The 72,089-nt window shown below is 40.7% G+C and overlaps 1 protein-coding gene across 1 annotated transcript; it reads right to left on the bottom strand.

Moving 5' to 3' along the window:
- Nucleotides 1-24,210: 24,210 nt before the first annotated feature.
- Nucleotides 24,211-70,514, bottom strand: ADAMTS5 (ADAM metallopeptidase with thrombospondin type 1 motif 5). The gene is made up of 8 exons (XM_071562838.1): nucleotides 69,327-70,514; nucleotides 57,561-57,693; nucleotides 44,003-44,170; nucleotides 37,201-37,484; nucleotides 35,848-36,031; nucleotides 35,224-35,399; nucleotides 34,372-34,547; nucleotides 24,211-31,180 (listed from the first exon to the last, which is right to left on the bottom strand). Exons 1-8 carry the CDS (start codon nucleotides 70,194-70,196, stop codon nucleotides 30,625-30,627), a joined length of 2,547 nt encoding a protein of 848 aa, XP_071418939.1. The 5' UTR covers nucleotides 70,197-70,514; the 3' UTR covers nucleotides 24,211-30,624.
- Nucleotides 70,515-72,089: the final 1,575 nt, after the last annotated feature.

Here is a 72,089-nt window from a genome sequence, read left to right as displayed (position 1 = left end):
TCACCTACACATCTCCTAAGGACAGTGTTACCATCTGGTAGACTGACTTTCAGCTGATTTATTTAATGACTTCTTCACACAAGTTTTTACATCTCTTTTTCTTCTGTTTGCTCCTGAAGTAAGCATGGTGAAAAACGTATTGAGTTTTGTCCATGAGAACATGTTTTCAACCATTTTACAGTTTGTTGATTGATGTGCTTCTTAGAACCTGTGAGCTAATGCATATTAAGTGATAATATTCTAAGAGAAGCAGCAACAAAGATGTGCATGTATTTAGTGCTATTTTTATGGCTAGATCAACACCTAGGGGATGGCTTAGCATTAGGTTTTATGTTAAACTCTCTTCCCACCTATTATCAGTCATACCCAGAGTGAAAGTCTGTTATCACAGCAAGGTAAGGCTGAGGAGGGACGTTTTCAGAAGAATGTGAATTCAGATGTGGCGATATCACACATAAATCCACAGGAAAGTGCTTTAAAAGACTGTTAAGGTCTGACGTGTATCTCACTTTTTGGTAGTAGAAATATTCTTACTGAAGAATTTGCATAACCATCTAAATTTCTTGTGAACAGCTGACCTAAATCCAAATTTTCATGGTCAAAACAACTGCTAGGGATCAAATAAAAACAATCAGGCAAAACAAAATGCTGCATTATAGCATGTCTGCAAAAATGTTTCAAAAGTTAAATATAACTGTAACATTGGCTGCAAAGTCCCTTGGCAAGTGGTGAGGAGCACATTCATGCGTACCCTGAGCTCCACTGACATTTTGATATTTTTATCATACTTCAATTTCAACAGATACCACACTTTCTCTGTGTACTGTGGACAAAGAATTCCACAAGTACTGCAAGAAGTTTTACAATTTCCATGGAAGTCCTCTTGATGAAAACTCATCACTGTACCTATTAATAATTTTTTACTTTTAAGACATCTGTGTGGCATGGAAGACAATTTACCATCACTTAGCAGATATGGGCAGTGGCCATGCTGAGTCCAGAGCCACTGAGTAGTATAATTTCCATGCCCTCCTGGATGTGCTGGTCATTCCTTCTGACCAGAGTCTATATTATGCTGATACACCTTATAAAAAGTGCCAAGAAATTTGAACATTAGCAACCAGCATTTTCAGTGGAGTTAAATCTCAAGCTGGGCAGTTCCCTTACCCTAGCTCTAGCTCATCCATCTTTTCTACTTGTTATGCTGTATAATCAAAAATTTGACAGTAAGTGTATTTGACAAAGGATAAAAAGCATTAATGAAAGTGATTAACAATGCTCCACTTTCCGAACAATTTATATACCTGTTTAGACTAATCTAATCCATGCTTTGCTAACAGCCTGAATGGGCTCTCCTCTTGGTTTGCAGGTATGGGGCTGGCCCTCTCAAACTGCAGTTCTTGGGGCTCCTCTGGGTCTTAGATTGCTTACTTTTTCTGAGTGTTCCTTTTTTCCTCTCTTCTCCCTTTTGAAAAAGCCTCACCTTTCCTATGTGTGTCTGAAGATGGCCACTGCTGGATAAATGGTGTTTGTTGTAGCATTCCCATGAAAACTGTCTTTTTGCCTGGCACAACTTTTTTCAATCTTGAATGACATTCAGGGAAGAAAGTTAGACCCTTTCTAAATGTGGTTATAAATTCATTTATGGGGGGCTCATTGTATTGTCTGCTCTCTATTATAGTCCAACACACTGCTTGACGTAATCTAAAAATGCAGTTTAAAGTAGAGATTTGCATTCATTGTCAGCTTCCTCATCACCTATGAGAGAGGTATTACGCTAATCACAATAATTGAGATAGTGCTCAAAATGTTATATTGCAGTTTTTCTCTCTTTTCTTCAGAGGTGAATCTTGCCTTTCTACATCTTGTGAAGTGTTTCTTTGGACTTACTATAACAAAATGAAATTCCTCAGACAGCAGTCCCAGAGGTCTTTTGTGTCCTTTATAAAATCACTTTGTCACCTTTGCTGATAATAAATAGTGCCAGATTTGTGCCATGCTGGTGTCTGACATAGTTAAAAGACTTGCTCAGTACAGCCAAGGGTGGATTTTTGCTACCTGAGCATGCCAGAAGCCCTCCGCCACCTCCCAGAAAGAGTGAAGGAGATGAGGATCTACACCATTAAGACCAGAATACCTGTAGACTGTGTGGGAACAGAAGATACTACTCTTCCTGTCAGCTTTGGCACAGAGGTGGAGGTTATGATGAGTCTTGATGTTTTTTACATATGTTTTTAGTACACGCTTTTACATACTAGGTCATGGTTGGGATTCATCATCCTAAATCCTGCTTTGATTTTAAATAAGAGCTTATGTTGGCTGAGCAGCCACAGATTTCCACAAGACTTGCATCCCAAAAGGGGAACAGCCTTTGTAGTCTCCTCAGCTTACTCTTGAGGTGAAGTCTGAAGTGTCAAACAAACATGCAACAGTAGTTGTTTGAGAAGTAAATGGGAAAATGCCTTTACTATGCAGAAAACAGAGTGAAACTTTGAGGAAAAAAGAATCAAGCAACAGTTACTGCATCCAGCAGTTGAATAATAAGCCTCAATAGCTCTGATTTTTCCTCTTGTGAAAAGAGGGATTTTGACATGTCAGTGCAGCTCCTTTAATGCCAAGAGAGTTGGTAGTCCCAGTGTTTTCACTAATCTCTGCACTGCCTGTAAGCAATTGTAATGGGGATTGTCTGTTAGCTTCTACCTTGTTGCCAAGCATAACGTATATCACAAGTGAAGAAAGTACTGGTCAGCCAAGAGTGAAATACTCTTGCCTGCATCTCTTTTATTCAGAACATGTAAACAAAGTCTCAGCAATAGATACCTCAAGAGACAGAACCTTAAAAGGCATCCTCACTTAACAGTAAATTTGGGGATTTACATGAGGGTCTTTACTTAGATGCTTTAATCCAGGCAATTCATCAATTTATTCCATGACCTAAGCAGATATTTCAGGAATACTGCAAGGGGTTGTAATGCAAAGTCATGGTTTTATGTAAAGTTTTTTTGTTTCTTCCTGTAATTGTTGTATACCAAAATAGGGTAAGATGTCTTTAGTTTTTGGGAGACCTGGCTGTGCTCCTGGCTCCTTTTGAGATAAGGAGCAAATCACCTATACTTAGGTCCAACAAAAACTTAAAATATGTAAAAAATCAGTTACTGACTCCAGTAGCTGTGTCAATACTATTTTTTAAAATTCTTGTTGGCTTTTAGGAGCTCTTAATAATTACCTCCTTCTAAGCATTGATAGGAGGGAAAATGGTCCCAAGTTGTGTCAAGGGAGGTTCAGGTTGGATGTTAGGAAAAATTTCTTTAGTGGAAGTGTGTTTAAGCATTGGAACAGGCTCCTCAGGGAAGTGGGAGAGTCACCATCCCTGGAAGCATTCAAAAAATGAGTAGACGTGGCACTTCACAATATGGTTTAGTGGGCATGGGGGTATTCTGTTGAAGGTTGGATTCTATGATCTTGGAGATCTTTTCCAACCTTCATGATTCCATGATTCTGTGATTGTATTTTTGACTCGCTCATTGTACTTATTTGGCTCTTAAATAAGCAACTCACTGTCATTAAGGACTACCTCCTCAAAAGTGCCTAGGAAGTGCTACCATTATTTAACAGGTAAAAAAACCTGAGGTACAAAGAGCTTAAACAATTTATTATCAATAAGACAAAATACCTTTGTTAAATTAATATCATTTATAGACCTTTGCAGATCCTGTAGCTCTGCCATAACTTGTGGCAGCTGTTTCAGGACAGGCCTAATGTGCTCTTGCTTTTTGAGAGTTTTATCCACATTTGAACAGGACACACGATGACTACCTCTTATTTTTTGTTGCTTTCAATCCCCCTTGTTTTCTAATATTAGTCTCTAATCTTCAGATTGCTTCTTCCTTTCTTTTTTAATGTTACAGACAAAGTAAATGAGAAATCTCTGCAATTGGGTACAATGTCATGGAAGTCAGTAAGACTTGTTTAGGTGTCTTGGCATAGAACAGACTCCTAGAAGGTCTCCGTAGGTTCTGGATATATCTGTACGTCATCCCTGACATGTTCTAATCTCAAGTTCAGCTGAGCTGGAGGCAAGACTTCATCACATATTTCGCCTGACACATTGGAATGCTTAATGTCTCAATTTTATCAATGAAGTGAGTAAAATAAAAGGTTGTAACACTAATCTTAGGCAAAGAACCATAGAATATTGTGGTGAGTTGACCTTGGCTGGGTATCATCTGCCCAGCTGGCTGCTCATGCATTCCTCTTCATCAGAACAGGAGAAAGAATATCAGAAAAGCTCATGAACTGAGATAAAGGCAGGGAGATCAATTACCAGTTACTGTAACAAGCATACCAGACTTGGAGAAAATAATTTATTGCCAATTAGAGTGAGATGGTGAGAAACAAAGACAAAATCTAATTCCCACTTGCCTTCCTTTTTTTTCTCCGCTAGACCCAAAGGCACTCTTTAATTCCTGACTCCTCTGACTCCCTTGAAAGTGGTGCAGGAGGATGGGGTATGGAGAGCTGTGGTAAGTCCATGACAGGCCCTCTTTGCATTTCCCTCAGATATTGTCCCTGCTTCAGTATGGGACCTCTCCATGGGCTGCAGACCTTCAGAGCATGGGTCCTTTCCACAGGCTGCAGAGGATCCCTGCTAGGGCATCTGGAGGTCTTTCTTCACTCCTCCCCTCTCCCCTAGGGGCTCTCAGGGCTGTCTCTCACACTGTTCCCCTCACCATTTGTGCCATTACCTATCTTGGCTGTTCCCAAGACACCATCATTGTGGCCATGGGACTCAGCCATGCCCACCCGAGAGTCTGCTGGAACTGATGGAACTGGCTGTGATCAACATGGGGCAGGCCCTGCCAGTGGCCAGGGCACCTACTCTCCATACAAGTATTTTGACTAAAAATGCTGCAGAAAGGCCATGCAGAAAATGATATCCTGTGGTTTTTTCCCTTTCCAGCTCATTGCCTTTTTGCCAGACTTCACTGTCACTATCACCTGCTGCCTGTCTGCTTTGCTCTTCCTTCCAACCAGTTCCTTGCAAGCACGGGGTTCTAGGAGGGCCAGCAGGAGCAGGGAGAGGCCACTGAGCAGGGTCTTGTTTGCCGCTGTCTGGGAGACTGATCCACTCAGCTTTTCTTGCCAGCCTCTTCACACCATATGATTTTCCAAGCCATGCAAAAATCTAACTCTGGGCGTTCTGCTCAGGAGTTAAATGCTTGACAAAATAGATCAAGCCATTTTCATTAAGTTTGGATTGATGATACCCCATTTTTTGGCTGTCCTTTGCTGACAGTTCCCCTACTCCTCTCTGAGGAGGCCTCTTGCTGCCCTCTGCTTCCTGCTTGCTTATTCACCTGCTGCTGATCCAGCTGGGAGCTGTCGGCAGGAGAGGGTGAGCACAGGGGCAGTGAGATCCTCCCTTTGCAGCTCCCTCCAGCTTTTAGAAGGTTTAAAGTTGCTGTCTGTTCTAGTTCACTGCAGAGTCACGGTCACTATCTCCCCAGCAGATCTGGAGCAGCTCATGTGAGCCCCTCCTCTGGCACATAACCTCGCTTGCACAACTCCATGTTAAGACTATTAATACTCTCTGCCCATGTGAGCAGCCCTCGCTGCAGCAATGAAACACGTAGCTCAGTCACATAATGTTAACAAAGGCAACTGAGCAGACACGTAGGCCCCAGTTCTGATAATATTTATAGTTAGGCTTAACTCCCAGCGTCTTGCTAACCCCTGGAGTGCTCACAGGATCGAAAACTTAATAAAATGTTAGCTAAAATACTCTGTTTACAAATGATATCAAGAGGAAGTATGTGCAATGTCTTACAGGAGAAATGAAGTTTTTAAAACAAAACACTGATCCATCCTCCACGTCATTTTATTCCACAGGCACTGTAAGACAGCACAGCAAGAAATGAACAGACAGTAGTAAATCTATAGAAACCAAATTTGTATTTTCACTCGTTACCCATAGATCTTGTGGAAAAAACATTGTTCCTGCTTAAGACTGAACACCAAAAAGTCAGTTAACAAAACATTCAAGTTCCATTTAGCATCACTAAATTTCTCCCCCTGACTCTGATGTGCAAACCCTTAGCTGTCATGGTGTAGACAAACTGATCTCCACTGGGTGTACAGCTAAGCGTATGAACACGTTTGAGAGAGATGCAGAGGATCCCTGCTGATGTGCTGCCTTCACTATACCTCCAACTCCTTTTTGCACAGCATGGCAGAAGATGTCGTTGCTTTGGATGATAAAGAGCTAAACTCAGGGAGCATGGTAATGTTCAGGAAACCTTTTCATTGTCTTATTTGCTTGTGTGTCCTGTGGAAGTCACAGTGCATTTGACTGAGTGGTTCAAATGGCCAAATGCATGCTTTAAAGTTAAAAGCTGTACTTAAGGCAAAGTAGAGGTTTGGATATATGATTGAGATTGGTCAAGGAAAAAAAATTACAAGTTTTCAAATATCTCAGTCTTCTAGGAATATGTGAACCTAAGAAGAGAGGGAAGGGGTAATGCTTTTTCCAGCATTATTGTATCTTATTGGTTTATCTCAGTATTTTGACTCATTCTTTTATTAATGAGTTCCACCTTCTGTTTATTTAGAGGATTATAAGTTTTAAATCCAAATATATTTAAATGTGCAGTTAAAATATTGCAGAAAGATGCATCATAGTTTCACACAGAATATTTTTCTTATCCAAATACTTAATTTTATTGCCTGCACAAATTCAGCCATCATTTCTGATTAGAAGATGAGCATAACTGGAAGGCAGACATCATATCCCTGTATCCGCTAGCATTGCTCTCTCCTATTGTGAAAGAGGCCTGGGTCTGATGCCCAGTGTGGCTGTTGGCACTCTAGAATTTGTGGGGAAGACAGCTAAGGCAACTCCAAATTCTTTGGGTTGCAGTTACGTCTGCCTGCTTGAATGCATTCTGAGACCTGGGCAGAAGGATCTGCATGTCCCTTGAGAAATTCAAGTGGGTGAAGAGAGAGTCCTCCAGCTCTCTGTGGCTGATCAGGCTGTTTCAGGCTCAGTAGACGTGCTGGTCAAAGTTGTGTGGCTGCTGATGGGCTGATCCTCAGTGGTGCATTTGCAAAAGCTGGGCTGGTCCTCAGAAAGTGTGGGACTTAATGAGGGACATGGACTGGAGGAGACTTCTTGGGCTTCAAAAGCTGACATTCCAAGAGGAAGTATGGTCTGGTTACATACTATGTGTCTTCAAAGGCATAGAGGAAAGCAGCTGGCAAACCCATTCCCTGGGACCTCCAAGGTCCCATAGCAGAGCTCCTGCTGAGCCTGGTTTGTTCTTACATTTCCAGAGTAGTGCTTCCCTCACCAACATTTTCTTTCTTGATTATTTAAAAATGACCGAAGCCATTGCTCAATAACATTTATGAACTGGGTGTGGTATAAAAATCCTAGCTACAGTGCAAATATGCACAGCTGTCACACGTAACACACTTTTTAAAAGCAAAGCATCATCATCAGGTATTTTAGCAAACAGGTAAAAAAGTTTCGCTTTATAAAAACATACCTTTATATAATTCTAGTGATGCCAGCTGAGCTGCTGTTGCTTTATATGGTAAATATATGAACTCAAATAGGTTGTGTAAAGAAATTGCTAATAAGGCAAAAAAAGTGAAACCAAATTTAACTGAGAGGGCCCTGCCAACTTTGCAATTTGGATTTCAAAGCTCTCCAAGAAAAATGTTCTGTTTTTACCTTTCTAAAAGAATTCAAACATGGTGTTGGAAGCAAGTCGAAAAACTATAAACACTCAAGCCATGACATAAGGCACTCAAAAACTGTACAAAGTGATTTTGTTAACACGTGCTGTTTGCTTCAGAGAGGACAGAAAAGCAAAAGTCAATGATGGTGAGGACATCCACTGCTAAAAGTGCCAGCATGTGTTGCGTTCTGTTAATCTCTGTGGCTCTGCAGTATTTTTCACATATTGGTGGACAGCTGCACTTGAACAGAGGCTCGTTGACTTCCTGTCATTCAAGCATCTCTTTTGCCTTCGAGGACTGTGATCTGTATGGCTGGAAGTCTTTTCTTCACTCCTGCCTACAGCAGTGTCCTGGTGCACCCCTGGCACTCTTAGCATGGTGCATTTGATCTTGACTGCTGCAATCCTGCAAAGAACTATGGAAATATATTGTGTGTTAACTTCTTTTAGGTAATTTGTACAGTTTTGATGTGAGAAGTGCTCAAAGCTCTAGCTGTGAGCAGTACAAGTGGTAGTTGTCCACAAGTAATTAATTATTAGTGCCAATGAAAAGAGATATATTGGGAAAAGAGATTGATGTTGGAGACTGCTGCATCTGTAGCTTACGTGGCCTATCACTGGTGCTGTTTCCTGATAAATCCTGCTGTAGGCCCACATGGACAGACCTGCTTTCCAACAGGAAGGGTGGAGACAGAGGGTATGATGGCTGAACTTGATGCATTTCAGGACTGACTTACACATTTCTATGTCCTGCCACAGCAGGTGAAGGGTTACACTGATGAAGGAAGCAGCTTCCAGACTTGTCTCCCTAAAATGCTCCAAACTGTACATGCACAAACGCACTGCCTGGGCTTATTTCAACATCCAAACAAATTTGCAAGCAGTGTTTGATTATCCAAGAGTAGGGGAATGCAAACCTTCTGACACCTCCGGAAAGCTTCCAACAAGGACTTGGACTAGGAAGTGGTGCCTGGGGATCATTACCAAACAGTGATAAGTTTAATTACAGACATCAGTATTTTGTTGAAGAGGCTGCCTTGTCCAAAAGTTTGCTCTGTGTGCATGTGTCATTTCAACCCCAACAGTGAGCAAAAAAGGATCAGCTGGTGCTCTAGACTCCAGGGCCAAATGCTGTAAAATAAATGCTGTTCCATACATGAGTAATTCCTTTGGCTCTCTCTGTGCTGTCTCTGGGACCATGAGTTAAGGAGCACAGTACAAACCTTGACCTGCTCTTTGTGTGCCTACATTGTTGCAAGGAGACATCCAAAGCCCAACTACCTCCAAGCCCTATATTCTCCCTGTCACAAGTGAAACTGGGCTTTGCTATGGCTCGTTTGTCCAGGAGCAGGGGTAGAAAGGCCTCTCATATCTCATCTTATCTCATCAAGAGAAAAGGAAACCCTGCTGAAAGCATTACGTACTTCACTACACTCATTTTCTTCTTGCCTAGGACGAAACTAGTTGACCCCCAACCTTTTGAAAGGAACGTTGTCATCTAATCCTGTTTTAGACTATTGGTGGGAAAGGCTAGATTTGGTTATTAGTTATCAAGTACCATGGGAGAAATATTTTATATATGCTTCTAATTCTGTGTCTTCAGTGCCGGTGTTAAGATGGAGTTTTGGATGCTGGGGTTGTGTCTGGTTTTGACATATGGTCCACTTTTAGAGCTAGCAAAGAATATGGAATAAAGACAGAATATAAAGAACTAAAGTAATGAATTTACTATTGATCTTATGTTAGGAGTCAGAAGAAAGAAATTTGGTGGTATAGGGTGTGACTGAGATACATAATTATCTTAAAAAATAGCATTAACATTGGCCAACGTTTGAAAAAAATAGTGTTTCTAAATAGGAAAATATTTTGCTGCTAGGGATTTGGGGATTTGTGTGCTAAGAAAGGTCTAGGGGGTGGTTCTTTATGCAGCATGGAAACACTCCCAACAATTCATCCTCACTTTGAGTTTCTTTGTCATCTGACTGCTGCCACTCAGCTGTGTATGGTCTTTGCTGAACCATGGCTAGGAAGCCATGTGTTATTGCATCCCTGTCTTAGTTTGAGGGAAACTGAAATGTTTACCAAGACCAGAGGAGAGGATTCCTCCTCAATAACCACGTTACCCCTTATTAAATTTGGAAAAAAATCCCAAAACTTTGATTAGAAAATGTATATAAGAAGTATAACTGTTCTTAACTACTATACATAGATATAACTGTGAACAGACCACAGCAAACTACTCTCCCAGCACCAAAAAAACCCCAACAACCCCCCAAAAACCTCCTGGTGCAATTATATTTATAGACAGTGTCAGTGTCACACCTCGGATGGCTGCGAGGTGAATTCTCATTCTTTTCCCAGCGAGGCAGAGACGAGGAGGGTATAGGACTCACGTGGTGCAGGATGGAGCCTTTCCCATGGGGGAAGAGCAGACTCTCTCTCTCCTTGTCCTTTGTTCAAAAGAAGGAAACGCTGGGAGTTGAGGAGTGGTGGTAGTTCCCACAAATCTCCTTGCAGTCGAAGTTGTTCTCCAGGAAGAAAAGGTCTGCAGTGTATCCTGAAGCAGCTGTGACCCTCCTCTCTCTCTCTCCTGAAGCAGCTGTGACCCTCCTCTCTCTCTCTCCTCTCTCTAGCTCAGGGTGCCCAGAGATGGACAGGGGAAGGTGAACAGCTGAGCCAGAAGGAGCTCTCACCAGCTCAGCAAAACAGTGGCTCTCTGCCAGCAGCTGCCCAAAACGAAGTGAAGCCAGCACACAGGAAAAGCCTCTCCCCCTCACAGGTGCATTGAGTCTGTTTTCTCAGCTCCACCTGACCATTCAGTTGGAATCTGGAGCCATCAACCACTCCTTTGTTCTCAGTCCCGGCACTTCAACTCCCAAAACCTTTGTGTTGGTAGGGTGAGAAAAATTCCCTGAAGGAACCCTTTGACAATCCCTAAACTTGTTTCCAGAGAGTTTGTGTGGTAGGTTTATCCTAGATTACAGCTCCTATCATTTCTGCCTTTTTGTTCTTTAGAGAGCTCAGGCAGACTAGAAAGCAAAATGTAGTATAAAACCCCCACGCCCTCTAGAAACAAGTTTAGGGATCTAGTGACACATGGCTTCATGGACATGTAAATGGTGGCACATGTATAATGGATTTGATGAAGCTGTTCTGTAGTATTAGGACCCCCCAAAAGATGGCACTAAACCACCTTTAGTCATGTGCATATACACACAACAAAATTTGCTATAATACTCAAAGAAATAGCTCACTAGCTTAATTCTGTAATTTTCTGTGCAAAAGTAGAACTCAGATAATTCTATGTTAGGCCAACAGGAAAACTGAATAGACACTTTTATATATATATATATTATATAAACTTCTCACTGCAAATATTACTTTCCTAGGCCCACATGAAAGCATTCATATTTTTGTAAACATGACAGTATGACATCTGGTGAGTGGTGAAAATGTCTTAAATTACTCAGGACTTCGACACTGCACTTAAAATATTTCTTTCTTTAGAAGTTACTGATGCCATTGCTGTAAATTGAGCTTTATAATCTGTGGTTATTGGGCCAAAAGTGTTTTTATTTATGTGGGTGCAATGTGGAATCATTCCACCAAACCCCACAGAGCTACATGGAATGACAAGTGTTAGCAAACGGAAGCTCTGGCCAATTGTAACTGCCTTTTTATTAGGTAGAGCTGACTATTTTGATTTTTAAATTAGCTTAGTTGTCTGCAATGGGAAGAACAAGACATGTTTTTACTAGTTACTTTCCATTTTATGATATAATAGTTGAAGGAGGAAAAAAACCCTTTTGTATTTATAACCTCTGAAAAACTTGGTAATGGACTCTAATTTATATTAAATCCTAAAGAAGACAGTGTTCACATGAGGTGTTGGATGAAGAATCCTTACATCCTGTAGGAGTACTTTTTTACAATTACTTCAGCTTCATGATTTGAATCAAATACATGTTAATAATAAACAATAGACATGAAAGAACACTGAACACCACCTTTGCTTAGAGCAGAAATAATGTAGATGGCAAAAGGAGTAGAGAGATCTAAATGCCTTTTGCAATGTTTGGTTCCCCTGTATTATGAGGCTCCTTTTTTGAATGTGGTTGCCTGTAAATCTACAGCTAAAGTAGTAGGATATAAAGAAACTTCCCAGGAACCAGATATAAAAACTTTCACCAGTTGCTCCAAAGTATGCCTCCTCCATGAGTCAAGACTTCTGCTTTCCCTTCTGCCACAGCCAGCATTGATTCATATGGAGTGTTGAGCTTTCCATTGCTGTGTGAACTCATTGAATTAAAGGCATTTAAATCAACTGTATCAACAGCTCAGAAAAGGGAGTGAAGGGTCAGATCATAGAATGATTTGGTTATAACATGGTTAAATTATAACTATTTGGTTATAATAAAAAAAAACCTTGGATGCTGGGGTTTTCTTCAGGGAATGAGCTGTAACACATTCAGGAGAATTTAGTGACACCTGTGGAAAAACTGTGCACAGACAAAAAAGAGGCAGTTGGCTTGATTATATTTATTCACCATGGAGTAAAGAAGCCAAAAAAGAAGAGATAGTGGCAGTACTCAAGACAGCAAATGGGTGAGAAGCTGGACTCCCTTTGTGCTTGTAGCACAGCAACAAGATTTACTCACTGAGAGATTCTGCACAATGCACAGTATTCAAAGCATCTGTGTATTTTATGGTTACATTTTGGATCTCACAGCTTCTTGAAACTAGAGGCTTACCAGTATTGATGTGCAATAGGGAAACTGAGTTGCAATAACTAATATAACTAATATAATTCAAATATTGACTTTAAAAGCTCTGTAGTTACATACAATTTTAATATTGTATATGAAGGCTAAGTGAAGCAAATACTTGTGCATCTCTCCAAAGCCTTTGGAATTTGATTTTAAACAACTGCATTTCAATAAAAATAATCGTGTAAGTCTTAGCATAAAAATTAGGTCACTCCACATGAATATATTTTGGGCAGAGGGAAGTGAGCAAAGCATTTTTTTGACAAGCATTGCAACCTTCCCTTTCTGAGGGGATTTGAATTCACTGCAGATATTTTCTATGAGGAAAGGAGGTATAGTTTCTTATATGCTTTAAGATAACTTTGCAGTGAAGTAAGAGCTGGAGAACATAAAGGGGACAAATGATAGGGAGAGAAATAGTCTGAATTGGAACATTACTAATTCATACAATGTTAGCTCAGTGGAAAAAAGTGCTGGAGAACAAACCTGCCTTCATCCACTCAATTTTTGGAAAGATTTATAGCCATTTGGAACTAAGTTTTTACTTGAAAACTTTGGAAACAGGATGCTGCTCCCAAGCACTTTCAGCCCTTTGAGAACTGGAATGAGATTCCTGTCACTTAGCTTGAGACTGTAGCTGTCTACATCTGAACCTTATGTCCCTTTGTCACTGGAAAAAAATACATGTTTGTAATGTGCAGCCCGTCTAACCTGTTATGGACATCCCCTGTAGGATGAAAAGAATCACATTTATATGAAGTGCCCATTATCTCTATGTTGAATCCAAAAGGCACCTATAAATCCTGTTCAGATTCAAAAGTCCCTGAAAGAAAACCCCTCCCCAGTGTCAAAATATTTTTTTATATTCTTGAAAGCCTATGAAAGAGTTGTAACATATATTTAGGCTTAAAAAAATAATAAGAGGAACAGTGTAATACAGTCTTGGCAGACAATGTTCCACTAGAATAACTTACGACAGCAGTGTTTGTCTTTATAGACCTGCTCACATAGAAGTCAACCATTGTTCCATAACACAGTCTGTAGAGCAGTCTGAGGCCAGGGATGGATCAAATGAGAAAGCATCCTCCACATACAATAATATATACCAGTGGGGAGAACAAGAGCCTGTGGGGTACTGTTTGTCTTATCCTAAGGTCAATGGCAAAAGCCACAAGCCTTATACCTTTCCGGTGCATGCTTTTCAGTCCCATTTTAAATCTTCAGTCCTGTTTAATATCTTTATTGATAATCTGGATGAGGGGATTGAATGTACTCTCAGTAAATTTGCAGAAGACAGCAAGTTGGGCAGGAGCGTTAATCTGCTGAAAGGTAGGAAGGTTCTGCAGTGGGACCAATGGGCCCAGGTCGACAGTATGAAGTTCAACAAGGCCAAGTGCCAGGTACTGCACTTGGATCACAACAACCCCAGGCAATGCTACGAGTTTGGGGCAGAGTGGCTAGAAAGCTACCTGGGATAAAAGGACCTGGGGGTGCTGGTGAACCACAGCTGAATATAAGCCAGTGTGTGCCCATGTGGCCAAGAAGGCCAATGGCACCTGGACTGTAGCAGCGATATTGTGGCCAGCAGGACCAGGGCAGTGATTGTCACCTTGTGCTGGGCATTGGTGAGGCTGCACCTCGAGTGCTCTGACCGGTTCTGGGCCCCTCACAACAAGAAAGAGATTGAGAGGCTGGAGAGTGTCCAGAGAAGGGCAGCAGAGCTGGTGAAGGGTCTGTAGCACAAGTCTGATGAAGATCAGCTTGGGGGGCTCAACCTGGAGAAAAGGAGTCTCAGGGGTGACCTGACTGCTCTCTACAACTCCCTGACAGGAGGCTGAAGCCAGGTGTGGGTCAGGATCTTCTCCTGGGCAAACAATGACAGGCCAAAAGAACACAGCTCTGCCAGGGATGTCAGGCTGAACATCAGGAAGAATTTCTTCACTGAAAGGGTTGCCAGGCACATTGGAAAAAACTTCCCAGGGAGGTCTTGTAGTCACCATCCCTTGTGGTGTTCAAGAATCCACTGGATGTGGCAATTAGTGCTATTGTTTAGTTGACAAGGTGGTGATCAGTGAAAGATTAGACTCAAAAATCTTGGAGATCTTTTCCAACCTAATTAGTAAAGCCTAGGTTGACAAATTAAAGGTGCTTCAAGGGTTGCTGTAGGCAGGGCCAGTGCTCTTGTCCACAGTGTGGAACTGCTTCTGTGGATGCAGCTGCAAAAGGTGGCTGGAATGTAAAAAAACAACTGAGAATGTAAACTTGATGCTGAAAACAGCTGTAAAATGTCCTGGTAACAGAGGAACAGTTGTTTTATATCTCTATTTTGGAGCCTAGAAGCCCACGGTACATTTCTGGCTGTGGTTCTGCTCACTGTGTGACTTCAAACAGGGTATTTATGACTTTTATGTCTTCCAGTTGCTTCACCTGGGAGGCAAGGGTAAGGATATCTTCTGGTGCCTATATTTGTCACCACTTCATTTGACCTGTGTAAGCATAAGCAAATCTTGAGATCTTGCAGCTCAATTTCACAATTAAGGGGAACTTTGGGATATTTGATTAGGATTAGGCTTTGAATGGCAGATACTTTGAAGTATCTTTTACTTAGGCTAGTCCTCCATCAACCCAGCATAGTTTATTTGGAAGAAAATCCAAGCAATGAGTTAATCAGTAAACCCTTGGAGATACCAACCTCAATTTATTTCATGGCATTATATGTATAAGCTTTGCCTTTTCTTCTCATTTCTTTTAATTCCTCTGTTGCTGCAATGCTTAAGGTTGGAAACTGGAACAAAAGTAGGGAGCAGACATTCCTGTAGGTGTACAGAGTTCCTCTGTTTTTGCCATGACTCTGTGGAGAGGGTTCATGTGTCACCATTTCCACACAACTCAGTCTCACACTAAGGACATGTAAGAGGGCTACTTGATGACTCCTGCCATTAAGTTGCCCAGTGGCAAGGGATTTTTAGTCTGAAGTCCTATTGCTACACTTTCTGGATAAAAGAAGCTAAAATGCCTAACATAGCTATACAATATATCACTTGCATAGAGGCAGCGAGAACCATTTTTGAAAGCAAAAATCTCAGTAAGGCAGGCAGAAAAAGGGTTTCAATGAGTGAGTACTGGGCAGTGCAGTCCCATCACTGAACCTGGAAGCAAAACTGTAGTAATATTGACCCAAAATTTGGATTGGATCCATGTCTCTGCTGTTACTTTTCCTTCCCTTCTATTTTTCATGATTTCAAGCTTGTGTACTCTATGTGTGTTTGGATGCTTACACTGTCTAGTCCCTGTTTCTGCAATTTGTTTGCAAAACATCTTGTAGGCTGAAACTACTGTGGTGGAAATTATTAATGACCACAGTGCATGCAATGCCTAATTAGACCTTGAACTCGTGCCTTACCTTCTCACATGCAGCCAAAAATCCCAAAGGAACTTGAATCACGATGGCTGTGTTGCATTTTAATAAAATTTCCAAATTCAGTCAATATTAGAGAATTCCTGCTTTGTAAGTGGCTTTTCATTCTCAATTCATTCAATTTTTGACATTCTTGTAAATTGATATTCACTTGCTACACAGGGGCTTGAAGGAACAGCACATTGAATTGTTTGCTCAAAACATTGCTCTGTTACAATGTTTTCTCATAATGAGAGAGCATGAAATCATCCAACTGTCTGCTGAAAAATGTACTAATTATTTTCTGAATGGGTAAAAGGTCACAGCCAACAAAGCAAGAGAAAGACAAGCAAGTTCCACATAACTTTGCATTGGAATTATGCCTAGGCAGGAAAATATTATTTATTAATACAGCCTATAAAAATAATTGTAAAGCTTTTCTAAAAGCTTTAGCATGTTGTCCAACATGACATTTAAGAATTATTATGTGTCAAGACCAGAAAAACCTGCCCACATAAGGAGAGGTACTACCAAAGAATAGGAACATTTTATTTTCAAGTTCATAAAGCAGAGTTTGATAATCAGTCAGGAAATACACCAGACTTAAGAAATCCTGCCACTGACCTCTATGGTAGAATAAGACTAAGAAAAAGGGGAAATAATAATTTTTAATTACTATTATGCCAAGACTTTAAGAGTTTGAATTCCAAATATGTATTCTAAGAAAGGAAAACATTTTCTTTCATTGAACAGCTCATGGGGTTGACTGGCTTTTTCTCCCCCTCGATCCTCTCTGAGAGGTTTTTCTATTTCTTTTCTATTGCATGTGTGTGTAAAAATACAAAGTAATTTGTAAGAAGTTCACTTAATTCCTCACTCTTAGCTCACATTTGTTACAGATTTGGTTTGGCTTCCAGTTTGCCAGAAGGGAAGGGAAGAATGTGCTCCAGCCAGAGAATGCTGCTGTCCACTGAAAAATGTGTTTGGATGGAGGAGCTCTTTTTCATGGATGGATTGTGGCTTTTGGCAGTAGAGGTGGCAGGAAGCAGTTGCCATAACTACTATACCATTAAAAAAAGGTTTTAAGTAAAGAGAAATTTTTGAAATTATGGTTTATTAACAATCCTGGTAGAATCAATCAGTTCAATATGATGGGTGGCACGATACTGAATGTGGTCTCCTGAGTGTATGCTGAGGATATGCTTTTAGGGCTATATTCAGGCTTTGGCTTGTAAGGTACATAGAAGAGGAAAATATGTAGACAGCCAGAGACCTGAACATAATCTGCCTTGCGTGGGATTTCAGGTTTTGGCTAGAATACTATGGTGTTAAATGGCAGGGTAAAAAAATAATATGTTTTTCAAAAGCTTTAAGAATGGGATTTACAAATAAACTGAAATGATTTAGAAATAAAAGTTACATTTTAAGGCAACACTAAGGATTCTGTCCTTAAGAGTAGACATAATTTAATGTTTATCTCTATTCAAGTGACAGATACTATTCAGATAAAAAGCCCAGATATAGTTGGTTAACACTACATATTACTGGAATAGAGCCAGGGATGGTTTAAAGTGGGTCAAACCCAGCTGAAGGTTTTTCATCCTCAACATTACACTATACATTATTGTCACTGGCAAATTGCCCTGGCACTTTTTGTGTGTTGTTGGAATCAGAAAAAATTTCACCCTGCTAAAATAATATCTGTCTATTGTCATATAGACACTAATATAGTTTTTGTGGTCCTCTGGCTACTTTCCTGTGGTGCTTTGAGATATGTCCGAAATGATCAAGCTATTTACTAGTGAATTGGCCTCACATGCCTGCTTAAAGACTGTCTGCCAGGAAGGCATTATCCCTTCATTCTCACAAATTTCTGGGGCCAGCACCTATGAGTCTGCCCTTCAGTGAGCCTTTGCAACCCATGGTCATGGTGCACATTCAGCTGGGACCCTCAGTCCTGGTCCTATGCAGAAAAGTGCAGCCATGTTCCCATGTTGTTCAGCCAATGCCTTTCTCTTTTGTGACGTCACCAAGAGCCCTTGGAGTACTTGTTAATCAAGCTTATGCCTAAATCCCATGTTTCTGAGGTGTGTTTCCTATGGTACATCTTGGTGGTCTGAGCAGGTATAAAGATGAAACTAGTTTACCTGCTAACCCTTTGCTTTGAAAGCCAGTGTGTACTGGTTTAAAGGCGAACCAGCAGGGAAAATGAACTCACCACAAAAGAGACTATAAGTCAGAGGCTAAAATTTAATAATAATATTACAATAAATACACTGACACAAAGAGAAATTGCTTTCAACTCACAAAACCCAGCAGTATAACTCAGTGTCCTGGGGCACAAACCCAAAGATGCTTGTTAGCCCTTGTGCTGAGACCCGCATGGTTCCCCCCAAGTCCAAAGCAAAAAGAAGTGAGAAACCTGTTGGTGCAGGTGATGGCTATAGTCTGGTTGAGAGCGGTGATCTCCTCCTGTTGAGGTCCTACTGCTCCTCTGGATTTGACGAGAGGTTCCTGCGCTCTTACCCACCACTTATGTACCCTCAGGGAGCACCCAGTCCCTCCCCCTGGGAGGGAACTCACACAATGGGTGATTAACTCTGGGAGCAATGGGGTATTGTTGAACTGTTGATGGCCCATTAGCAGCCACGCCCCCTCAGGCTGGGTGTGAAGGTGCTAATGACTCCCTGGGCAGCTGCTGCTAATGGTTCATTGTCCTTGGGGAATGAATAGAAGGGGTAGAATACACAGCTTTGATCACCCCCACACACTGTTAACTGGTCCCACCTGCTAAACTAGGACACAGTGTTACTTTAAGAAGTACACTAGGAATGACTGATTTACTCCCACCCCTTTGTGGGTTGTAATGCATATTGCAGATACAATTGCTTCCATGCAAGCGTAGGAACCTCCTGGAATATCTAATTAAATAAATAACAAAACTTTGAAAAGGCTTGAAATTATGAACCCATCTGGGCTGCAATCTTCATGTTTTTAGTAACAATATACACATTCTCAGGAATAATTGGACTATGAAGTCTTTAGCAACTGCTTCAAATGGAAATCCATATTTTTCTCTTTGGAATAAAAAAATTTGTTCCTTATATTTATCTGGTAAGTTTAATCTTGTATGAAATTGTCTTAAACTGTTTAGGCACCCTTCTTAGTTACTTCTTCCTTGCTTTATCTAATTGAAAAGTAAACAATTTTTTCTTTTATTGCTGCTCCATTCTCTTATTTAGCTGCTCTGTTTTATATTTTAAAGCTTACCCCAAGATACCGAGTTCTATAAGGTCTAAATAAACTCCCTGAGTTTTCCAAAGTTTTTGGATTCTGCCTGGTTATGGCTTAGATCCGAATTCAAAAGAGAAGAGATACTGTTCATAGGTACTGTTCCTTCTTGGAGCTTTTCTCCCTCTTTTTTCTTTTGTAGTTGTAAATGGGAAGTAACTACATCTCTTTTTTTTTTTTTTTTGGCCAATGTGGATTTTTTTCCCTAGTCTACTAGGTGTTTAACATCCTCTTTTATGTATTTCTAGAAACCTGACTAGCCCTGAAAACAAACCAGGTGATGATTTGAATACATATTATGATTGCAGCCAAAGGAAATGGCTCCTGGGGTAGAAGATGCAGGCTCTGAGGAAGAGGAGCCAAAACTGGAGCCATACTGGAAAGGCCTTCACAGGCAGAGACCTTTTGGAGGCAAAGCTGTTCTCTGCCTGGCCTTAAGAAACTACTTTTGGGGAAAAACAGCCAAAGGTACACAACAAACTTATCCCAAAATAATAAACATTCTGACAGACAGGGAAACAAAACATCCTTTGGTTCTTTCTTCTCTCCTCTGGAGGAAAAGTACTTCATATGTATTTCTTCACTGTTTCATTTTATCACAGTGAATGGGCAGAGTTGTGATGGTGATTTCCTGCATCGAGAGGCTGAGGTTTCCACGGAGGAGTCCTGCCACTTCCCTTCTCCCTTTGAAGGGAAGCTGAAGAGCATTACAGCGTGCCTGTACAGCCAAGAGTCAGACTGTGTATTTTGGCATTTGAATGCCAGACTGGTTGGTAATTTCCCCTTAAATCCTTTCATAGCTCAAATTCCTGTTGAAACAACCTATATCTCCATTAGCCGCGGTTTTACCATACGGAGTCTGCCATTTAGTTTATCCCTCAGAAGCAATGCCATTTCATGTGCTTTTATTCAGCTGTGTGCAGCATGTATTTAAAATGAAATATTGGCCCAAACCCCTCTGGATGGCTGTCAGATCTTAGCATGCCATATAAATATCAGTGAGCAAACATTCCTCCCAGCCCACACAGAATGCATCTAATACTGTTTTTTCTGGACAAACTAGCCCTAGCACAGCAAGGCCTTCAGCAAAGCATCACTTCCAGTGGGCAGGGCCCTGTTTTAAATTGACCACTTTAAAGTTTTCTGAACGTTTCCAGTATAATTTTTGTTACCCTTTAGTTACAGACCCCCTTTACTGGGTAACTAAGCTTGTTTGCGGACCTGTTGGGTAGCTGCCATCTAAGCAGTTGCCTGGGTGGCCTGCTGCCAGCTCTCAACTATTTCAAGATGTGTTACCTGATGCTCTCAGGCATGACAGGACTGTAGTGGTGTGCATTCTGCTGGTGCCTGCCTGCTTGCCAGGCAGATGTTTCTCTACAGTGCCCCCACGGCTTTACGGCTGCACAGGGTTGGTTTCTAATGGGCCTCTCTGCTGCAGTGCCAGTCAAGCGCAATTTGCACATTTGTTATGGGTTTAGCCAGGTGGGCCTAAATTTAGGTTTTAAAGTTCAGACTAGGCCTGAAATTGTCAGCTGACTTGAGCTGGGCTGAGCTAGCTAACAGCTGATTTCTTCTAGCCAATAATATTGTATTCCATACCATACTACATCATCTCAAAAGGTGTAAAATCCAGTGTGTGGGAGTGGCTTAGTCAGTTCCATCATGGCCGGGCTACAAACCGGACGAGGTGCAGCTCCTGTCTTGGAGTAGTCCTTGCTCCTGCTGCTGCCGCTGCTTGCATTTTGTTTTGAGTTCAGAGAAGTAGAAATATTTTGTTGTTACTCTTTCTGTTTCTTGCTAGGTGTCTTTTAGAGTATTTATAGATCTAAAGTAATACACTTTGTATTAATTGGGGAATGGGAGGTTATTTCTTGCTATATATATATAACTTGTGTAAGTGTGTGTTATATTGTAGTTTTCTCTTAATTTTCTCTTTTCTGTATACATACATGTATTTAGTTTCAGCATAAACCTGGTTTTGAAGGTTTTTTTTTCCCTTTCTCCCTTTTCTCAGCCAGAGGCTTTCTCTCTGTCTTGGACAGTTGGCGTTTTGGCAGCTCAACCCAAGACAACATTTTTTCCCAAGAATGTACAGTTTATGTGCACTTATACGTGTATGGCCCTTAGTGATTACTAGCATGGCTAGAGCAGAATTTACATCTCTAAACCTTACCAGGGCATATAGACTTTAATCATTACAGCAGATGAGCTGAATTATCCATGGGCATGAGAACACCTGGCTCCCATCAGCAGAGGGCCCTGGCAAAGCATCTGTTGCCACAGCAGCCTAAAGCTTGAACGGAGCAAGGGCATTAGTGCCTCCAGAGCAAAGAATGTAAAACCCATTTTGACTGCACTCTTAAAATAATGCTGCGAATATGGAAGGGGTAAAAAAGAAAAGAAGCAAAGGTGGTGCTATAAAAAGGATTGATTTCTGACGCACACCTGTGGAAAGAGTTCAGATGAGCCAGAAATAGGCATGTCCTTGCACTTGTGCACCATCTCAAAGTTCAGCTGGTTTCACGCCATGAGACAGTGAGACTCGGTGCCAGCAGGGCTCTGATGTGCACTGTGGGGTTCATCCCCTGCCCTGCCTTCCACTTGTGGCAGCTGCGAGGGCAGGAGATTCTGTTCCTCTGGAGCCCAACTGGCAGCAGCCATGACCTACTAAGAAGTGCTGCTGCCAAGGGGAGATGGCTTGGCAGAACTCATGCTTCTGTAGTCAGGGACATGCATGGGGGCTTGGCTTAATACTACAGATTTGTGTCTTTTAGGTTTATTGAGACAGTGGAATAGATGGAAGAAATAAAGACACACTACTGAACCAAATTACAGGTAGGCATAAATACATGCTTATGAGCTTCCTGTGCCAAAAGACATTGAAGCTATAAAGATTACAAATGCAACACTTTTCACGCCTTACATTTTCTGAGACACCCCTCTCTCTCCCTTACCTGCTTGCACATGCAATTGTCAGAATTTCATCTGACTTTGCTGTCTTACTGTATTTGTTAACCAACACTTGGAGCACTCAGACTACATTTGCAATTGCCAAAATCCCTAGGTTGCACAAGATTGGTACAACAAAGCTTTCTTGAGCAGCTGCTTAAGAAAATGTCTGTGTGATTTCACTCACGTTTCCCCCCAGAATGATCAAGGGAAAGCAAAGAGATTGCTGCCCTGTCCATCCAAGCATGGAAAATAATATTTTTTCCTTAGCTTTTGTTATATTACTTTTCCCACACATTTACTCTTCAACCTTATCCTTGGGTCAGCTTAGAATGCTGAGTGGTCTGAGTATGATGAATTTATTAAACTTTGCAGAGCAAGGCATAAGGAGAGTGAACAGTGTAAGCAATATGGAAAGACTGGTAAAGTTTTTTAGCTTGATTACTGGATGTATTTTGAGGTTTCCAAAACTTTTCCTTTAGGAAAAAAAAAAGGTATCAGTCTGTCTAGAAGACTGGTCTGGATCAAATCCACCTTGCATCCCTACCTACAAATGAGATTTGGGTCTACAAGTTCAGAATATTGGGAATAGAAATCTCCCTCCTCCCATGTAATTGTGGACAGTTTCTAAAGAGGTGAAATGTCACATTATGAAGAGATGGAAAACACATTAAGAGAGAATGAGTTCATCTTCCTGATACAGAACAGTCCCTGCAGAATAATGGAATTATGGCAGCATTGGACATTCGATAAAGTCAATAAAGTCTATACTGCTGTGTCTGCTCTATTTGATTTGTGTATGAATGGATTTCCGTTCCCAGTAATGGCTTTCTCTGAGCAACTGCAAACTCTAAAATGGGAAATAAAAATCGAATTTTGGGGAGATAGGACCTGCCATAATCACTTGGTGACATTGCATCTTGCCATGCAGACAGAGGTATGGAGGCAGTGCTCATGTAACTCTAGGAGACAAAATCAAAGTAGAAGTCAAAGCTGTAGCTTTGTTTGCATGACTGGTATTTCTACCTGCAGGTGGGCAGGAGGAGAAAAAGAGTTAGATGAAGGGAAAGGTGAAAACCTGTTAGTCAACTTTTAGTGACCACTGTAGGAGATGACCCTTCTCCCTAAAACATTTAGGCACTGCCTTCTAGCACAGGTTTTTCACTGCACCCTTCACTTGTGTTGATTACTGTAGGCCTTCTGATGGACCAGCCTTGTGACCATCTAATGTAAACGTATAAGCAAGATTTTCTGAAATATATTAATATATGAATGTATATTTATCTTTATATATATGCAGTAATAATATTAAAAATACAAAATATTGTGCATATACTGTACCAAGCACTAGCAGGACAGCTCTCTTGTAGTGTGGTTCAAGCAGATTTATTATTAGCCAATTTTTTCTGAAGATCTTGGGCTTCTCTATAGATAAGAAAGCTCTGTAAAGCTTCACTGCCATTGTCTTAACAGCCTGGGAAGAAAAGCTATTCCCAGGCATGTATAAAACTGTTTCTGTAAATAAGAACTCATTCCATTCACAATTTGTAAAACAAAATAAAGCAAACCCACCAAATTAATAAAGGGCAAAATGCAAAATTTATAAAAACACCAGCAATCAATAGATTAGACATGCACATGGAGCAAGATTTAGACAGGCTGCTTTTACTTTTGGGAAGAACAACTCTTTGGAATGCATCATTTTGGGGAACAAGAAAAACTCCAAGTTAGTGTTGTGGAATGTGAAAGGATAACCAAGAAATTAGCATAAAGAAGAAATTATAAGACATAATAACATGGTTCTATTAGAATAGGAAATCTTCGTAATAGAAATCTTTTCTGAGGCTCTGAAGGGGCACTGCATACCACCTTGTGCACTTTCCTGTTATGTTTCTTGACTCCCCAAAACACTGTGCTGGAACTCCACCCCACCACAACTAAAGTTCAGTATTTACATACAGAAAGAATATTTATGCCTTAATGCAGGATCAGCTCAAGCTCTTTATGCTCCTCTGCCTGTAGTGGGGCACAAACAGGAAAGTGGCTCCAAATAAACCATATAAATAAGTATTTTGGACCTATGATACAGTTTATTACTTTTACTGAAATCACAGAATCAAATGTTTCAAGATTACAACTGGTAAATTGTACATACTTAATAGTTCACAAAACAAAATATTGGCCTTCAATGTTTCATAGTACAGTGTAGACCTTGTACAATTCAGTTCAAATTTTCAAATTTGCATAACATATTTTTAGGATGTAAACTGGCTGACATAGTAGTGCTCTAAAAATGTTAACTCTCCTCAATTAGACACATACTAGGATGAAAAAAAAGTTTTGTGACACATCCTGGTTTTTCAAAGGGTACTGGTATTTCATCCAAGTTATCTGTAAGGGACAGTGACACTTACCAGAATATGCTGATGCCACAGGCACATGAAGTTAACTAAGCAAAACCAAACACTGTCCTTTCCCCTTAGTCTTTTCTACAATACCTGGTTCATTTTATCTGTCTGACGCTGGGCAGGTGGTCTGGCTCTAGAAGTTAGAAGTGTTTATTGCTATACAGGAGTATATGCCAGCTCCAACTTGAACTCAGCATATTATTTCCTGTATCTGATGGGATTTTAACAATACCTTTATGCTTCACTGTCACTATGTTTCATATGAAAAACTATTTGAAGATTTCACAGTTTCTATGATAAATTGTGCAAACCAGTTACTATAAATTAATTAAAAATTATGCTGTCACAGTGATATCAGTTTGAAGCACCTCCTGCAAAGCCAAATGATGTAATGAAGTTATTCTAAATTTACTTAGGTATAAATAAACCCAGTGCAACTTTTCCCTCCTGCGAGTGGGAGTAATGGAGACCCAAATACTTCTTCCTTTTGTATTTATGTACACGTACATGTTTATATATACACAAACATACACATGCACACAAAAAAAATATGCACTCGCATTTAGGCACAGGGAAGCTCTACATGTGCCCATGTATGTGTTTCAACATGAACTAAGCCAGGCTGATGTGCGTGGAGATGATTTTACTGTCCTTATAGTGACCGTGAGCCCCCATAGACAACTTCCAGGGCAAAAAACATTGTGGGTTTTGTTGGCAACTTGTACCTCTGCAGTGTGCAGAGCAGTGGGATGGTACTGGGGTGCTTGGTATGGTATGTCTGGAGAGAAGCTCCTACACTACTCACCTATGTTTGGGCATTTCAAATTTTACACTCTGTCATTGAAAACTTGCACTTGTGATAAAATCTTCTAAGGCCCAAAGCTACCTTTTGGGGTTCCAGCTGAGGACTTAATTTCTCTTACATTAAGAATGATTACTGGTACACCTGATAAACCAGAAATGTTTGCATTTGCAATATTATTTAAAGCAAGAAGCTTTACCACACAGGATGGTATCAGAGTACCTACAGAAAAACCCCTCCCAAAAATATTGCAAATGACAAGTAGGAATGCAGTGATGCACTCTGGTAGCATAAAAATTAATCACTTCATTAAAAAAAGGAACAAATCCCTACAAACCTAGCACCTTTTTTTTCTGAAAATTGCAGCTCATGCTCAGAGAATCTAATTTTGCCTCTTGTCATAGGCTCCATCTTCCTAAGTGAAAAAGAACAGCATGGCATTCATTAGCATGAGGAGAAACATTCACCTAAACATACTGCTGAAAGCCCACAATTATTAGTGATACATCCTCACAAATCCTATTTTAAAGCTTTCCCTGAAGATCATCAAGGTCCCTTATTACCTATACATCCTCACAAATCCTATTTAAAGCCTTCCCTGAAGATCATCAAGGTCCCTTATTACCTATACATCCTCACAAATCCTGTTTAAAGCCTTCCCTGAAGATCAAGGTCTCAGCTTGTAGTCATTCCCTGGGATTTTGGATTGTGTCTTGAGGAAGGCAGCATCATGCACTGGCCATCACTAAGTCATCTAAAGCCTCATGGCTGGCTCTGGGTCTTCAGTAGTTGCCTGGGTGGCAACAGGGACTGCACAGAGAGACTGAGCTGGAATTGAACTTGGGTGAATGTGGGCACTGGTAAGCAAGGGAACTTTCAACAGCTTGTAATTGTTTATGTGCAGTTTGTAGTACTGCCCTTTCAGTTAATTGGCTACAGGAGTAATTTTTATTGTTAAATAAACTGCAGAAAAGCTGTAGGTTTGTCTGTATCACATTTTTCCCCTTACACTGGACCCAGTACTAGTTCTCTTGAGTTCTGCAGTAGCTGAACTGGGTGAAAAGTGGAAGCAAACAGATATGGTTATTTTCATGGAAACATGGTTTACTGGCTTTTTCACATTTAACTTTTCCTAATGTGGTGCAAAAAGCTAGAATGCAATGAAGTAAAACATTGCAAAGCCTTCCAAACTGGGCTTTTGACTTTTTATAGCCATACATACATATGTATATATGTATATTAACAATGAAATAATTGAAAAAGTAGTTTTGATGGTTCCTTCTTCATAAACCAAATCATATGTTGTTTGAGCTATTTTTTTAAAGAGGCACCCAAGAGTTTCTCTTTAATGTTTACACTTTAACATAAGAACCTGCATGAGAGAAGACTCACTTGCCATGCTGGCAACTCAGAGGGACTTCATTCACATATAGGGGACTCGCAGTTACTGTAAGTCTGTGCCTGCTACAATTAAATCACCAGCTTTAGTGGTCAGTCTGAGGTGTGCAGAATGAATTGCACACATCTAAGTGAAGCAAATCTGTTGTCTGACTTTTTCAGGAGCCATTATGGGGATTTTTTTTATGGTCCACAGACCTTTGTGACTCTCGAGTTGAGAGATTTCTGAAGTGAAGTGTAACAAGGAAGTTTGCACACGAGGTGTCACAAAATTACAAATCTAGAACTTACTCTAAGAAAATGATGGTAGCAGAAAAAGAATATACATCTATACAGTGTGCATACATGTATACGCATATACTCCCGTTTCATGCAGAAAGTTTTCTAAATAAAATCATACAAAAGAATAACCAGTGCCACATATTATGTAAACTCATAAGGTATACTTTCAACAAAAACCTGAAGCATAAATTAAAAGAGAGCGAGAAAGAGAGAGACAGAGATGATAGCAAAACATTTTAAATATAGAATTTGCACAATTGGTATTTTGTTAAATAAGAATAAATAAATTAATTACATCCATTCACATACCAGTTGTAAAAACAATAAATTATTTTATTTTTTTCAGTGCTGTGTTGCCTTTTTTTTTCTTTTTAAACAGTTGTTATTAGTCCACAAGATTATTCCCTCTCCCCCTTGTGATAAAACTGTTTCCGCAGGAGGGCAGCTAAATTTAATTTCTTGTATTCAGCCAAAACAAAGTTAACAGGCTTTTCCTAATGAGAATCTCTTATTTGAAAAGCAGGTGCTGTAAAAACCACCAATACTTAGAGGTCCAAATTCACCCAAGGGCACTGAAGTGTGTCCCAAAGTCAGTGTGAATTTAACACTGAGGATTGTTCCCTACTATGCCAAGAGCAAAACTCTGGGTTTCTATCCCCTAGGTGCATTTTTGAATCCAGCTTGGCACCACTGGGTAGTAATGTAAACAATGATGTAACAGGCTGAGTGACACAGAATTTAGTGAGAATAGATGTGGACATGACAAAGTCAGATACCTTGCAACCATTTTTCATTCATGACTTACATTAGATAGCCATGACTTACAGAAGGAAGGTTTGGGATTGGAATTTAACTACCAAGAACACTTAAAAAAGGAAGTATTAGCTACAGCAGCTGAACTAGTTTATCTTGGGCTTTTAGGGTCCTGCCTTGGTCTGTCCCCTTTGCCCTCCCACCACAGAAAGGCAACTGCTCTTTGCTTAAAATAATTTGCTTCGTTGCTACACTGGTGAAAAGGGCAAAGTCACTATAGTGGTTTGTTCTCATACTTATTTCTATTTCTATAAATAAACTCTTTCAGTGGAAAAGATACTCTTGATCTAAGGAAGCTTGAAATTTATAGCCATGTATGGTATTACTCTTCTGGAGCCTAAATAGCATCCAAAGTTTCATCGTCCTGTTTGAATAGATAATAAATTACTACCATGATGAAAACACATATACTTGTACATTCTGCCTCTATTATGAAAAAAACATAGGAAAACCAAATACCACTTAATGCAGCAGCTGAGACAAATGTCAAGTCTATGCTGAGACACATTAAATCTCCTGTGTTTCCATGATGGTTTCTATTTGTTATGGACTTTGTGGAGAGGTTCTAGAACATGTGTAATATATAGATAAATATAAAAATTTGATTATTTAAAAGGTAAATAAGGCATCCCAAAGTGATCTTATTTTAACAGGTTGAGAAGGCATAAATATTTACTTTCAAGCACTCTGCAAATATTCACAGACTCTCAGTTCCTAGGGTAAGATGAAGATTAAATGGGAAGTTTTCCTCAAGATCCACAATTTTGCATAGGCAACAGAATGCCACACAGTTTCTGAAAGCTGATTAGTAACATTTGTTGGTGATCCATTTAACAGAGGAGGAGGCCCTGCCTCTGTTACTGTTTATTTAGAACAAGGTACAAAAATAGATAGTTTTCCAGGTTTCACAGCTGTAGATGTAGCAACTCTATGCTGTTTTGAAATCATCACATGATTTCTAAGAGTTCATACAAACACACTACGGTTCCAAAAACATGTTTGTGTCAGCCTGGAGCCAGACCTGCCCTTCTTGCTACACACTACAGCAAGTCTTCCCTTCTGATTTCATGCCTGGGATTTTCAGAAGAGCCTCATGTATTTCAGTGCTTGAGTACCACTGACTCACAGCTGTCAGGCTTGTCTGAAAATCCTCCTACAGTCTTGTACTTTCCTATGTGGATGAACAAAGGAATAAAAGACAAATAGGATTGTACTTTCATCAGTATTTTTTTAACCATTTCTTTTGGTACCTGTTATCTTAGGGCTTAATTTAAAGACTGCTGATATGAAGAAGGAATTTCAACAGGATCGCTATCAGGCTTCCACCTGCATAAGGGGAAATGCCCATCCTCAGTTACAGAACTTCTATCAGACAATTTGGTATTCAGGAATTGCTGCCAATGATAACTATTATGAGCTACTGCCTGTACTGTGGAAACAGTCTTATTGATACTGGACAAGTCCTCCACATCCTGATGTGGTTTGACTTCCTAGTGACCCCTTTTCTTCCCAAATGTGGTAGATACACAAAACATGAATGCCTTCTATAGCTTTTAAAAAACCCCAAACAAACACAAAACAATGAAAAAGGACAAAGAGTTACAAACTTTTGCTGGTAAGATGAATACCAGAGTTAGATATGATGGACAAAACAGTGATAAAATAAGAACTGCTTGCTGTGTTTTTTTTACCTTTATAGCCTCTTGTTAGATTCAAGGTGTAAGCCATAGAGAAAATAACAGAAAAAGCAGTTGAACACAGCCTCAGAATATCTGAGCTTGAAGACACTTGATTATGTTACCTGTAGTTTTTTGTTAACTAGTTTCTACAAAATACAGTATGCCTTTGTTTCATGGAAGGAAGCAGCTAGCAGCTACTGTTCATTGACAAGGGACCCTAAGCTGTGGCAAAGCTGGAACTAGTGAAAGGTTTACAAGCACAGTGTACACAAATTCCTCTTAGCAGCCAAATCCTCTGTCCGTGAGTGCCTGACACACACAATGAGGAGTTGCTGATAGTCCTGGTATTTGAGCCATGTACATGTGAGGTTCCCTGGTCTGCAAGCTGCTGCAATGCTCCTGAGAATTTCTTGGTGGAAACACAGTATTTGCCATAGAATAATGATATACTTGGCAGGAAATTCCTAGCATGAAAATGTATTTCCTTTTGTCAAAACCAAAAGGTATTACTTTTTAAAAGCAGAAGTAAGTTCTTCATTTTCCAGTAAAACATCTGTGGCCCTTTCTGAAGAATGGACCGAGTCCACAAGGGCTGCAGATATACTTTGGTCAATCACTTTGCCTATGTAGTTTGTCTTTTGATTTTTTAATAGAACCAAGTGATATAAAGTGACATACCAGATGAAAGATATTTACAAAACAGTATAAAATAAGCTACCGTGGGGTTGTACATGTGATGTTTTCTAAAGACATACTGTATTAGAGGTAGGTGAAAAAGGGGAGATGATTCTGTAACCTTCAAATATCCCAGGCTCCTCCATTCACTAGTTTTTCTTCTTTTGCATTATTTTACTTTTTTTGCAGACACAGAGGGCATGTAATAACTTTAATGCCTACTTTTTTGACATATTAAGATCACCCTACTATTACTTAAAGCAGTGCACATCTTCATTTGGTCCAAATAGGCAGATTCTGCCCATAATTTGAGACTGTATGTAAGTACATTGACACCTTTGCTTCTCTCTGTCTGGGCAGACCTAATACCAGTATGTCAACAATGGCTTAATCAAACCTCTTTTAAAGAAGATCACAACCACAGGTTAACACTTTTTCAACAAGCACTGTTTAAATGCTGATGGTCTCTGAGAAAGAAGACAGCCCTTAGCTAGTTTTCCATGCCTGTCTTTGCACTGGACAGTCCTGGTGTGCCATCCTGTGTCACATGTTCGAGAACAAGAAAGCCACGGCCCCGTAACCCAGCGGGGTTGCGTGAGCTGTGGAGTCACTTTGCTGGTGACAGAATTAGTCATTTGCCCTTGTTTCTTTGGTACAAAGAAACTGTAGCGGACATCCACTGGCTGAGTTGGATCAGTTGCAAGTATCTGCACAATAAGAATCTCTTTTGTTGCAGAGTGTCCCATTGTGTGCAAAAAGTCATCTTTGTGGCTCCAGCCGCTGTAGTTCATGACAGTCCCATTGATGTCAATGATTGTTTCTGAAGTAGAGATCATGTATTTTCCATTGACAAGGTACTCACCATTTTTCTTCTTCAGGGCCAGGTAGGCAGTGAACCTGCTCTGGTCCTTAGTCTTGAACTGCCGAACTTTGATGTGGGTTGCCCCTTCAGGGATTTTCACTACATCTGTGTAACCCTTGCTGAATGAAGAGACAAAAAGAAGAGTATTCAGTAGCTAGCATGAAATAAGCCTCAAGTCTTGCTGCAATACTTCACAAAATCACTGGTATGACGCATCTTGCTTTGTTTCAGTTCAGGCCCCAAATCCATCCGGACTGAGGCTCATCGGCTCATCTAACATTAATTTGGCCCAGTTCTACTGTTAGTCTACTGTGTTGTTTTGAAGAAATTTCTATTGCACTTCTTTCAGATTGCTTAATCTTTAGCTTTAGTAACAATTTTATGTGTGTCAGTTTGACAAGGAATGAAAATAACAGATCGCTTTTATATTTCACCAAAGGGTGGGAGATATGAAATACGATGCACGCATTGCCTGCCAAGGAAAAGATGAGATATGCATTGGTTACAGCTGTTTCTTGCTGTCTTTGCTATAATGATGATTAAGGAAAGCATGAGCAGAGAAACAGCTGGGTAAAGGTACCTTGGGAACATTTAAAAATAATCTTGATCACTGAGAAAAAATTTGTTTACTTTGAAATTCATAAACCCACAGATTAATTGTCAAGTGTCTAGTAAGAGGGGCATACAAATGTTTCATTTGTATCATCGCAGAGTTCTCTCTGTTGCTACTTATGGCATAGCTTAAGTCAGATTTAGAAAAAGATACTAAATATTTTTACTGAAAGGGACAAGCATTCAAAACCTGCAAGTGTGCTGGAACTTATCACTATCTCAAGTATGTTATTTTAACTTTACTAATACATAGGAAAAACCCCTAAAGACTGTACATAGCTATAAGCTACCAGCTGGATTTGGAGACACACATTTCCCTTTCTAAATCCGTGACAGAACTATCCTGCAAGTATTCTATATCTGAACGTTTTAATGAGAAAAACATTAAAATATATTAAAATATATATTAGAAATATATATTAAAATATATATTAAAATACATAAGTGAAGAGGTGTCCTTTGGGATTGTTTAAAGAGCAGACTGCTAATTTTGAGAACTTCTGGCTGCATAAGTAGAGACTGCACATTCTACAAATGAAATGCTTGTGCTATATCTTTGCCATTTCCAGCAGTTATGGGACAATGACTAAAACTCTACTGATTTAGCACTTCCATAAAGATGAAGGAATATGTTGGAAAACAGGCTGGAGACTCTGCTCCACAGCACTGCACAACTATTTTTACATAACAGTTGCCAGAATAAGTCTGTTAAAAAATGCTATTAAAGTTATAAAATCGTTTGTTCAAAAACTAAAAGCAGTACAGAAGAATTCAAGTCATCTGCACAAAGAACTGTAACACTCCATGTGCACAAAGAAGTATGTGCAGGATCAATTTGCCTCTTTCCCAATTTCTGATAATTTGCCTTTACAGCTTTTAAAAAAAGATCTTAGGAATCAAGTTTCCCAGAAGATTATGTTTTGTCTGCTTTGAAAGAAAAAAAGTACAAACAAATATTGTATGGTAATTGTCTGCAATGGGAAATAAGAGTTTCTCCTTGGGCTCTTAATATTCCCTGCACACCTAATGTACAGAGTGCTACTCTTTGGTTTATAATGGACAGCAACATATGAGCTGCCATTTTTCAGTGGAGAAAAGACAATTTTACTGCAGTTACTGCCTTTTCATACACAACTGTAAAAACTGTTTACAAATAAGATTTCACTATTTTAATGAGGGATTTATTTTAAAGTCAATTGCTTGCATAAAAGAATCATCTTAAACATTTCAAGTAAAATTAAAATCCTTGTCAGTCCAAAATTCAATCAAAATCCAGTTATAACATACCTGGGGCTGGTTGACTATTACTTTCTAAATGGAGTAATGTTTTAAATGCATCAAGGTTGAATTTATATTTTACTCTCTGGCTAGTCTCATGTCAGGTGTTTTGGCATTGTTAGGAGAGCAATCATTGGTTTAGCAGGAAGAAGATTAGTTATGTTTATTTTTAGAATAAATTCACTTGCAAAGCCATTTTTGACTGCTATTATTCAGTATGTTGAAATGCATAGAAATAAAAGGTCATTTCAGGGGTCATATTTCAACTTCTAGTAGCTTTCAATATGCTATGTAGGAATTTGAAAGACATAAAACAAAATCAAGTTTATATATAAAAGACGTTACACTAATGCAGTCACTGATTCTGAATAGAAATTATTACTAAAAGTTCCTACATATAGATCACTACAGAAGTCCTCTGAGACCCTGGAATCTATATGAATGATAAATAAAATTCTTCATTTTTCTATTAAAAATTGAAAAGGGAGGAAAATGAGTTCAGATAGAAAGGAGACTTACTTGACATTGGTATTTCAGGACAAAGCCTACTGCCCCCACGGTGTGGTGAGGGAAAACCATGGGCGCGGTTCCTTTCTTTTTTTTTTTTACTCAACTCATGAAGTTTTAGTACAGTTACAAGGTTAACTTTGACAGAAAAAATGGATAACTGCTCTAAATATTTTGACTTAAAAAAATCCACCTGGAGATTGATATTATGCCAATGGACAGGAAGGGATATAGTCTCGCTTAAGCTGATGTTTACTTCCGACATCTCATCTAGTTATCTAAACTCCACACATACTCAGCAGTGTGAAAAGGTAATTTTAGGGTATAATCCCTCTCAGTTGTCAAGGAAAATGTTTATAGTGGTCTGCTTCTCTCCATTACTAATAAAAGGAATGTGTGTCACAAAATCAGGTGGGATTCTCCCACTGTCATTCAAAATAGATAATGTGAGAAAACATTCTCAGGGTGTAACTTGCTAATGCAAAAGCATCTGGGAAATGCAAAATTTCACAGATATGGAGATAATTCTGATCCCAAAAATTTTCTGATTCATTCCTCTTTCTTTTTCTCTCTCCTCTAGAAACCACAATCCATCTGACACAGCTTAGCAAATAGCACGAGTTGCTATGCCTTATTCTAGGCAGGCTTTCCATTAATGGGGTGCTCACCTGCATCACTGGCACTTTGTGTCAGAAATTAACTTGGTACAGTGTTTGGCCAGTTAATGATTTGCCAGTTTCAGGGTAATGCTAAGAACCAGCTATATACATTTGGACATGCAATAAAGTACATGCAATATACCTTTTTCTTAATCTTCCTATGAAAGCAAATTGCATTTAGAGACAGAAAGTAGCACATAGCAGAGCTACTATTTGCACAACAAGATACATTTACCAATGCTTGAGAGAAATACCTCTTTTTGGCAAAGGTGCCCATGACTTTTGTGCAGCTGGAGTTGTCTCCTCCACACACCCCACATTTGTCATACTGGAGCTTGGAACCGATGATGCCATCGCAACCAGTCCGGATGCATTTTCCTCGGACACAGACTGAATTACTGTATGGTCGACATTCAGTACCATCAGTTACCTGGGCAATCATAATGAGCCTCAGTTAAAACTCCACAGAAAAGATTAACTTTTTTGGATCTGACTGGCAGAACACAGTTCCTTATGTATGTCACCTAATCAGAACAGAGAACCTACCCTGCCCGACCAGACAATGTTTCTCTAACATTCCCAGCACAAAAGCAATTTAGCCAAGGGCTGAAAGCAGTGACAGGTAACTTTCAGTTTTAACTGCATCTGATAGAACAAACTGACCACAAGTCACATCCATACTGCTTGGTTAATTAACCTATATTTATTGTCTCTGTAAGAGTTACTCTGGACTCCCTAACTATAATTCAGGGCTAAAATTACCCTTATTCTCATAGTATTTTTTCTTTCTCCTCCAGAAAATTCTAGAGGAATGGAAAACTCCAAGCAGAAACTCCTTTATCCACTACTGAGAACAAACCAGTGCAGAGAGCACTAAAACGCCTGTATTTCTCATGAATTCACATACTGAGATGTGGAAAAACTTATCTCATTTTAGAGGCCAGTTCTGGTCCTCATGCCTAACCAGTGGACCAATTAAATCCAATCACACAGTGAAATCTTTGAATCATAGAATTAACTTCTTTTCCCTGGTTGGAGGGAAAGATTTCTAAGATATAGGACACTTTTACACTGGATCATGAAATCATGACTGGAGCTCCCATTACCTTCTGAGAAAACACCACATAATAGCCAGTTCCTTTGGCTCGGCAGATGAGCTTGCAGACATCTCCAGGAAGTACACCGGCATACTTGGGGACCCACTCAACAAACGTCTTGACACCCTTTGAATCAGACTGATAGCCATTCCTTGCTTCACATTGCTCTTGTCGAAAAGACTTAGCTGCAGAATTATTCACATAATTAGTGGCTATTTCATACCACACCGCAAATATCAATATGTCCATTTATTATTTCAGTTTCTTTTCAATTTCTTTTTTACATAATTTCTAAATTACATCATGTCCCTTCTTTACTTAGAACTGGCCATCCAATCCTTCAACTGCTTTAGCCTGGAAATCTTCCCATGGCATAATAAGCATTAAAAGTCTAAAGTTTGCATTGCATTTCATTTTCCAGGACTGAAATTCTTTTTCATTCAAGTGTCCTTTCTCTATGGCATCTGGTGGGGGATGTGGGTGAATAACTACGATATTGTATTAATGATTAATGTCTTGCTTTGGTAAATACATTTTGGGGAAATTACAGTAGACCTTTGTTGTGTCTTTCCACAGCAGATACTCAATATTTACTGTCTATGAACAGACAGGCTGGAGCATGAAGGCACTCACCATTGGGTGGGCAGGGAGCGATGTTGCAGGAGCGGTAGATGGCCCTCTTGCCCGTGCAGTATCGGCCATTGTTTCTGGGAGCTGGGTTATTGCAGTGGCGATAAGCAAACTGAACTCCTCCACCACATGGACGGGAGCACTGTCCCCAAGGTCCCCAGGAGCCCCAGTTACCATGGCTTGAAGCCTGCAACATAAGGAACAGCAGGAGGTAAGTTCATCATCCAAGTATGAATAAAGTTGTGGCATCTTGAAGTCACTGCTAGTATTTTCTTCACTGAAGGCAATTTCTTGGTGATTCTAATCATGGATAATGGATCTCAGGAGCCTTCCTTCTACCAGCAGGGTTAATTTCTGACTTTTATGTGCACATTGACAGCATTTCACTTGGCACTGTGCACACAAAGGTAATACTAGGCCTTGCTCTGCACAGTCGCCTTCACACTGTCTCATGGAAGACACCCATGCACCAGAAATAGTGCCCATAGTATCATGTGGTGCTCTCTTACTTTTTGATTTTCCTACCAAAAGGGCCCCTTAAACTGGCTGCAAGAGGTGTGGCTCCCAGAATATGTTCATAAAGCTAATCTATGATTAATTATATCTAATTACTGTGATGTGTAGGTATTGCTTTGAATTACTGGCAAGAGATGGAGTTGTCAACTCCGCTAGGCTGGCTACCTAGAAATAGTATTGCAATAGCACATAGAAGTCTATAAATCCATAAAAAGGGTATTAAAAGGGCTGTAGCTTGATTTAAATGGCTTTCATAGTTTGCAAATATTTTCAAAAAGCTCTACAAGTCCACACCTCTTCTGTAGCTCCTGTCTACCCAGTAAACCTAGAAGTATCTGAACCGATGGTTCTTGTGAGCCTGGAGACTCTTCAGATGTATAGTGGACTGAGGGGACTCTGTCACTGGAGTTATAAACTTTTCTGCTTCAGAAATTATCTTTTGTATTAACTTCATCCATCTTTCCCTTCAATGGAATTGGGGTCCTGAGGCCTTTCAGAGGAAGGATGCAAATTAAATTTACAGATTTAATTTATCTTGCACTTCATGGCCAAGAAGTCAGAGAGCTATGTCCTGATAACTGATTTAATGAATGGGCAAATCATTTAATCTGAAAGGATGCTCTCATTTTTCCACAAATGAAGGCTTTCATACTTCAAGAAGAAAACATGCCTCCTGAACCTCAGCAGCATTTTTCCTATATCCCTCACTCCAATTATGTGCTAAAAAAATAAGGCAGCTTTCAATCTGAGTTCCACGAAGACTAATTAACTCCCACAAAAATCAGCACCTTTGAGGATCACACCTTCTAAAATTCCCTGGGGTCACAGCTGGTCACTTACTGAGTAGTATTTCTTCTTTGTTTTGTCAACACATTTTCCTTGGAGGCAGATCCTTCCTTTTCCACATGGTGTTCCCTCGACAGCAGGGAGCTTCTTAGTCAGACAGACCATCTGCCCTTGGCGCACAACGGCACACCAGAGGCGAGAGCACACGTCCATACCGGGACACACCGTGTACTCGGGCCCGAACGCGAGCTTGCACTGACGAATGGCATCATAGGTTTGTCCCGGGAGCTCCTCAGGGCCCATGATGTGCTTTCTCGGTTGATCCAGCAAACAGTTACCTAGAAGAGCAATCCAATCTATTATTACTCACTTCGAGTTTTTTCTGCAGGGCTGCAAATCTGTCAGGAATCCATCAGGCAGAACAATAATGATAGCAAACCTCATTCAAAGGAAGCTGACATGGATGAGAAGGCTCTCTGAGGTGACATCAGGTTTTGCACAAGGTCTTACTGTTGCCACTGTGTTCTTACCCAGCAGCATACTAGGTGTCGAGCTACCTATTTCCAATCTGAGAGCATAAATGAGTTTTACTCAGGTCCTTTTGGTCTTTCTTCCTGGTTTTCTTTATGCAATGATTCTGGACACATTCCATACTATCGGTTTTTGCTTTAAAGAGTGAGCAAATAGGCAAAGGTGTCATCTGAATTTTGACACAGATGCCAGAAAAAACCTCAGACTTGTAGCCAATGAGGCACTTACCAACCCCCTCCCCCCTCAAAAAAAAATAACAAAAGGGAAAGAAAAATACCTAACAGACCAAAGTTAAAATAAAAGGTGCATCTCAAAACTAATTCTGGTGGTAAATCTGGACTGGACTTTCCTTCTAAGGAATGACACTTAGCTGCTTATGGAGTTAGTTTGAAGAGGGCTAGCCATTTAATAAAAACCCCATAAATAACAGAAAGAAAAAAAAGCATGAACATGTAGAATTGCCTATGTGTTTTAAGATTTACTACAGTGTTTGGCACACTCTAAACATGAGAATTTCCATTTATGTTCTAGGTATCTACTAAGAGCTATTTTTTTGCTATTGAAAACCTCACTTATTGACATGCAGAACTATTTAGTCAGTGTAACCTCTTTTACACTTCATGAAAGGGGTATGTGGTCTGAGCAAGCTTCACTTATCCGTGGTCAAAATAACTTACCACAATTTACCTCACTTTGGAATCTACACAGCATTCTTCGGCTGAAAAAAGCCTATCTACAAAAATCTCACTACTTGCACACAATGGAATAGAATATCAAGCTATGGCAGTGAATGTAAACAAATCAAGTATCTCAGTTCTCAATAACTTGGGATTTCCTTCCAGAACACATACTTATTGCAACTGTTACTCTGTTCCTTTAAAGACTAAGGCCAATGAACCAAAGTAGCCAAAAATTCTTTCTGCATTACCACTGACTACCAAAATCTGTCTTGTTAAACCTATTCCATTTTCTGACCCTGATTTACCTCAGCCTTATCTCAATTATGCTGACTTTTTTAATGCAGACAAGGTTTGCCAATGCTAACTCTCATGAGACAAAGATATTTAAAATTACCCTAGCATTCCAAATTTGTTGTAGTGTAAGATATTAGAGACAGGATGAGGAGTGAGGAAGCACCTATCTTTTTTCTAAAGTTTCTGAAAAGGACATCATTGGCAAAAGTTCTGGCAAAAATACACTTTGTAAAAGTAAATAACAGTGGAAATCCTACTTCATATATATACCATGTGATGAGAAAAGAAGCTAACACACTGCTAGGGCAATGATGCAAAGTCAGTAGCATGTCATCATTCAGTATTATTGTTGTAGTTTGGGATTATTATGTAAATTCTCTCCCCTGCCACTTAACTGCCCAGGCCAGCGGTTAACAAAAGAAGCAGTTAACTGTGATCGCTGGGGTGGGGGCAGGTTTGTCTCTTTTGGTTTTTTTTTTTTTGGATATTCTCCTCAGTCTTGGCTCGGCGGAAGGGGGGAGTGGGGACTCCAAGGAGGCAGGCTGCCCTGCTGGTTACTGCTGGGGTTTTTCCCTGGCTGTCTTGCCGCTGCCTACTTCGGACCACCTTTTCCTGCCGTGCTGCTGCCTGCCTTGGATTTGCTGCTGGTTGCTCGTACCTTTTCTGCTTCTTGGACGGGGAACACAGGGGGAAGAGACTGAGTCCATCTGAAAGCCCACTGCTCGTCTGTTTCGCTGGAGAGGGACTGAAACTCACTCTGCAGCCAGCCGAGCTGTGACAAGGACACTTAAGTATAACCTTTTCTCCCGGAGGAAAACCTGCTGGGTTTTGTTGTTGTTTTTTTTTTTCTCTTATGGTGTTAGGGAAGTGGGTTGCACTAGTCTGTTTACATATATATATATATATATAGCAGTTATCCTTCTTGTATTAAAATTCCTTTTCTTAAATTTGATAAAGAGTGGTGTGATTATTGTGGAGGAGGCCCCTCCCCTGCTTGTGGGTAAAACATTTTGGTTTTTCCCCTCAAACCGAGACAATTATACACTGCTATTGTACCTATACTGAAGTTTATCACACTCTCAGAACTGTTATTCAGTATTTTTGCACATCATAATAACACTTCATTTCACCATGACAGATACCAAATTTAGAGGAAAAAGAAAGGTGTCATCCTTGCATATACTTATCTGCCAATCATTTTAGTTAAAACTTATTCAAATACTTTTCACATGTGAGTAACAAACAAGTTTCGTAAGGTTACATAACAAGTATAGCATTTTCCCCCTCCAGAACACAAGGGAATGAGATCCAAACTTCCCCTGAACTGATGCTGCTCTGAGGAAATGTATAATTTCTATAAAGCCAAGTGTTCCACCTGATCTCACACTATTAATTCAAAATTGAACACAGTGAACATCCCTAAGGATTCTCCACAGGGAAAAAAATAAATTGGTAGAGAGTAGCAGTGTCTATGTTTAGACAGGCTGCAATGAAGTGCAGGTGTTTTTACCACCAGCTGGCCCAACCTCTTATATGCAATGGTAAAAAGGAATTGAAAAGTTGAAGAAAAGTTTGCCCTGGGCCCTCTGGGTGAGAAGTCAGAGGGGTCTTCAGTTCACTGTGTTAGACTTCAACATACACAGCATGTATATTCTGCTATTCCCCTTTTTTGTCCTAAGTACCAAAGAACATCTTTGTGCCCTAGAATAGAGCAACATTGTTGGCTGATGACAGTGATAATTAAGCCTTCTCATTATCTCTCTCAACGTTTTGCGTAATGTATCTTGGAGGAAAAAAAGGAGGAACAAGATCTGTGTAGAAAGCAGATAAGCAGGATATAAATTAATTAAAATACAAACAGTCCTTGTTTCAGGTTGCACTGAGCACTCCAGCTGAACACAACAAATTGCAGGCAATCATACCACAGCCTCATAGTTGGCATGACAGTAAAGGTGATTAGTACCTTTGGAAAGGCTTTGCTAAAAGCAGATGGAAATAAATGTCACTCTCTTCTGGACACCAGCTGGGCCTTTTCTTCCTAAATGCTGTCTGGGGTCATCTCATGAGTGTAAAAAAAATGGTGATATCATGACAATGCTGTTTATTGTTCTCAGTGCGGGCCTCAGGAGACAGAGAATTTAGCACCTTGATCCTTCCCAGACCTCCTGGTTGACCTTGGACAAGACATTTGTATCGGGATTTATTCAGCTGACTTTAACTGTATGTTATGCTGGTGTCTGCAATGCAGTCAGCTGTCAGATGTTACACCACACTATTTGTTTTTGAGGCAAACAATTTTGTAGTGTAAATCAGTACCAATAAGGCAACTGATGAGCTCGGCCAGTGCTGCTGATGCCATTGGTTAGACCCCTCCACACAATGATGGGAACTTAAATACCCAGTTCAGAAGCAGCTACCTACATAGTAAATATCCACATTTTATAAGAATAATAGGGTCCCCAATACCACTTTTCAAATTTATAAAACAGGAATATGAGTATTTGACAAAGTTATGCCAAGAAGTTAGAGTCAAGACTGTCATGCTTTCTATTACAGCAGTACAGGGTGAATATCTCAATCTACATAGGAAGCTAACTTAAAGCTTTGGTAAGACATTAACTGTTCATTTTAATACAATACTGCTCACAGATCCAAACTTCTGGACTTCATTCACATTTTGTTTTGCTTACTCATAGGAAGGAGCAGATGAAGTATTTTATTTCCTCACACCAATGCTGCCATGCCTTGTTTGTCATCCCAAAGCACAATTCATACGCTCATGCCTACTCAGATCTACGCTGTGCCTGCTGCACTTCTTGAAATTACACCCAAGTGAGTGAGGGTTGTTTCCTCTCCCTACCAGCATTTGAAAGAGATGGGATTTTCTTCTTTTTATGGCAAGATTGGAGGGGAGCACCTTCTTGAAAATAAAAGGAAGGGACACTGAAACTATGGGACAGTACATCTGCCACACCTAAGGAAAACACAAAAACAAGACACATACTTAATCTGAAGGAAACACAGAACTATGGCATGTTTGCACTGTCTCATTATCAGCCCAAAGCAGTTGGAAAGGCAGCATTGCTCTACTAGGCTCCTGTGCTTTCTGGTATGCTAAATATGCATTACAAATGGGAATTATGGAGCTATGGATTAATTCACTGTCTTGAGAGAAGAAAATAAAACTGTAAGATCTCTTCCTAAAATAACGTATGTCCTTTCAGCACAATAATTCGAGGAAAGTGCAATTTAAATCAGTGACTTCCATTCTTAATTCACAGACAGCATTTGCATTCTGTTAAGGCTGATCTTTGATATAAATTAAATAACTGTAAAATTATAAAGTTTAACAGAAAGGACAACTGTTATTCAGAAAAGGTCTCTGAAGGGCTGACCTACCAAGAAAAGGGATTCCCTAAACACTTTGTATTTGAAATCACACCAATAGTATCAGTAATAAAATTAATTCTCAGAGGACTATGGACCTCTATGATGAGAGGTTCAAATTTTCTATGGATTATTTCATTATACGAATAACACTTTAAGACTACATACCTGAGTTTTACATACTCCTGAGTTTTAGAAAGGGCAATGTACCCTAACCTATTCCTTAACGGACTGATAGATTCTAAGTCCTTTACGTGCAGCAAAGAATTCATGACTTTGTGAAAAGTTGGGCAGGTGGAAGGTACCCTTGCCCGTGGCAGGAAGTTGGATTTAGATGATCTTTAAGGTCCCTTCGAAACCAAACCATTTTCTGATTCCATGATTCAATGGCAAGTGTCGTAAGTTGAGGACTGCAAACCTTCTTGTACAGGAACTCAGCACTCATGATGAACAAGGAGACCATAATGCACCACTGAAGGATGTGAAGCTCTTGCCTATTTTTACATGAAAAAATTGGCAGAGTTATATTCTTAGACCTGTAGAACAGACTGTTACAGGTCCACCTTACTTAATTATTGAGACTGGGCCCAACTCATGAATAGGAATCCAAATTTCAAGCACCCATCAGACAGAAACAAGCCAAAGGTGAGGTGGGTAGGAGAAATGCTTTCTTTGCTTGCTTTACTGTTGGAGAAAGCAGCTTTCTGGATACATAGGGAAGAGGACAACTCAGGTCACAAAAACAAGGGAAACATTGAGAACAATGTTTCTACTTGCCTGCAGCAGGTGAGGAACGGAAGAGGAAACATAGTTCAGAGTTCCTTTTGCTCTGAAAGAGGCTATATATGGATGGTGAGAGAGGTCCCTTTTTTTACCCCAGTGAACCACATTGTACCTCATAATTAAACTCAAAAGGGAAAGTTCTCTTTGTATGTGGAATCTAACTTGGTAAAATTAAGTTAATGCCAGAGCAATATGGACCATAAAACAGGACAATACAGATTAATGGATCTAATAAAAAAGAGAGAAAAAATTAAGTCATTCTCCAATCAAGAAAAACAGGAGCAAATATTTCAGAGAGCACTGAAATCAGCCAACAAAATATTTAAGAGCAAACCGTTACATACAGCAGACATACCATAGTTTTTATCCATAAGCATTTCAGTTACCATAACAACTTGACCTATTCACTCAATTATGTCATTTTTATCTCAGCATTTTGGAATTTCAGTGGTTTGTTTAAGAACTGCTGTTGCTTTGGGAGCATAGTGAAGACTTTAAAATTCATTATAGAGTGAAGACTATGCTTTTCTATTTCTGCCTTTGGAAAATGAAAGTTTTGCACTTATTCTCTAAGGAGTAACTTTCATATTTAACAAATAGTTACATGACTTTGGAAGGTAAGCTTCTGGGGCAGAAGTTAACTTTTACCATATACAGCACAGAGGAGTCTTATTCTTGCTTGCACCCCCTCTACATAAACAAGGTAAATACAATGCCATTACAAATGTAATAAATGTAACAGCATTATAAACATAATAAATATCACTAATGAAAACAAAAGCTCATACTGGTAGTCTAACTCTAGGTAGATCATATCACCCATTTTAATTTCTGTGAGGAAAAAGCCCTTTCCTTGTGTCCTCTGTTTAAAGGACCCTCTGAGCTCATATCTCTGGCATTTGGGAAGACTAATTTCTGTCTTTTAAATAAAGCTCTCAATTTTCCAAACCAAAGTATTGCCAACATACACTCCACCAACTCTTTCTTTTCTTTTGCATTAGAACCATTGGAGGGAGGGTGAGACTCTGTCAGCCTTTTAGATTGCTGCCTAGCTTTGCAAACACTTCCAAGATAGTCCTGAAGATGACCAAGGAATGAACAAACTGCCATAAAATGTTGTTATTTAAACAGATCACACTAAAAAACAACATGTACCTGACACAAGGTGTGATAATACATACCATGACCATCATCAAAAAATTCTGTAATAGTTGCTGAAGTGCATTTGGACCAGGGTTTTGAAGCATCAATGCTGGTCAGAATGGAGGACATCAGGCGCTTGTCTTCCATGGAGCCAAAGTTCTCTTCACAAAATTTGGAGTCATCATGGGAAAGCCCAAGCAAGTGCCCTATAGATACGAAACCAATTAAAAAATTATATGACTATCAGTAACAGAATTTACCAGGTGGAGCTCACAGCCATGGCAAAATTGTATAATTGTATAATTCACTCCCAAATTCTGAAGAGCAGCTCAAAGCAGGGCACTTGAAATGTGGTATCTCTCCTCAAAGAAAAAACAAAAAAAGCTGTGACAGTTTACACCATTACACATAGCAAAGAAATAATGCCATCAGCTGACATCACTGAACTGTAGTAACTGGAACTTGATGGAGGCTAAAGGGTACTGTATTACTATTATATTGGTCAACAATTTAGTTCTTACTGTTTCTCCAGATCATCTTCAGCAATAAAGACTAATACTTTACTCTGTAAAGGCACTCTGCAACTGCTACAATATCTTCTTAAATGGACGAAAATCCAAATATTTATGCTGCAACCAAACAATATCTTGAATTCTTACATAAACAGTCTTAAATCCTTTGTGTCCAGGGGACTTCAGTCCAGTGCTACATAAGTTCTGTTAAGTGTGACAGTCCCTAGCTGCCAGAGTTCAAGAAGCATTTGGACAACACTCTGAGGCACATGCTGGGATTGTTGGGACTGCTCTGTGCAGGGCCAGAAGCTGGACTTTGATGATCCTTCTGGGTCCCTTCCAACTCAGGTTATTCTATGATTCCATGAACCTTTCCTGTAGATCAGTGATACGCATCTTCTCTCCTCTCTGGGCAAAAATAATAGACTTGCAGGTAACACACCCTCTTCACTCTACAAACATCAGATTTAACTTTAATTTCCATGCCCACACCAGATCATTTCACAGCCTACTTAATATCCAAGAAGTAGAAGAATGAATGGGAACAAATGGGAATAAATCTGCAGAGAATTCAAGCCTGAACTTAACATTCACAGTCTTCAAGCTAAGCCAGGAGATGATTAATCCGACATCCAGGGCTAGAGCATGAGTGCTTTAATAAGGACAAAGACCACCCATGAAAGCCACTGCAGAGAAATAAACCTGATGCCCTGAAAAAGGCATATTGTAGTATTCTGCAATAAACAAAAGCCTTGCAGCTTCATGTTTTGGTATAACTACTGTAGATTAGCTGTAAGGTGACACAAACAATAGGGAAACTGACAGCCAGGTAACATATTCTGATATCCACAGTCATAGGCATGACAATAGTAATAATAACAACTACAATACAGACTGAAAAAGAAGAACATCAGCACATTCTATCCATTTTTCTTCTATAAACTTGCTGTTGTGTTGTTTTCATTTGCTTTGGGACAGAACTCTGGAGGAAAGAGATGGAGGCAGAACTCACTGGCAAACTGTATCCGAGATTAGTAAAGCAGCTGTCAAAGCAGAAGTCTGTGTTAAGGCTACAGGAGGTCAGAAATTAGGGGTTTTTTTCTGTGAAAGAAGCCAAGGTATCATCTAGCAGCCTTACTTATACTCTGGGTTCCTGACCAAAGGATGGAGCTACAGGAAAAGTGCCCAGAGGACCTTGATCTGTCACTCCCAGTTGTAGCAGTGAGGCCTGAAAAGAGCCAGTCTATCTTCTGCAGCTACTGAATCCCCACTGGAGGGAGGTGGGAAGGAGAATAAAGAGGGCATTTATCTTTTTTGCTCTTCTTTAGATGTGCACACATTTACCAACATCATTCAAACAGAGTTTCTATTTTGAATAAAAGGCCATGTAATGCCTAATAAATGCAAGTAAGAATTTATTCAAGGGATCTGGGTTAATACTGATGGGAGTTAATATTCCTTGCCCTGTTACTACTGTTGCTAATTGCTACTGAAGTGCTATATCACAAGTACATTGCTGTAAAACTGTAATGAATCAAACTTTCACACCAAAGGCATGTCTACCTTCTAGTATAGAAGAATTTGGCTTATTTTTTTCAGCTAGATAACCTACCTTCCTTTGCAATACTTACTATATATGGCCAGATAATGTTATTTTTATACTGCACTGAGACACAGCTGAGTATCAGGAGGTATTATCAAGTTTCCAGTCTGATATAGCACTATGTAAAGACGTGCTCTGAAGAGATGACAACTTTTTTTTATTTAAGACAAATGCTGGTACTGAGCAAAATAATTCACTACTAAGATTATTATATCAAAGTGATGGATTTCTCTGTCAGAGAAACCAAATATTCAGGGCACCACTCCTAACCTACAGAGCAAATTCTGTGGAAGTGTCACAGGTTGAGGGTTTGATGCATCAGCAGCTACTGTGCCAAGGACTGCCTCTGACTTTGCCAAAGTCGCAGACAGCGACAACAAGCGTCTTCAGGAAACGCAAAGTTGATGTTATTTTTGGCTGCTGTTCTATGCTGTCTTATTGCTGAGCTTGTATTCATGCTAAAGCACTGATGAGCACAGGTCACACCTCACAACTGAGGGCTGTGGGCAGAACAGACAGGTTAATGAACCTCAACATATGCCTAGGAGTAATATAACTAAAAACATTTTCTGCTGACATTAAATAACTCCTTGTAGCACATTTCATCAGTGTTCCACTAACCTAAGCAGGGAGCAGGAGAGGCCTATCCCCTGGCTTTTGCTGATGGACCCCTCAATATGCGGTACAGCCCTTCATTTAAATCAGGATCCCACACACTCTGCTTTGCAGAGCTGTTAGAGGTTTCAGCCCCTTTCCTATATTTAACTTGAATCCATTCACTTCAATATGCACACACTACCAATCAATTGAACAGAAATATTTGCAAAACATTAGCCCAGTCAGCAAGAAAACACCAGGCTGGTTAGACTTGAGCTTCACTAGAGCAATCTTCTCTGAGACAACTTGTATGATCAAAGATTGCAGAAGAATGCTTTTGTATTTACTGTCCCAAGAGTGCTCATAGTTGTAGAAATTACTTCACTGCAGCATGGTTGTGAAATAAAGTAATGAGGCTCTCTCAGTGGAAAATGAGTTTCACTTCTAAGTCATTGGTTTGGTAGTTAACAGCTCTTGGTGAATAAAAAAACCCAGAGGATTATCTGAGGAGCTTGGCTGAATAACATCACATGGCACACAACACATGTTCAGTGTAGGACACGAATGACAGTTGAGCGCAGACCAGCAACTTGAGAACTTAATTTTTCAGAGTGCTCAACATTCAGCACCACACAGAACAACCCAGAACTCTGTGATATGAAGCATTCAGTCTCATAGGGCAGAATTCAAGTTTCTTAACCTTAATAGCCTCTGGTACCATTCTCCAACAGTCCATCAATTTATGATAAAAATTTGCTGTCCGTACAAATCCCTTTCTTGCATAACTGTACTTCACCTTTCGGAACTGTTCATTTTATGTGAAGGACAGTCCATCTGAGCACATAATTAAAGACTTAATACAATGCACATATTCACAGCCCTGTTAACACTGGCTTCCAAATGCACAACTTCAGCACCTCTGAGTTTGTCTGCTACCTAACGCATCCTTTCAGTGTTCTGTAGTTCTGAAAATGCCTCTCTGCCTTTCCTACATGTGTTTTTCAGCTCCAGCTCCTCCTGAAGTGCAATTTGTAAGCAATTTCAGCTTAGACTACCTACTGTCAAAGCAATGTAATCACACCACACCAAACATAGGAAATCCTACAGCCAAGCAACGTGAATGCCCCTGGAGCAGGCCAGGAAGTACACTGTGCTGTAGCTTGCTCTGGCTTCCCATCCTGAAGATGGTTTAGTTTCCTTTCCCCTCAGCTCTGAGATACACACTTGACTGCAGAGAATGAAACTGCTGAATTGTGAACCAAAACTGTTCTCATTCCTTTCTTTTTTTCCCCTTCATACAGATAAAAAAAGTTTTTCTTCAGAGGATGCCTGAAACCAAGTTTCAAGTTCTTCACTTTGAGCAGAGAGATTGAAAATTTTTTCATTACCTGATTACAATTTAGTCTCCCTCACAGAAAATGCTGGACAGTCTTTGTGAAGAAGTTCAGAGTAAATAAATAAAATTAAATGCTTCTCAGGCAACTATTCAACACAGAACATTTTATCCCAAATACTTTGGCAAAAGCACAGGAATCTGAAACAGGGTCATCTTCTGGTAAGTGTCAAGCTAGCAGCTTCACCTTTAATTAGAGTGCAGCACAACTTCTATACTTCACAGTGGAAAATGGGGTGAACTGAGGACACACCTCATTAACAGCATCTACTTTCTCATATTAAATCAGGCCATTGTTCTAATGCATGATGAGAAGTAAGACACTTACTTGGCAGACTTCAGCCTTTTGAGGAGAAGCTTCCCAAAGTATCTGTGAATCTCTCGTTATGTTTCAAAGTGTCAAAAATAATTTTAAAAGTCTTGACAAGGAAAGAAGCAATAAGTAGTAAGTAATTTCCAAAAACATAATTCTGATTGTCAGCTTCTAAATTAGCCATCAATGACGTTAGTGAAGATAATAGCTGTTTATAGCATTTAATATATGGATTTTAGCTCTCCATACAGATTTGTCAGTTAATTTTGTATGCATGCTTACAAATAGCATGAATGCAACTTTCAAACGATTTTATGGAAACCAAAAATCCTAATTCTTATCCCAGTCTAAATTTCTCTTTGTACTAACTTCACCTTTTAAGGCATTCTGGCCAGGCTTAAAAGTCATTAGAGCATATGACAAACTTCCAATGATGCTTAAAGCTGTTTTTGCATTTCATTAAAAGGAATCAAAATTCAAAACATCACAGGGCTCTGTAATCTCTAAATGGTGCCTATCTAAGTTATGCTCTTTTTAGCAAAGAAGTGAGAACAACAGACTACTTCAATGCCTGTGCCTGCCCTTCATCCTTTTGCATCCCAAAATTAAAGACGGGACACTTCCTTTCCTACTTCAAAAAGTCTCCCCCAACACCCCTTGCATGCATGAACGTGTAGTTATTATCACATATTGTTCAGGACATTAGGGTGATTTCTGGAAGTACTGTTGGGGTGCTTCCCTTCATAAGAACTTGAGTTACAAGGCTACAAGTGATCCTTCAAATGATCCTGAATGTAACCAGAACTCCAAAGAATGCTTTGTACAAAAGCAGACTTAAGGAAAACAATTTTATAAAAAAGGGTTTTAAAAAGAATGTCAATTTTAGCACCATACCATTTTCTACTACTATAAACATCAAACCAGGCTATTGAAAAAAAAAGAAAGGGCTCCCAGCAGCTGCATAAAATGATGACTGATTGAGAATGAGTTAGTAGATCATCTGATGTTTTCTACTTAATGAAGCATCTTACTGGTGTTGACAGTTCCCACTGAGTGAAAATGACATAATATAATTTTACCAGCAGGATGGTGTTTAGTTAAGTTATGCTGTAGGAATGCACAAAATGGTGGAAGAAACAGATGGAAAGGAGGTAGGTTTTGTCCTCATGGAAGCGGAGTTAGTTAGCCTTCTTGTGAATTGGTTCTGTCCCAAATGGAAAAAAGACCAAGCACCTAAATGGGCTGATGCCCTTTTCTCACAGCCTTCCTTCTTCCCTTGATGGGGGAGACAAAGTGTAACTCCATCAGTAAACTGTTGAAAGTGGTATGACAGCAACTTGCAGGCTTCGGACTCGAATATATTCTGAAAAGTCATCTGCAAGGGGCTCTTGGCACAGCTCAACCAGATTCTGAAGCAAAAGGAGCCAACAGTAGCCATCAGCCCCTGGATCCCAGTTCACCTGCACTGTCTGCATTCCTGCACAGGAACTGCAGAGGCTTCACCACCCCAATTACTACTGAAGACCTGCTATCTGACACAGCCCAAGAGGAAATAATACCTGCTATGTGTTCAAAAAGAATTCCTATGCCTTGTAGGCATAGGGGGTATATAAGCAGGGAATACTCCAATGCAGTTATGACAAGTCAGCTAAAACTTCGATCATCTCTAAATATCAGGACACAATGAGCGCTGCAGGGAAATCAGGTGTGCACCAGAGCTGTGTTGGATGTGTAGTGGAGCACACTGGACTGCAGCTATCTTACTCCTAAGAGCACTGGGAAGCAAAAGAGAATCACAGAATATCCTGGGCTGGAAGGAACCAACAAGGATCACCCAAATCCAGCTCCTGGCCCTGCATGGAATAGCCCCAAGAATCACACCATGGTGCCTGAGAGTATTGTCCAAATGCTTCTTGAAGTTTGGGTATTTCTGATTTTTCTTAATATATAGTTCTAGACTATCTGTAGAGGGTCTCTGAGTGAACAGCATGCAAGATTATTTCATTCAATTTCATTTTCCTCAAGCATAAGAAGCAAGAAAACAGTGTCCACAATGTACAGCAAGCAAACCGCAGCTTCTGCTAAAGGACAAATCATGGTGGCTCTCCTGGAAAAAAACCAACAACAATCTTGTTTATGGACATACAATGATCTCTAATGCTTGAACAGAACAGCATGGCAAAGTACAGCTCTTGCACTCAATTTGACCACAGGACACATGCAAAGTGACACAGTATGCTAAAAAATGCTGCGGGCATTGTAATTTGTTTTCTTAGAAAAGCTCAGTTCTGATGAAGCATGTGTTTTCCAGTGAGGTCATGCCTTTCACCTAATTTTCAGTTGGGATGACTGGGGTACAAAAGAAGGTCAAGTGATTTGCCTAAGGTTACCCAGTGAGTCACTGGCTCTCATGGGATCAGGATTCAGGAAGCTCCTGGCTCAACATTCTGTGGTCTAATCACCAGCCCATATCTTCTGCATTAGCCTCCCACTCTCTCCTTTGGTAAACAAAGATTGAATGTGGTAGCTCTTTCAAAACAAAACCATTTCTTTTCGCATGTACTGTTTTTCTAAATTGTGTGAGTACATGACTCCTTGTTAAGAACTTCATCCTGGTATAACTTAGAAATCCTCTGGAAGTCATGGGAATTTTGCACGAAAAATGATGGGCCTAAGCAATAACAATTCATAAAGTTGCTTCTTTTATAAAACAGGAGTGATTTGAGTTACACAAGCTTACAAAAAAATTGCACAGCATATAAAACTGGCAATTTCTCCTTCTTCATCCTTGAACTTCCCTCCCAATTTTCTTTTCTTTGACTGCTATCAATCACTTATGACACAAAAAAGAATAAAAAAATCATTTCTCTCCCTTAAATCTCCAGCCCAGAGGCAGTTTTTAATATTTCTGGCTTAAAAGAGTTTTTCAGACTGAAAGAAACAATAGTCTGAAGTGTAGCTTCTTTTCAGGAGCAGACATAAAAAAGCCACAATCAGACATTCATACACCAGTGGTGCAGACTTTACACAAAACAAACTCGTGCTGGAATGGCTTGTTATAACAGACTTCTGTGGGAGATCACAGATACATCACCCCATCAGACAGGCAATTTGCAGGCAACATGTTCTGCCCAGGCATTGCAGACAAGGCAGAGACCACTATGCCCACACAGACCAAATAATCATTAAAAAGATATTGTCTTGGAGGTCCACATACATCTGCTGCACTAATTAATGGGGCATGTAGAAGATAGATAATAATTTTAATGAAAAAGTGGGACATGGTGAAACCTATTTCACACCTATTTAACTCAGAGTAACTTGCAAAGAATATAATTCATGGCAGCTCATGGTAAATGAACAAACTCCAGGAGAGTATACAGTGCAGAAATGTTTTCATTGCATTGCCTGCTGTCTGTTTGAGTAATTCTGCCTTCCTATCTGTACCATAAGTATTTTTCCCACAAAAATTACATGGTCATATTGGTAGTATCTACCTGCCAAGGAAGAAAGCAATCCCTACTTTACACTGCAGCCTGGAAGACTAAAGGTCCAGGCTGAACACTGAACTTCATTTAGGATCATAGAATCACTTAGGTTGGAAAAGACCCTTAAGACCATTGAGTACAACCATAAACCTAACACTGCCAAGTCCACCACTAAACCATGTCCCTGAAATATTTTTTGATAGACTGTTCTGAAACATTAGACAAAATATATTTTATTCTCAACTCCTTTATGGTTGCAGAGATACCGATATTTCACTCTGTATGTTTGGCTTTAAAGTACAATAGTCAGGATCCATAGCAGCTTCTAAAAGTACAGTATTTGTTTAATTCTTCATGAGGTTACATGTCCACAGAGATCAGTACAACTCCAGAAAACCTCTGAAAACTCCAGCAATGTTAGTGCTCTGTCTGGGTCACTTCCTGAAGCCTCTGGTTGAGAACTTGGTCCTCCACCTCCTCACTGCTCTGTCAGAACCCCCTCACAGGCATTACAAAGGCAGAGATCCCAAATCTACTCAGACTTAAAAGCACATGATAGATAAAAAATAAGCTTAGGCATATTCAGAATCTGAGGATTATATTTTTCTACAGGATATCCATTTCCACCTTCCATCTGTCCACAGAAACCGTCTTGCCTTCATCAAATAAGGTTTTGCTTTAATCACCATGTCTGCTGCAGGTGGAACAATTATATATTTTATATAATATTACAAGTTGATAAAAATATTGTAGGGTAAGACAAGAATTTTTACTCAAAATTTTAACCAGCAACCTTTTATACAAGCTGGTGTTTGATTTTTGAAACATCAGCTCAATTTTCTGCCCTACCTTCACCTCCTCTGAAGGCTTAGCTTTGACTGCCCATCTTTTCCCTTAATCCAAGGGAATATGTTCATGAAGACTTAATTCAAGAGCTTTTGCAAGCAGGAGTTAATATGGAAGTTTGAAAAAGGTTCAAAGAGAAGGAATCAAGCAATTTTCCTGATGTATGTCATCAGAGAAGACTTGGATGAGTGCACTCTCTCTTTTTTGTTGTTTTAAGACAGCAAATCTGCCTAATTATGATTACATACACATTTGCCTGAACTTCATCTGTCATAAAGGAAACATGAGAGTCAGACAGCCTTCACTGTTTTTCATGTGGCTATGAGATTCTGTGCCCTTGGCAACGTATCCCCTTTGAAAAGAAAGGCTACAAAAGATTTGTAAATATCAAGTCTGAAGCTTGTCTTTATCTGCTTTATCTTGACAGCCTTGAAATCAAAGGGCTACGTGTTCAACAGTGGGAAAAGATTACAGTAGTTACTTTTGAGTGTACGTAAAATGAACATTTTTTGTAAAATATGGAATGGGAATATTTTTTGACTGTTCTACTGACATCAAAAGCAGTACTACCATGTATCATACACACTTCCCAGTTTCATTTTTTACAGAAGAAGGGCCAGAATTGTAGTTTGCTATAAAGGTTATACATGTTCTTTCCACAGAGGTCTGCAACTCAAACACAGGCTCAGGCTTTGAATAACTAATTTTAATCCCCTCAGAATTCAGCAAAATGGCATTTTGATGTATTTCAGTGAACCACCCAAGCAGAGATGCCAGGAGTGATACATCACTTCTAAAATGGCTTCTTTGCAAAAAACTATGCTAATAAAGCACTACATTTAAGAAATAAATTTAATCCTTGGCTTTCTTTGAGAATTCCTTCATGATTTGGGGAAATTACCTATTGATAAAACAAGCTCCACTTAGGTTCTCTTGAACTCTTCTCATTTTGCTTTTTGCAAATGCATTTTGAATTTTTGATGAATTGTTTAGGATGGTGGGCTGTCTGTACGAAAATATGCAGGACTCCAGCATAAGAGGAGCCAGTCAGCAGAAAATTCTGACCATGACTTCACCTCAAAATACACCACTAGGCTACTGAACACAGAAAATATCCCACCACAAAATAAGCTAAATGTAACTTCAAACGGATTGTGTCTGTTGGTGATGTTGGATCATGATTGTCTTCAGGAAATTCAAAGGCTGGCTTATAATTCAACATTGTAAAAACAATGAATCTCCAACCCAAAAGTCCAGAGTATCAGACTGAGAATCCAGTTATTTTTGTTTCCTGATGATTATTTTTATAAGGGATATATGGAGAAGCAATATGCTAGTGCTGACCTATGAAACATAAAATAAATGTTGAGATTATGAGCAATAATAGATTGTTCAATGCTTTTCTCCATATGTCCCTATGAAGCAGAGAACTGTATGAGGTAAGGAAGCACCACTGTTTTTACAGACGGTAGGCTGATGATAACAAAGGCTTGGAGAATGCCTACATACTGTACCTAAGCTAGCTCAGATAGTTCTGCAAAAGTGCAGCTGAAGGAGTTGCTAAAAGTAAAAAAAGGCATTCAGATTCCCCAACATAGTGATGAACTGATAATTTCAGGCAAGAATGCAGAAGACTATTTTTATGAAAATAAAGCTACTGCTGTCCAACCTGATATCAGCATGTCCTCTGCTAAAAAATAGCCATATGTGGATTTACTATTAGCGGCTGGATGTGTTGACAGGCTATGATTTAAAAATAACATTTATGGTACTAGCACTCATTCCCTTTATTCTGATGAGAAATTGGATTATCACATTCAAAGCTACAAGGTTTCCTCTTGTTTTTTGTTGCACTATTGTCATTTTTTGCATTTGACACCGAAGACAAACTATTACTGACTTCCCTACATACATGTAGGGCAAGATTCAGGTCCGATGTCATCAAACTTCATATATAGATCTCCACCTCTCAGTTTCAGCTAATCAGCTGGACTAAGAATTTGTTTGTATTTATTTCCTTCTGTGCTCTCCTTTACAGGCCTTTGAAAATTTTGCCTGTTTTACTGCTCATTCACATACTCTTTCCCTCAAAACCCACTGGTCAAAATCCATCTATTTTATCTGAAAGAAATAAAACATCTTACACATGATGTGGTATAAAACCTGGCAACAGAAGCAGCAGGTTTTACTCTATAGCAGGCTGCTTTTTGGCTTCCTGTGCACGAATCCAACCAGAGCCCCTGGGTTGTGCGTTGTCCTGTTTGGTTGAGTTGCAGTTCAATCTACTTTGGTTGCCTTCCAGAGAAAGAATCTGATCCTGAAAAATGTTCTTCAATCCTTCAGAGAGGAAACAAGAGCATTTAGGCCCCCTTGGAAGTTAAAGTGAGGACACACAGCCATTCTGCAGATGGAGTCCACGTTCATGGTGCCACACCTGCTCCCCATGCACATGCAACAGGCTTACTTCAAAAACTGCAGAGATTGATTCTGATTTCAGTTAGTGGCTCACCCTGATATTCCTACTGACAGAAAGGTACATCTTAGAGCCCTTAGCATCCCTTTGATTTGCAGGGCATCACTTAGGTTGCCATGTGAATTCTAGCAGGTAACTAAGCCACTGTAAAATTAAAGCTACACCCTGCCCACAGGACAGGGGGAACTTTGAGATTTCTGGATTGTAGGAAGAAATCTGGTCTCCAAGTAAAATAAAGCAAGGTTTTCCCCAAAGTGCTTAAATATAGGGTATCCATGCCACACTTTTATTTTTCATCCTTTTTTGACCTTTGATTTAACGTAAGTACTCAAGCAATTTTAGCTGTGTTTTCTTCTCAACTTCTTCCACTTCAGGCCACACACACAAAGATCATTCTGTGACCTGACACCCTCCCTCCTTTCTTAAAAACTACTGGTGAGGAGAAAAAAAAAAGGATGTTATTTTAAACAGCCTCAAACTAGAGGTTTAAAGTCCATTAGGGCACTTATTTACTCATTTCAATTCATGATTTTTTTTACATTGAAAATTACAGTTTTTACAGATTCCTGTAAAGTCTAGGTATGAAAATGACTTTTTCAAAAACGTTCTTCCAGACCACTAAAAATAATTCACTTTTGTTTATATTTTCTTTATGCAGAATTCAAGGAACAATATGTACGTTTACTGCTTATCCCTATCTTTACTCATTCATTTTTAATCTGCTTAAAATTGCCGATAAAATGGTAGAGACACATTACTCCCCATTTCACACACCAGATACACTGGCATCACAAGATGGTTCCTCAGCCAAGCTCACCAATGCCCACTAACCCTCAGCAGCAGGCATCCCTTCCATATGCAAGAAGATACAAGTAGCCACTCCAGTAGACTGGCCTTTGAATGACAGGCTAAGCTTGCAATCACTTGTCCCAGGTCTAGACCAGGTTCATGATCGGTCATTGTTTCCACAGCATCCACATTTGGAGCCTCTAAACACATGCAATGTGAATCTGTCTTTGATGTATTGCTGTAGCTACCTCCAAATGCTCTGAATTACTGATTTCAGAGTGTTTTTTTTCTTTTATAATTACATTATTGTTTGTTAAAATAAAATTTCTGTTTGGAGGACTCATCTTGCCACAGTATTTCATGTTTGCATGCAACACATGAACCCCTCTCCAACCACTACTGATATAGTTTCTTTGTAGCTACATAGGAGCAGTAGGTTTAGGTTCATTTATTACTAAGAGTCAGCTCACTGACACACCAGCTGCTTTTACACATTTGGTGACCTCTGTTTTCTGAGCCAGAGGTATATGTAAGGCATGCACCTCTTGGGCTCTACCTGCTAGCTACTTGAAAATTGAACTACTGCAATGATACTCCCAAAGCAAACTTTACTTTGGTTTGGCATGAGTTACAAGGCAATTCAGAAACTGGCTCCCTCTGAAAGTTCTCCTTTCCTTGTTATTTCCTTTCAAGAATGTATTTTTCTTTCAAGACAGAAAAAAAAAAGAAAAAAGAAAAAAAAACAACAAAAAATGTTCTCCACTTTTAAATTGCTGTTCACTCACTGAACAGTCCTTGTAACATATGTATTTCCAGTGAGCACAGTAAATTAAATATAATCAAGATGGCAGCAGTCTCTCTGAAGGAATACAGCATGACAGACATAATATCCTAGAATTTAAAACTTTCTTCTGTCACTAACTCTATCTTAAATCCTTCTGAAGGGTACATGTACGGCTCCTAATGTAATTGCTGTGCACTGAGGTGGAAACTGAAACAAAATTAAACAGGCTTCTGATCAAACCTTTATCACCTATATACTTTTTAACCTATTACAGCATTCCTATAAGTACCACATTTCACCATAAAGGTGGAATTTCCATAAAGTTAGAAAAATATTAGAATTATGGGGTTTTTTTTCCATGAAAGCCTTTCTCCCTGGATCATACACTGTCCTGAGAAAAAAGGCTTTGTAACAGTAGAGCGTACAAATAGTTTAAAAATGTTATTTTCCACTGTGTATGCACTAAATGGAGGAAAATTACAATAGATGGGCCAAATGGTTTCTCAGGAGAGACATATACTGACATCTTTGGACACTAACAGTAGCAGCAGCCTTTGAATTTTCACTTCAACTACTGCTTAGAAATGACACTGTCAGAAAGGAAACACCTACTGTGTGCCTTCACTTGCCTTCTGATCCCTTATTAGTTAACCCTGAAGTGCATATGTATACAGCCTTAATCCCCAAGTGAGTATCGGGACCAGGGGAAATCTGGAATTAATTGCGAAGTATTTTGGTTACTAATGCAGCTGTTACAAGTGTTTGATTTGGCAAGGAAACAGAAAAGGCACTGCATACCAATTTCGTGAGCCACTGTAAAAGCTGCGTGGAGGCCGTCATCTTCAATCACTGCACAGCTGCGCTCAGGAGAGCATATGGTCCCAACGTCTGCCATTCCCAGGGTATCACATGAATGATGCCCACATAAATCCTGCCCAGGAAGGGGGAAAAAGAAAATCATTAAAATAAATTTTTATACCCATAGGTAAGAACCAGTTAAATGCATGAGCCCTTTGTAAGCAGCAGAACCGGGGTAAAAACATCAATAAAAGCTTCTACCTAAAGATATCAATGCAGTTTAAAAGTGTGACAAGCCAATCCCACCCCTGGTAAAGTCAATGAGAGCATTTTCATTGACTTTAACAGGATTTGGATACATTCTGTAACTAATTATTATTTGTATTTCTGCTCAAACTTGCATTGAGGTAGGTACTCAAAATATGCTGTTGAAACATTCTTTACTGACAATAGAATATCCTCTTTATTTACAGAAGGTAAACAAAGGCAGAGAGGATGCTTCAGTTTCTTGATCAGTCCTTGAACCAGACATCACCTTTCTTTTCCAAAAGCAAGTCTTATATTCACACTCAAAAGAAATGAGATTGTTCTAAGTGAAACCTCATTTCACTTCTGTCACGTAACACAGTGATTATTAGTCTATTACCCAATATACCAAGTATTTAAGCAATTCTCAGATGTTGCTTAAAGAGTCAGTGATATGAGAGAGTCCAAAGTGCGTTGATTCCCAGTCTCACTAGTGCAACAACTCAACCAGGTCTCCTACACGTAGATATGGGATGTGTTCAAAAACCATGCAGGTAGCATTAGGTTTTTTCTTTCATTCAGGATAATGATAATGATGGAAGGGAACTCTTTGATCAGAAATCATGTTTTAATTTTCAGCATTAACTTTTCTGTGCTTCTGTTGAAGCAGAAGGAATAATACTAGTCTCAATGTACATACATATGCTTTTTTGGATGAGAAGGAAAAGTAGGTACCATGTTATTTGGAACACTTTAACATTTTATTGTGGTTGAATGAAATTGTCACTTTCAAGGCATTACAGTATTATCAAATGTTATTATCAAAACAATCTAAGACTACCTTTTTTCCCTTCATTGTTAAGACTCTCTGCTTCCCTTTACATCTCTTTCTATATGGACTTTTTTTTATGAATCCTTTCATAATTAATCAATTGGAATAACAGACACCTTGTATGAGGCTTGAAGTTTATGAACAATGTTCACTGATTGTGAGAGTTTAGGCAAACTTTAAAATGCACAGGTTTCAAACCCCACTGAAGTCAAAGAAAAACATACCAAGTTCACAGATACTGTGACACAGCATCTCTTACCAAGAAAAAAACAACCCCAAAGAAGTTGGATTTTTCCCCTCAAGTGAGGAAAACAAAGAAAATTTTAAAGCTAAAAATACAGAGCAATATTCCATATATGGAGGAAGAATTTCAGGCTCAGTTCTGGCTTCCAGGTGTCTGGAAACTTTTTTTGGTAACTGCACTCTTGGTGCTACTTAATACCAAGATTTAAATGCTGCAGTACCAATGAACAAAACAGCTTCACAAGAAGAGAGAAGATAGAGTTCAGGAGTATTTCAATTTCCAACTTACAGGTGTAATCCATGGTTTAAGAAAAATTTCCATTCTGTAGCAATGCAGTTAATACACAGACAACTTTTTCTATAACCTCTCTGGCTCCCCTCCTTGGAATCCAGTTAGCTTCCTAGACTTCTCCTCTGGCTCTGCATGGGTTATGGATGCCCATTTTTAAGTACTTTAAAAGAAATTCAAATTTTTTACGCTTGTATTTAGGCAAATAAACTTTGTATTATTTTCAGCAGCTCTCGACCAATGCTGGAAGAGGTCCCAAGAGAGATCATGTTTATGATGGCAAATATCTGGGGCATATTCAACAAAGAAGACACAATCCTTAAACTCCTATAACTTTTGCTTGGGTTCATATCCATTTAGCCCTTTATGGATCAGTTCTGAACTTGGCCCTTTCGGTCTAAGGGGACATTGTAGATAAAGTGAACTCTATGTAAATGTAAACTGTAAGTGGTTTACCTATGGGATTATGTGCAAGTAAACTCAGAAAAAATGCATGTGCATAGTTCCAATAAAAATACCTTTTGATGGGGATATAAAACATCTACATAACTAAGTGTAAGCTGTATAGGAAGTACGATACCTTTTTACTACCCCCATGCAGCACTACAGGCTTGGGGAAGAGTGGCTGGGAAGTGCTGCAGTGGAAAAGGACCTAGGGGTGCTGGTTGACTGGCTGAACAAGTCAGTGTCTGTCCAGGTGTTTAAGGCCAATAGCATCCTGGCCTGCATCAGTAACAGTGTGGCCAGCAGGACTAGGAAAGTGATTCCTCCCCTGTATTTGGCACTTTTGAGGCCACATCTCAACTCTGTGTCTGGTTGTGGGCTCCTCACTACATGAAAGACATCAAGGTGCTGGAGTGTGTTCAGAGAAGGGCAACAGAGCTGGCAAAGGGTCTGGAGTACAAGTCTGATGACAGGCAACTGAGGAACCTGGGGTTTATCCAGAAGAAAAGGAGTCTCAGGGGAGACATTATTGCTCTCTATAAATCCCTGACAGGAGGTTGTAGCCAAGTGAGGGTCAGCCTCTTCTCCTAGGCAACCAGAGACAGAATAAGAGGAAACTGCTTCAAGCTGTGCCAGGATAGGATTAGGCTGGACATCAGGAAGAAATTCTTCACAGAAAGTTTGGTTAGATACTGTAATGGGCTGCCCAGAAAGGTGCTGGAGTCACCATCCCTGGTGGTGTTTAAGGAAAGACTGGACATGGCACTCGGTACTCTGGTCTCACGCATGGTAGTGTTCCGTCAAAGGTGGGACTCGATGATCTCTGAGGTCTTTTCCAACCTAACTTCCTGTGATTCTGCGTTTTGACCTGAATCCGCACAAGCCACTGAACTGAAATTCTTATACACAGACAGAAAGAAGCTTACGGGAGGAGGTCTAGACTACTCTCAGGTTGACAGTGTCAACAATACTATAAAATGCATAAATTCAGGCTTTGTCTCTGCAAGTAGATTCTATGTCATCTGGTCTTTTGTTGTATTTGGGTATCGTCATAATATAGCTACTTACATCAGTACTGCTTCCAATGTGGGTACAATTGTACCCACCAATGTCTTATGTTACTGCATGATTTACTTATATCTGCATACAAGTAGAAGTTATGCCAATGATACGGCTGCGAATTTATACCAGCAAGCACAACTAGACCTCACAATGACTCACCAGATTTGATGACACAAGCATAATTGAAAGACTATAACCTTTCTAGTAAACTTCCTTAGAGATACTTCTGATGGGAAATGTAGAGCATGGAAAATTACGACAGGCATGTTAACCATAAGCAGCCCTTCTGACTTGTGGCTGGTTAGTAATATCACCCTCAACATTTCCAAAGCTATGCACAGGATTGCATTACCATCTTCCTTAGACATTAGGGTTGTATTACAGGTTGTTCCTAGGAAATCCCACAGCAGGAAATGAGTGATTCCGACAACTGTAAAATTACCTAGCTCCTCCAATTTCCCAGGGACAGCTGGGAAACAGCTGTCCTCAGATGGTGTGGGACCAATGGTTCCCATAAAGCAGAAGAGGGGAGAGTGACCACACTGGGGTCAGGAAGTGGTGGACAGTGATTCAGTAAAGCCCCATTCCCTCCAGCCAGCCCCATTTCCACATCCACACTGCTGTTCCAGCACTCTGAGCAAGGCCATGTGGGGAAACCCTGCAGTCCCAGCTGAGAAGTGGTGGAGGTGTCTTGTAAAGGATTTTGAAACAAGGACAGGAAGTATTTTCTGGCATTAGCTTCTTTGTTATGAAGCTGTTTCTGGGATGTCTATGAGCTGCCCATTTGCTGCTAGAGCAGGGCATGCAATGGCTACACTTTGAACACAGAGCATTTGTTGAGCTACCTGGTTTTCCTTGCCAACTTCAGTCCTCAGTGACTGCCAGAAGGTGCTTTTTTCAGCTGATGCTGACATTGTCAATAATCATTTAGGCAGATTACTGAAGTCTCAGCTCCATTATGCTGTCAACTTATTGTCTCATTTACGCTTTACTTCTCTAGCCTCTGCATGACTTAAACTTTAATATATTTCTATTCAAAGCATCCCATAGAATATACTTTAAACAAAACTGTAGCCTATCAAGTGGCATCTCAGACAAATATTCTGAGAAGTTTGCTATTGGGTCAACTCAGTGATACCAGCTACCCAACAGCATGACTTCAGTGATGTTATTGAAAATCATACCTGTTTACACTTCCACTAATTTAAATCTTGATGGTAAAATTTCTCTTGACTTAAACCTCCTGTAGCTGCACGGGCTATGGATTATTTGTTAGCAGCTTCAATAGTTACATTTTTTTGTTTTCCTGTGCAGTCTATAAAAGCAGTCTACAACTTCTATGACGGAGCATTTCTAGGGGTACAGTAAAAGGTTTTATTGCCCTTGAAAATATTTCTTCTGCTAAAAACAGGCCCCAATGTCATAGTGCAATCTAAAAAATCAATATGGGTTGCCTTAACTTTTCATACTCCAGCTAAAGCTTTAGGAAAAAGGGAATTCAGAACACTTAAAATCAGTTTCCAATGATTAATTCACTCTGGTGTTTGGCTTCTATTAAAAAGTTAATCAGTTACTCAGACCAGTATACTCAATTGCCTTGAAACAGTGGCAGAAGCTTCAAAGCAAGAGTGTTTCTTGATATTTCTAAAGAAGGAATGCAGTCTGGCCCTTGATCTGCATTACAGTAGTTTCAAAATAAGAATGACTAGAAAATGCATTTGCTACGCAGGAGGCCATAGACAGTGAGACTTAAACTTTGGCAAAAGAACAACTTAGGAAAACTAAGCTGTACATCATAAGACTAGTAGTTAATTAGATAGTTTATTAGAGGCAAAGATTTCTTGGCATTCTAAATACATCAAGAGCAACTGGCTATCTGCCCTGTATACATGGCAGAGTGTGAATGAACGTAACTGTGACCACATCCTGCTGGAGCACTAAATTTATTTTACCTGAAATTTGTCCAGTAGGCTTAGAAGAAAACAAACAACTTTTTAGTGAAAGCTGGTATTAGGTCAGAGCCCGCCGACCAGATCCAAACTAGGATGTAAACACCAACATGGACAGTTTGATGGACTGTACATGGAGAAGAACATGTCCTCTGGTCTTTATCTATCCTTCCTAGGGTTTGCAGTTTGTGACCTTATGGGTCCCAAAGTGCCACAGTTTCACAGTCCTGAGCAGCTTAGCACTTCACTTATACTAAAGCTTGATTGGTTTTGAGATGCTTAATATTTCTTCATCTTTGCCCCTGAGGGAAGTTGAACCTACAGATGTTCTCAAACCAGATATACAAGTAACCCAAAGAATTAGGCTTTCTATCAGGAAAAGCAGCACATCACGTTCTCATAAAGCACAGCTAAGAGCTTTTACATCTCTGTGTGTTTATTCACTTGGTCTTCTGGTTTCTTTACAATGGCTCACAAACTAAAGCCTTTGCCCAGTAAGAACATGTTCCAGCTTCAAATTCCTTTCAGGGATGAGGCCAATTCCATGTTTCTTAAGAGAGCACCATATGGTCTACACTAGGCTATGGCCTACAGGGAAGGGCTGCACATGCCTGTGCACGCAGGCAGTTGTGGCTCCTCCTATAGCAGCCAGTGTGCTAAAGGTTTCCTTGGCCCAGGCTGCTGTTAGTACTTACAGTGCTCAGTGAAGGGACCCAGTTTAGGTCTCTATTTCTCAGCCTGCTTCTCTCTTTTACACTTAACAGTCCTGTGGTAAATTACAGAAACAGTCCTCTTTCCATGCTGTATGAACCCAGACCACCTTGCTCGAAGCAGTGCACTCCAATCAGTGGCTTCAGGTCACAATTCCACTCATTCTCACTAAACAGTGACATGACTTTGGTCAGAAGGGCAGAAAGCTTCCTTAACAACTGGAACAGCTTACGACCTACTGGTTAAGGACCTCTCCTGGGAGATGGGTAATACAGACCTAAAAGCCCTCAAGCAGAGGAAGGAATTAACTTCGACTTTCCAACTTCCTGCAGCAGTGTTCCCACCACAGCTCTGTAAAGGGAGGGTGGGGTGAGGCAGCACTTGGAACACACACATCCTGCCTCCCACATGCCCCTCTGCAACGTGGGTGAATGGGTGAAAGTTATTTAATGTCATTGCCACATGGAATGGCTCTAGTGGAGGGAAGTGAGGTTCACCCAAACAGAAAGGATTACAGGTATTGCCCAAGAAGGGCATGACATCTGCAACACAAAAGGAGCATAAGACTGAAGGTGACAGACTGCAAAAGGTATTCTGGAAATAAGGGCTAAGGGATGAACAAAGTAATTAGGACATGGTCTATTTTACCCTCAGTCAATACTATGACCCTTAAGAAAGGCAAGCCAAAATAGTGGAATGCTGACCGAGAGGAAGACTGCTGTGAAAAGTCCTCTTCTTGAGAGACTGATGGGTTTCTTTCATGGGCATGTCTAGTTTAGGGCACCAGGGAGAGGGCTTGGCCATCCCTGTGAAGACAGAGGAAGGACTACCATCAGACTCACTGGGTGATCGCTTTGTCCTTCTCTCCAGTCATGTTTTGAGAGGATGGCCAAAGCCTGGTTACTTTTTGAGGAGAACCAGAATGGTGATACCTGCCATATCTATCACAACAAAAATCAAATATTTTTCTCCAGTAGTTGAGCTTAAAAATTGAGGTTGTCTGCCTTTTGGGTTCATACGACAAACACAGGCCTGAGTTTTGGCATATGAACCTCATATATACAAAGCGGTCTTTCTGAATTCTAAGTAAGGTGAAATTCAAGAAAACCCAATGTATGTGTGACATCTTTTTGGACTCAGTTTAGCACATGCAGGCTACACTTGCTGGCTTCAGAAATTACCTCCTCACCAGTCTGAATGGATGTTCTTATTTTCCCCCTATCCAGTACAGGCACTCTATGGTGAGGACACTCTGAAAGAAAGTATTGGAAACAGAGCCTAAATTGGATTAAGCTTTTATGTTATGAAGGGACAGGTAAACAAAATCTTTTTTCCCTAAAGCACAGAAGGAAAACACAGCAGTATTATGGAAACCACAGATTATCTGAAAATATTGACAGATTGGACATAAGGCATTTGGACTCTCTATGGGGAGATGTTGCAGTTATGAAACTGGTGACTGGTGAACAAGGCAAAACATGTGATTTGACCTGCCTAACCCATACTTCCTTTGTCGGGAAACTCCACACCATGTCTATAGATCAGTGTGAATCACACTACATCTCCTCTGCAAGTTATGTCCCACTTTATTTTCCCAAGAGATATTATTTAAATGTATTAGATTTGCAACAAAATTGGTAAAAGCACTATGAAACTGGTAGAAACATCCCACTATGATTTCTTCACAGTAATAATAATAAACAGTGAAATATATTCTATTGACCATTGGTACAGTGACTTGTTTTACTTCTATAGTATAGTAATTGTGGGAAGATGAGAAAAGCGAAAAGAAAAAAAAGGAAAAAATAATTAGAGTCAAGGAAAGCACATGCTCCATGCAATGAAATTATAGAGATGAGATCATACAAAGCTTGCTGTTAAATTTCAACAGTACTGTCAGGTGGACAGTTAAACTAAATCACAGAAAAAGACTCATATAATTACTATGTAGATAAAGGCAGGACAGCAGCCTTTGACTCTAGCATGAACTTTTTGTTAGAGCCAGGCATGATGGTACTATCATGGATGATGCTAACAAGCACTTAGGAAAGTATTTTTCAGGCTCTCAATGTGTGTATATACTGTGAGAAATAGCAGCTTTAACCTTTATGATTCAGAACTGGGGGGGGAAAGGAAGAGAGCTGGATTTTGTCCAAACAGATTCAATAGTCCACTTGAAATTTAACTAAGGGTTACTAATGAAATAGATTGGATGAATTACAGAAGATATTTGCAGAACAGGATAGACCTCAGAAAAAGTACAGTGTGAGTTCCACTATAGTTTGCAAATCATGTCTAATAAGTTTTTCTACTGTGACAAATAATCTGGCAATTATTTTGTTGCACCCATAAAAATCTGAAGATAATCTACTTCCAGATTCTGAGAACCATTCACAATAAAAAAGTTTGAAGCAGACTGAACTCTAAATTCACTCTTGACTTCACTGACATTGAGAATAAATGAGCTTATCTCCAAGGAAAGAGGGCTTTACAAGCTCTTCCTCCTTTCAACCACACAGCCGCTTCCCTACCTGCTGCATGGGGTGGAGGACTCACCTGGCCACCAGCCAGTCGAATCCTTGCACCACCATATTCCATGGAGGATGCTCTGAGGATGTGTGCAGCCCAAAAATTACAGCTGCTGTCAAGGACAAAGTAGTCAAACAGCAGGGGACCCACATATATTCTGAGGTTCTTATGGCCAGGCTGGCTTAATGAGAGCTCTGAGAGAATTAAGAAATATTAGAAAATTATCACTTTTTGTTATTGCCAAATCAGACTTCTGTCCTGTTTGATACTGGCCATCATGGGCCAAAATGAGACTGGGAAAATATACTTCTCCTTATAAGATTTTGAGAATTTGCATAATCACTGCGGAACCCAACTAAATTTCTGCAATATTCAGTGATAGTTTCTGTGTCCTCTGAAGGTTTTCACAATCTCCAACACAGTTGCTAACAATGGTCAGACATGTCACTTGCAGTACAGAGTAAATGTAGGATCCACTGCAGCTAATGGACAGGTACATGGCCCTTGCCATCACTGATAAAGCAATACAGACCCTTAAAATAGCTTTAACATGTTTCCTGTTTCCTGTATCACAACTGAATTCACATTTGTATTTCTTTACTGTGGTCTGCAGCATAATTGCTTTAAAGCCCTTCTCAAATTAAATACAGATTGTGATTGAAAGTAAGAATCAGTAAATTTCCCTCTAAAAGTCTTTTTGCATGGGAAGTACTTCCTAATATGAATAATGATGATTACCTAATTTGAACTGCCAGTATTAATTTTATAGTAAGGGAGAGCTGTTGACACACTCTTAAGTCTATCAGTGGTTACTAATTTATCTTTAAAGAAGTAAAGACAATCAAAGAGGAGAAAGTGACTGTGCTAATTTTTGTCAGGACTCTTCCTTTCTAAGGAGCTCTAATAAAGCTGCTACCTTTTCAGGCAGCCTCTTTTGGTGTAAAAAGAGAGCAGCCAAGTAAATGTCACTCCAGAATGAAGACAATTACTATATTAAAGATTTGTATGGCAACAGGCATGCATAATGTAGATTCTATCTACACATAAACAGTTACATACAGCTGAGGACATGCATTCAGCTGACAAATGATTTGCAAATATTATTCTGTTGACGGAGAAACGCAAAGGTCAAGGTGGCCTCAGTTAGTAAACAAAGACGGAAAATATACCTCACATACTTACCTCACGCCTAAAATCAAGCCATTTAGAAAAAGACATCTGGATGTTCAGCATGACAGTATTCAGAGCCCATCAAAACAGGCAGACATGGCTTGGCGTCTTGTAGCTAAGCAACGTACTTCATACATTCAAAACACAGTTGTAAAAGTGGGATTCTCCTGCCAATTGCTGCCACTCTCATTGAAAAGCTAAACTGGAAAAAATATCTCTTTAGTTCAAAGTGGGACTGTTTTCCCCAGGAAACGTCTTTACTGCTTTTTCATCTTTTAACCCTTTTTGTGTTTACATTCCAAGAGGAGCAAATAGATTCATGTTGACGTTTCAAATGTAAGCATATAAAAATCGTGTGGACTCACACATATTCCCTGCAAAGAACATCATGAACACATGTAGAAGAAACTCCAGTCTTGTTCCTATGGAGTAAAATACTGAAATGCAATGCCAAACAATGTGCTTGCTCACACAGTGAACCATTAAAGCAGATTAAGTTATTCTGAACAGCATTGAGGAGCTAATCCCATAGTTAAAGCTGTTAAAATGTAAACCAAGGAAACAGAAGCCTGTGCTGTTTTCTTGGGAAGCATTTACATCCCTAAGTAACAGAACAAGCAATATTTGCACCTTAAGAGTGGAGGGAGACCCCAGGAACTGTGATGTTTTGTTTAGTTTACATACTACTTACATCCAAAAGAAGTAACTCTACACATGGAAGATGCATTGCTCAGGAGTCTTTGAATGTGGGTTACTGATTAGCAGCACAATCTTATTCTGGCAGGAGGCATCCATGCAAAGAATTACAGATAAGCACCTGTAAAGCAAGTGCACTTTAAATTCACATCCTACCTCAATCCAAATTAACTTAATAACTGATGTTATGGTTCAGTCTGCCACCCTAAGAGTTTCTGAATTATCCTAAGTCCCAAATAAAAAAATGGGAATACTGACAAGAGAGAAACATTCTTCAGTGAAAAGTGATGGATTCTGGCCCAGGCTCAGTAAGCCATTAGAAATGATATTCATAGCAAAAAGCAAGAGCATTCTGACCCCAACTAGGTAGCATGTTTTCATTTAGATTAAAATGATAAAAAAATCAAAGTTTGCAACTTGGACTGATGGACTTTTAAACTGCTAAAAAAGGCTCCTGTTGTACAAGTGACGCCTGACTGACACAGAACCTAATGTTTCAACTATTTACAGCTATAAAAGCAAGCCAGACACTGTTTTTCCCCCTTCTGGAGCAACTCCTTCCACAAAACATCCAAAGCATCCTTTTTGGCAGCCTCCTGTGATGTAGAAAAGCAGGAGAACTCAAATGAACGGAAAGTCATGCAGTTATTTTTTTCATACTTGGGGAAGGGAAAAAAAGAAAACACCAAACCCAAACCACTGAAGGGATATTCTTACAGAAGAACTTCATTGCATAAACTCAGCCACATGTCTACTAGAGCAATGTCCCTTAACGACCTCTGGCAATGCAATTAACAACCAAGCATGGAGCAAGGCACAGCTCTGCATGGGTAATCAGACAGATTCAACCCAGAACTGATCATTTTTCTCTCGGGGGACAAGAAAAGGACTGCATAACCTCACCCGCAGCGCAACTCACTCAACTTTTGCAGCTCTGTTTACCTGCGGTTTGCATTTACATTCTACACTTGAACCACAAGTGCTTCTGGCTTCCAGTGTGGTGAAGCTATTCTTGCTGGAAATAGCATCTCGATGCACTCAACAAGGAAGTCGTCTGTACTCCTAAGATGTTCTCCACCAGTTTCACTACCAGGTTTGTCTGGGGACTAATTTAGGCAAGGAAGTGCTATTAGCCCTTTTGCCAGGACCACCGCTGCAGAGACAGAGGAGCTGCATGTTAAACATCTCACTGGGAAAGATGGAACAATGTCATGTCTCTAGCACAGATAAGTTGGGTGGCCTCAGCTGAGTGCCCCTATTGGGCAAATACCATGTCTCCCCACCCTGGCAGGAGTACCACCACTGCACTGGGACGAATGTGTATCCACAGTGGGGGTGACTACACAGGGGAGGTGGCACACACAAATGCAGACACCACTGGCTGGGTTCTCAATCCTTCTTCCATCCCTGTTGACTATGCCTGAGATGCAGTGCAACACTACGGAGGAGGCGAATCCATGAGCGGGGAGGCAACCACCGGGCAAAGCAGAGCAACGTGGCTGGAGGCGCACCAGGCTCGGCACAGGCCGGCTCGCCCAGCCGCCCTCACGGCCCGAGGGACACACCACGTCGCCGTCAACCAGGGCGATGCCTACCTCGCGGGTGAAGAGGATGGCGGCATCGTAGTGCTCGTCGTGGTCATCGTCGAGGCGGTTGTGCTGATGCTGCCACTTGCAGAAGTTCTTGAGAGTGGTGGCGGCGTTCCTGTTGACTTCCAGCCCCTTCTCCTTCTCGCCCAGGGCCACCACCTTCACCACGGCCAGCCGGACGTGGTTCTCCAGGCTTGCATGGGCGTAGAGCCGGGACGCGATGGAAGCCAAGGTGAGCAGGTAGTGCTGCAGCCCCTTCCCGTACTTGCGGACCATGGAGGCGTCGGCCACCAGCAGCAGCTCCACCTGCCGGGCCCGAGAGACGGAGCGACGCCGCCGCCGCCGCCGCCGCCGCCCGTCCCCCGCGGTCCCCCCGGCGGGGTCGCGGGTCTCGCAGCTGGTGCGGGCGGGCACCGTCTCGAAGCTGAAGCGCTCCCTGCGGAAGAGGTGCGGGGTTCGGGCCGGGCCCTCGCCGTAGATCCGCGGCCCGGCCGCCTCCGCGCCGAGCCGCGCCGGCCGGACGGTGTAGCGGGAGCGCCCCACGGCGAAGAAGCCGTCGAGGCCGCCGCAGAGGTTGAACACGGCGAGGGAGCGCGGGCTGCCGTCCACCATGCCGCGGTAGTGGCAGCGCGGCCCGTCGCGCTCCAGGTCGAGCAGGAAGCGCTGTCTCCCGGCGTAAAGCACATACCCCGCCTTGCCGCCCCCCGCGTAGGTCGGGTCGAGGCGCCGCACGACGCCGCTGGCCCCGCGGGGCGGCCCGGGGGCGGGGGGCCGAGGGGGCGGCGGCGGCGCCCCGTGGTCGGCAGGTGCCGGCGGCGGTGCCAGAGCGTGGTGCAGCTGGGCCGCCAGCAGCAGCCAGAGCAGCTTCAGGAGCATCTTGCCCTGCCGTCAGTAGCGGCGGCGGGAATTAGAAGCAGTAGTAATAATAACAGGAGTCGGGCCCGGCGGTGGAGGGAGCCGGCCCGGCGGAGTGGAGCAGCGTAGTTACGGAATGGGAAGGGGGAAGATGAGGGGGAAAGTGCAAAAAAGAAGGAAAAAAAAAGTTCTCTTTCCCAAACTCGAGTCAAGTGTGAGTGGGAGAGAAAAAAATGTCAACAAAAGCCGCTCGCGTGTGAACTTTGTGTTTCTCAGCAGAGAAGAGCGGGGAGCACATGGAAAGAGGGAGAGAGACAAAAATTCCCAAATCGCTGGTGCCGGGGAGGCAAACTGAGGAGAGAGGAAAAGGAGAGGAGGCTGGGAGCCGGCATGTAGAGAAGTTTGAGCACTTCCCACTCCTCTTCCACTTCTCTGGTGTAGTCACCCGATCATCAGCACCAGCAGCGGCAGGGGCCAGGACTGCTGCGACTCGGCACTTTCCCGGGCTCCGGTGGGCTCCCTTTCCTTCTTTTGCCCCCTTTTGTTTTGAAGAGGAGAAAGGGAGAGAAGAAATTCAGGCACCAAAAACCGCCTCGGTCGTCTCCGGTGAGATGGTTAAAAAGGAAAAAAAAAAAAAGAAAAGCTCCCAAGAAGCAGCAAACGTCCTGGATTTCTGTAAAAGCGCCCTCCCTGTATCTTTTCTGTTGTTATCCCCAGTCTGTCGATGTGAACAACAGGAGAAGGAAGAGAAATGTGAAGATGAGAGGAGGTGGAACAATGAATTTATAGCGGAATGCCATCCTGCAATGGCAATTTCAACAATTCGTCACTGCAGGCTGCCTCTTAAAGGGAGAGCTTCAAAACTACCACTCCCACACTTCCTTCTCATTTAATCAGACAGAAGGAGAAACTTGGGGGGAGGAGGACAGCGGGGGGCGGCTGCGGAGGGAGGAGAAAAGGAGGGAGAGTGAGCGGGAGAGAGGGCAGCAGAAGAGGGGAAGAGCCAGAGGAGAGGAGAGAGACCAGGCTTTCCCCGAGTCGCTTGCAGCCCCAGAGTCACCCGGGGTTTGAACTGTCACCGCTGGCCAGGGACGGTGGAGCCGCGCTTACCTCCCGTCGTGCTCGCTGCCCCCGCTCTGCTGCCTGACGCTGCCGTGTGCAAAACCCGGTGGAGGAGGCAGGTTTGCGCCTAGCTCCGAAGGGGAGGGAAGCGGCCGGGGCTTTTCCGAGAGCGCCGGTGATGCGGAGGCCGGGGGAGCGGAGTGGCTGCGCCGGGAGGGAGGTGCCCCCGGCGCTGCTCGCCGTGTCCCGTGGCGGTCACTGCCCCTTTTCAGGGCCGGCGGCAGCGCCAAACTTCCCCTCTTTGTCTGTGCCGCCGCGGCTCGTCTTTATCCAGCCTGTCATTAAGACCTGGCAACCTGTCATCTAGTTTGGGCTGTGATTTCCCCCAAGCCCCGAGGAGGAGAGGGCGGGGAAGAGGTAATGCTTGCTCTGTGACCTTTCGAATGACTTCAGATACTTAGATCATCCCCCGGCTGACACACATGTCCACTAACCCTAGTACCTCGTCTTACACGCCCTGCTTCATGCTCCTACAGGGACAGCATGCAGGACAGATGACAGCATTTCCCTTTTCATGTGCCCTTTCCACCTTAACATTACCCATACAGTGAGTGGATATTGGCAAACAGCTCATTCTCCCCCCTGGGCTGGAAGGCAGCATGGACTCTGGGAAAACAAGAATAAGGGGACCCCTGAGGACTCTGATCCTGCTGATTTTGCCTTGCTGAGGGATGGACCCTGCATCACCTGAGGCCTTGTCTTGTACCAAGTCCAACACGGATGCATGGGAAACCAAAGTGCTTATTATCTTGTGTTTCGTCTCCGTGTCCCAAGGTGGGTACCTGGAACAGG

This window comes from Pithys albifrons, chromosome 1 (genome assembly GCF_047495875.1).
Source record: "Pithys albifrons albifrons isolate INPA30051 chromosome 1, PitAlb_v1, whole genome shotgun sequence".
Lineage (NCBI taxonomy): Eukaryota > Metazoa > Chordata > Aves > Passeriformes > Thamnophilidae > Pithys > Pithys albifrons.
This window is presented reverse-complemented; position numbering and strand designations above follow the sequence as displayed.

Bases quoted from the DNA above. Each gene is read 5' to 3' on its own strand.
- ADAMTS5 (XM_071562838.1), bottom strand. From the start codon at position 70,196: ATGCTCCTGAAGCTGCTCTGGCTGCTGCTGGCGGCCCAGCTGCACCAC. The intron at 44,171-57,560 runs GTATGCAGTGCC...TCGTATCTATAG, and splicing joins TACAGTGGCTCACGAAATTG to GGCACTTGCTTGGGCTTTCC. The intron at 31,181-34,371 runs GTATTTCTCTCA...CTCTTCATTCAG, and splicing joins GGCACCTTTGCCAAAAAGAG to CAAGGGTTACACAGATGTAG.